The sequence below is a fragment of the Centrocercus urophasianus genome, unplaced genomic scaffold, assembly GCF_019232065.1.
Source record: "Centrocercus urophasianus isolate 14NV4802_14NV808 unplaced genomic scaffold, USGS_Curo_1.0 seq_16, whole genome shotgun sequence".
In the NCBI taxonomy this organism is placed as follows: Eukaryota; Metazoa; Chordata; class Aves; order Galliformes; family Phasianidae; genus Centrocercus; species Centrocercus urophasianus.
In genome coordinates, this window is record NW_024884711.1 from 7,955,890 (window position 1) to 8,027,978 (window position 72,089).

Sequence of the window (72,089 nt, forward strand, 5' to 3'; positions counted from 1 at the left end):
TCAAAAGAAATAGGTCACGTAAAGGGAAGCACTTAAATTTAGTAATCAAATGTATATTCAACAGCAAAGATAAATAAAGGTTAGTGAAATAACTTCAACATCAAGAGAAATGAAAGAAACTAAAAGATGCCTGATCAGAACATTTTCTGAAACTGGAAGAGATCTGAAGCAAATGCACTGCTCTTGGAGGCAGCGGTGAAACTGAAAAAAAGCTTCAGGGCAATTCATTGAGTTAAATTTCTATGGAGCATAAAGTAAAACTGATTTTGGCCCAGTAATTTACTTTTGATCAGCTTTATTTCTGAAACTTGATTAGAGCTGAAGTCGGTCAGGTCTCTGTACACATGCGGGTGGAAGCCATGATGGGTGAAGATGTTGGTACAAGAGTACAATGTCAAAGCATTTACTAACATCACAGGGTCTCACAGACCACCATTAGGATCTGCTTTTGATCCAAATTAGGCTAATGATAAAACTCCTGTAGATTACGCAGAATCAAATCCTTAATTTAATAAAAAGACAAGATCTTCGGCATCCCACCTTGGACAAAGTCAGTTCAGCTGAAGAACTTGTTCACCAAAGAGGATCTTAGCCAGAGGTGTGAATGACAGCTAGCTGCCATGCGGCGCAGATGTGGTTACACCAAAGGCATAACTGTTCCACCAACAGGTTAGAAAAAGTGAAAGCCTGTCCCTCCACTGAAAGTTCTTTTACAGAGACTGCCATTGAGTGCTCACAGATGGTATTTGTTGTAATAGCGGAGTTTCTGCCACCTCAGATGAACCAACTCTGCCATTCACAGAAGCTTCTCTTCTATCATTGAGCTGCAGGTTTTCCCACCCACAGATAAGCTCTGAACTCCATGAGCACTCCACACCCCTATCATGCAGCTGTGAGCTGGGAAATAGCTGAATTAGGACCTCAGATCATCCAGGAAAGCAAAAGGCTGCCTCCAGGAGTACCAGGGCCATTTGTCTAACTATTCCACTTGTCTCAAGACTCAGCAAGAGCTGTAGCCCAGCCTCTGCCTTTCACAGCACAAATTCTCACCATTCTGTTGGGAATGGGAAGCAGCAGCCCCAAAACCAACCCTCTACTGAAGTCCTGGGAGAAACACCAGTGGAAAAAACAGAGCACTTTTCCCTTGGAAGTGTTTTCAACCAGGGGAGAAAGACATAAATGCCACATTCGTGGTGTCGTATACTGCTGCATTTTGAACATTAAGATTACAGAAATATGTATTTACTTTTTAGTATCACTTCATTCTGTAGATTTGTCATCTCTGGGAAATAGTCACTGACTTTGATCTGTGGACACTGTTGAAGATAATGAATGAAGAAGGATTTCCTAATCAGGCAAAACCTGTGTTTACCAGTAACTTACACAGTAAAAAACTACTGTCTGAGATCTAGACATGTTTGACAAGGCTGAGGTAGTCACTAAGACATCTGTTATGTAGGGTAGCGCTGTGGTTTGAATGTGAATGCAAAAGCTGAGTATTGTTTGGAAGGACAGTCAGTATTTGTGTGTTGCAATAAGCTAGCAAGCAATCAGAAAAAGTGGGAAAAGTAAAGCCACGGAGAAATATTTGTATGACACTGAGAGAAAGTCAAAATAACAGACTGTAAGGAAACAATCTTCCTCCCACCGTTTAATATCTCATCTTTTCTATAAAGTAGGACTTCCGTACATTCCTTGTGAATAGAAAACAGTGTCTCACAGATACAACTGGGTTGTCTGTCACTGGGTTTCCTAATTACAAAAATATCTGCAAGTATGAATCTGGCCAGTAACAGAGGCTACCATTGGGGAATATAGAAGTATTTTTAAACCATCTTTAAGCATTTACTCTTCTTGATAGCCTTACAAAAGTTATATTTCTAGTAGAAAAGCCAAACTTCAAGGAGGTAAGTATTGTCCATTCTACCAGTACTACTTCTATTTACTACCAGTTGGAATTAGTATAAATAAGAAATATTTCTTTTTACCTTATTGAATCCTAATGTTTAGTTCTTAAAAAAAAAAATAGAGAGAGAGAGAGAGCGGGAGAGGACAAAGGAGAATAAAGAAGAATTTCCCTCAAAAGAAGAAAGAACTATGAAAAAAACTGTAACCAAATATTTACTGGCTTTAAATACAGCTTACAGTGCTTTCTTGACACATATAAAGCACGAGATTTTACTAGTTAAGGTAATTATTTTTTAGTCACGAATATACATAAATAACTGGAACTTGGCTGGAGAAATACCAGTTTTTATGAATCTGGTTGAAAACATTAGGCATTTATTATTTTCTTTCAAGAGCAGAAAAGCATTAAAAATAATGATTTCAAAACCAAAAAAGTTGTATGAAGTTATTTCTCAAGAGTAATGACTTGAAATTCTCAGGTTCAGAGATTGCCACATATGAAGTACAATACCCACAAGACAGTTCCTCTCTTTACCAAAGGCAGATGTTTGGAGATTGTTGACCAATCACGTATTACAACATAAGGCTTACGTTTACAATGAAAAATGTACCTTTATGTAAAGAGAGAACTCCAAAACATTGCACAAGTTCTTATTTACAACCAAGAGGGTTAGGATGAGATCAGGATTACAACAGAGAAGCTACACTGTTTTCACAGGTAACAATTTAACCAGGAAGGGAATCCTGATAGAGATTTTAGGGGGCTGAAACCTTCCGTGTATTGTCAACTGGAGTGGGATGGACTCCAGAACACATGATGGGATGATGAGAGGTACCAGGACAGGACCCCTATCCATGCCAGTCCACTCTGCCACTTCAGTTGGCCTTGATTAAAAACATTAAAAACAATGGAAACATTAGGCTAATTGGTCCTCAGAAAACCATGTTCTTAGTCTCCCTGCCCCCAGGCAGTCCCACTACACCTATGAAATTTCTATTTATAGAGAATATGATATGTAAGTAGCCTGTTCTTAAAACCCCAATGTCAGATTCTGACTGTATTTCTAGAAGTCTTTATTTCCAGCACCTATTCCCTTGAAGAACATTTGTTCTAATGTTTAACCTAAAGTAACTTGGGTGTGATTCCAATTGAACAAGTTATTCCCATGTTGGCATAAATTCTTACTTATCTGTGGACTGTCATCATTTCTCCTACTCATCCAGTTTTTCCTGTAGGCCCCTTTACATTCTGTCTGTTCTCATCTAGACAATCTTCAGGTGGTCCACATCCTTCTTGACATGCAACATTCAAAACTGGCTTTACAACTGCTTAACAAAGCAGAATTACTTGCTAAGTCTTGCAAACTCTAATCCATATAATACATCCCAGCAGGACGCTTAACTTTTTTTTGCAACAAGCCATTGTTGACTCATACACAGCTTGTGACCACTCAAAGCCAGAGTTTCTATTGTACTGAACTGCTACCTAACCAGTTTCCCCTACAGCTGATTATTCCTGTCTAGGTCTACAGCTGTTTCACTTGAATAGCTTCCCTTATTTTTTTTCATATTTCTAATTGAAACTCATCTTGTATTCTGTCTCTGTCCTCCAACATACTTAATCCTTTCCTGCCTGATACATTTGTGACTCCAATAAGCGTTTTCACTTTTATAAACACCCATCGAGTCATTAATGACTGGCACCAGGTGCTGAATCTATGCAATCCCATTTGATGTACGCGTTGCCAATTTGGTAGAGCACCATCCTGTTACTCTGGTTTTCCAACAAGCTTTGTGAGTACCTCATTGTAGATCAATGTAGAACACATTCTATTAATTTGCTTAAGTGAATCAAATTAAAATGTACACGAAAATCAAGATATAGCACATTTGTAGCTCTTCTCTATCCACTGAATTGGCCATTCTGTTATGAAGGCAATTAGATGTTTGAGACATAACTTCTTGCTGACAGATATTCTCTTATTTTTCAACAATGCACAAGCATATTCATTTCACTGTTTTTCTAAGAATTGAAATTTACTGTACTGAACCACTATTTCATATTTCTTCTTTTCTCTCCACCCTTCCCTTCACAGTGCTTGTCACACTATAGCCTCCCTCTTTCCTACCAAAAAAAACCAAAAATTCTCAAATATATTGATTATTGACACTGAGATTCTGTCAGCAAAATCTTCAAACACTCTAGCATGAAATTAAAGAGGGATGTGAGGTCAATTTGAAATTACCTGAGTTGAGTAAGTGCTTTGTTCTTTTCTTAGCTGAGGCTAAAACCCAACTTCTCTTGTTATTGCATCAGGTTCCTAATTTCACTGAGCTCTAGGAGGTACTGCCCTTCTGACACCTTTAGTTTTCTCGCTTTCCAGTTGAAGAACCGCATCTACCTCAAACAGTCAATATATTTCTAGACTCATTCTTTTTTATTAGCCTGCTAGTTGCATTTCATTTTATGTTTTTTGTTCGTTTGTTTCTACATCAGTTATACTTTTATTCTCAGCTTCAATATCATAACTTATTTTTTTCTTTCCCAACACATTTCTTTCTTAGGTTTGGGCAATTTAGCCAAGCTGGTTTTTTAACTACGCTTTCTGCCTTTCCCTCATGATGAATACCAGTGTTTACCTTTAATATCATTCCTTTAAAGAACTGGAAGCTCCTGTGAATTCACTCTTCCTTTTACCTGTTATACAAGCTTTTTAGGGGACTCCTAACATCCAGTTTTACAAGTTTGTTTTTACTCTTCATTTTGGTCCTACAGACCACTAAATCTGCTGTTTCATAGACAGTCTCATTTAATGTGCACCCTGACCTTTTCAGCTAGCTGCTAGTAGGTGGTTTTAATCAGCCTCCTTGCTAGGTATGGACATTTCCAGAAGCCCTGAAGGGCTCCAGCTTGTGTGGTTATGTAGGTATTCATATTCACAGATGAGGAAGACAAAACAAGGTTATGGCACAGGGAGACTGCCTAGATTACATGCCCTGTCTAATGCAGCTGAGAGTCTCAAGGTGTGCTCTGAGAGTTAGCACACATGACCCACGAAAACAAAATCACAGAACCCTTAGAAGCAGCACCTTTCCACCCACCTGAAAACAGATTTTGTGTCTTCCCAGCCACTCCTCTATCCAGGAGGAAATTTCAGGGTAATCACATGTGAGTCATACACAATGGAACAGGCAAGTACAAGGTGGAAGTTCTGGCTAGCAACACTTGCTTGTCATGGTCTCAGCTCTTGCTGGTAGTGATTTTTAATAACAAAGACATATCACCCACCTCTGCAGTACATTTGCTTCTTGGAGCACTTTTTTTGGCCTTCCCAGAGGTGACTTTTCTCAGAGTTATACAGCTTCCTACTTCAACTGCTGTGGTTGTGTTTCTAAATTGTGCAGGAGAGGCTCTGGAAGTAAATGTATCTCCTGGGCTACCTGGAATGCAAGGTCCAAACTTTCAGCTGGAAGTCATGCCTGACCTAAAACATGGAGAACATGTGGAGTAGACAGTTGGAGAGGAAGAACCCGTGATTGCAAGGGCTTGCAGGGGCTTTATGAAAGTAAATTACATGTTTTTTGAAGCACCACAAGGATGCATCTGGTGTGAACGCTGCCATCTTACTTGTTGCTTGCTTGCAAATCAGAACAGGCGCTGTATATGATGTTCCTTTTATCAAGCTGCTGTTTTTATCTCTTTCATATAAAAAACACTCATAAGCGAACTTTTCCCCTTCAGCGTGTACATATTTGACGTGGCCAGCCATCCTTATGGCTTTTGATCAGACAGATTTTAGCAAGTTGTCTGTGTTGTTTGGAAAAGAAAGATACTAAGTGGGTCATCATGCAAAAATGTGGATGATAAACACTTGTGCTCTATTTTCATGTTTCATTGTCAGTCAGCTTTAGCTGAGAAGCAGCTACTTATGTTGGATCAAAAGCAGGACTGCAAGTGTAGAACTTACAAAAGAGAGTTCCAAGTATTTGAAATATATTGACGTAGAAAATAGTACAGCTCCAAATTTTAAATAACAAAGAATAATGATAGTTACTGCAACCTGATGTCTAATAGGAATGGTTTCAAAAAAACCTGAGGTAAAGACAAAGCAAGATGACTTTGACATAAGACTTCTGTTATGTCATCTGGAGTCTTTGTTTAGCATAGACATTGATTTTTCATCTCATTACAGGGCAAGGAGAATCTGGGAGGTCAGATGGATTGCTTTTCTTGTCTCAGCTAAGAGAACTGGTGTTCTTTGATGTTAGCAAAAAAAGACATTAAATATAAAAAAGAAAAAAAAAAAAAAAAAGCTGTAGGGATAGCAAGGGAAGCAGACGTGTGTTGCTTATACATATACATAAAATTATTTTATCATTATGAAAGAGGGAAATTTTTCAATTTAACCTTGCCTATGTTAGATGATGGGATTCGATTTTGGGGGAAATTTTTCACTCAGAGGGCAGTGAGGCCCTGGCACAGCTGCCCGGAGAAGCTGTGGTGCCCCATCCCTGGAGGTGCTCAAGGCAGGGTTGGATGGGGACCTGGGCAGCTGAGCTGCTGTTTGCAGCCCTGCCCATGGCTGGGGGTTGGGGTTGGGTGGGCTTTCAGGTCCCTTCCAACCCAAACCATTCTGTGATTCTATGGTTTTATGATTCTATGATTCTAGGAAATGTTTGCATGTAACACATGCATGTACCATGCTTAAATCTGACCAATGAGATTCAATGTGTCATTCCCTTGAAATGAAGATGAAGAAATTGTAGCATTCAGGGCTGTAGTTTCAGGCTGTTTCCAAATTCCAGAGAGCATAACTGCAAATGTTTGCCAGCGATCATACACTTCTGCATCCAGAGGTATTCGTATTTTCAGTAAATAGAACATTTCAGAGAAACAATAATAAACAAAAACTCTCCAGAGAAATGTTTGATTACCAAAGCACTGTGACACAGCTAAGCAAACTTTAGCCGAGATTACGAAACCTTAACAATCACTGTTGTTAAAACTGCAGAATGGTTTTAGCCGGGAATAATCTCAGCTATTACCGAATTGCCATCGCAACTTTGATCAAAGGACTCCAGACACCAAACAGTGCACTACTCAAATCTTCCATCCGTCCTTCTGAGGTGTCTGAGGTCCGCTGCAAAGTTCGGTAAGCCCACTTCAGAACGCCTCGCAGCTCGGCTCGGGGTTCAGCGTGCGCACGGCGCGCACAGCCGGACAGCAGCGCGCAGCCCTTCCGCCCCGCAGCCTCCCGCCCGTAGGCGTGGCCGCGTTAAGTCCTTCAAAACACTCGAGAAGGAGAATCGCAAGGTGCGTTCTGTGCCTTTTCTTCTTGGCTGTTTGAGAGGCGTCCCGAGCTCCGAAGTTGCTTCTTGTACGTGCAAACAAGCACAAATGACCGACTCGAAAATCCAGCGCTGATCTCCGTGGGCTGAGGTTTCTGTCTGTGGTTCGAAATGCTTGTGAGGACGGTCAGAACCTCTCCCCTACCCACCCACGGCTCCCTGCCCCTCGTTACACAGCCAGCGCTGTGCCGTGCGGGGACGCGAGCCCGCCAGGCGCGTCCCGGAGCGCCGCTCTAGCCGCCGGCGTCGCCCCGCTCTATGGTGTGGGCGGCGGCGATGACGCAAGGCGGCGACGGCGGCGGGCGGGGAGGCGGAGGAGGGAGGGGCCCGTGATGGCCGGTGCCGCCGCCGTCGCGCTGTCCGTCGCCGCGCTGCCGGCCGCCGCCCCGCTGCCAGCTCCTGCCGCCGCCATGGCCGAGGAGGAGGAGGCCTCCAGCGAAAGGTGAGCGGGCTGTGGGGGGTCTGTAGGCGCCCGTACCTCTCCGTGTATCGCTGCCGTCAGCTCCGCCCGCTCCCGGCGGACGCGTCTGCCGGCTTCCCGCCGCCGCGGCCCGTCCGTCCGTCTTCTGTCCGCCCGGGCGCGGTGCGGGCAGCCTGCCGCCGTGGGCTGTGTGCCGTGTGAGCCTCGCTGCGAGGGAGCCGAGGGCACGGCTGGGAAAGCGCACAAAGCCGTGTGCTGCTCGGCTGCCATTCCCTCGGAGCTGGACGGCCGGCTCAGTTCTCCGCGCCAACTCCTTTCGTTTCTGTGTCCCAACATACGCTCGAAGCAGAGTAACTGCCGCGCGTCGGCCTGCGTTGTGTTTGACATAGCTCTAATGCTGTGTGTAACTTCTGGCTCGCAGCTCAGCGTGTTGCTGGATTACAGCCGCTGGTCAGCCCGCTGCCTGATGTGAAGTAGCCCCACACAACATCTGACGTTATGCGTGTCCACACGGCGTCTTTAGTCTCTTTGTGCAAATGGTTCCATCATCGTCACCTCAGTGCCCTGCTCTGATTCTGGCCGTGTATTATTTACTGCCGTATGCCTTCTCGTTCCCTGTGTCTGAATTATGTCTCTGTACCCTTCAGCTTCTAAGACAGCTGTTTTTGTACTCATCTATTGCCCCAAATATATTTTCTTCGCTCTTATTTCCTACTATAGAATATCCTATCTGTGTATCTGCTTTATTCGCATAACATCTCTCTGCTGGTCTCTTACTCTGTTATGGTTTTAGCCCCAAAATTACTTGAGCAGAATATGTCTAACTCTGCTGCAGTCACACATGCACTGTATCCCCTCTATCAGATGTGCAGATGTACTCTGTATCTAGTTTTTATACAAAATTTTAATAATTCTCCATTTTTCAAATATCAGATGTTGTATCTCATTGGCAATTGTGTGAAATGTCTGACCCCCTCGTCCCCCAAAACTCATTTACTGCTTTTTCTTTTCTCTCTCCTTTTTTGTCTTTTTTTTTTTTTTTTTTTTTTGTGTGTGTGTGTGTGTAGGGGGGGGGAGGGGGAGGGAGGGGGGTTAGGAATTCTGCTTAAAATTCCTTTACAACTTGCTTGACAATTTTGCTGTGCATTCATGACTTCATATCCAGGATGTTGTGGTTGCACGTTGTCATGTTACATGTCTATTCTATCACCCTTCCAGACTATCTGCATTCTCTGCCTGGTCCTCTGTTTAGCCTTTTTTTTAGCCTCGGGATTTGATATTTCACCCTTGATGATTTGCCAGAGCAGAACTGGACTATGTGTATTTTCCAAACTCCCTGTTATGCCTTTGCAACCATATGCACAATGCTCTCTTGTCAAGCATGATCTTCAAAGCTTTCTCTTTTCAGCACTGTGCAGTTTGATCTAGTCTGTAACTCTGCTATTTCTTCCTTTCCTCAAACTTGAAATAGCTCCGTCTTTAATAACACAGATTTTTTTATGTATACCTTCTGCATCGTCACTCATCTGAGACCTCAGTTCCCTTCTTTGTTCTGTGTTCTTCCTTATCCATTCACATTCATAAAATACACCTCACTTGTAAAGCCTCTTGTTGATGATTTACAGGTTTTCTGAGTAAGAGCCTTAAAATAGCTCTGCCCCAACTTGTTGTGTTTATATGTTCACTTGGCACGTTAGCCTGAGCTGTATTAGCTGCCTGGTACAATCACACCAAGTGCTGAGTGCTGCTAAGGGCGTGCCGAGCGCCCCGAACTGCATTAAGCTGCTGGGGTTGCCAGAATGTAACATGGCATGATTTGGAGGTAGGGTACATCATAGGCTGCATTTTCAGAGAGGATTTTGACAAGTTTTGACAAGCTTTACTCAGGAGGATGGCTTTTAAGAGGACTTGATTGTGGAGTCTTTCAGAGTAAGCTCCCAATTCAGTGAAGATTTCTGAGTCTTCTAGGACTTCTCAGAACAAAATCTAATGTTTGTTTTGCACGAATTCAGAAAATACATTAGCTGTGATGGAATGTTAGCACTCTGGGTTGTTAAGACTCTTATTGGCCTGTTCTCAGTTACAGCCAAAATTAGCATTTCTGCTACTTCTCGAGTTGAGCAAAACTTTGTATCTGGAGGAAAGTTGTAAGTGATTGAAATACGTTGAATACTTTTGAATTTGAGGCTTTGTAGCAGTGAGAGGAAGGCTTACTGTATGTATTAAAACCCTAAATAATAAATAGGAAGTTTATTTTATCTGCTTGGAAAAAAAGTATGACTCACCACATCATGCAGTGTGCTCTGTTCGTTGAAATCTAGTAACTGCCTAAGTGTGGTGAAGGCAGAATAGCAGTGACTCGGTTGCTTTACTTGACGTTGTCCTAAGGTAGAGTGAGAAGTTTAATGAAAGAAATGTTTTGCCCTCCACTGCAGAAGTGATGGCTTGTTAACATGTCACTTTCTCACAATGCTTGAACTTGTTCACAACCTTGAGCCTCCTTTGTGTAAGTAGCAGAAGCAGAGTCCTACCTGTGAGGCACAGCTACAGTAATTCTGCTACTATTGAGGGCTCACACTGGATTTGGCAGGACTGCTTATAGCTGAAACGTGACTGGTATTAGCAGCTGTGAAATACATGTACATATCTGGAAATAAAACCCTGCACCGAATATCTTTTTCTCCTTCTGAGATGAGCGTAATAACTTTCTTTAAAACAAAGAATTCAGTGAAACATCAGTTTTCTTGTGTGTGGTATGTAGTCTCTCAAAGAAGTAGCTTGGAAAAATATGTAAGAACTGTACACTGTAATTATTACTGTAACACCAGTAATCACAATTAGTTTTTCATTATCATTTGAACTTGTTTGCATGTTGGTTCTTTGGGTATGTAATCTAAATGCAGAATTCTTTCTGTAGTTTTGAAATGAGCTGCTTGATGAAATAAAAGAGAATGATTTATTGGGTTTCACAGAACTTATGCTTGATTCTAAGATGGCTCACAGTGGTATCATAGTAAAGCGTATGCTGGTTACATCATCTAGCTTTTAAATGCGGGTGGACAGCTGAAAGCTGGTTTCTTCTTTCTTCCCTTGGTGAAAGGGGGCTCTTTCTAAAGGCCTGTTCCCCAGCAGGTCAGGGACCTACCGCCTCTGTCTTTACAGAGACAATGAAAGCGTAAATGTGCGTGTGCTGGAAGAAGTGAAAGAATGGATGCGTCCTCTTCTATGCTTTTGTCTTTTCAGTGATAGAGTGGTGTCTATCATAGCTTCAGTGCTTAGTGCCTCTTGCATTATATTTGTGTGCTCATCTCAAAGCTTGTGTGTGAGGTTTTCAGGTGTCCGTAAGATTGCTTGATTTCTTTTATCCTTGCATGAATTTGGGAAGGGAAAGTCTGTGGTTATCAGGAAGATCTCTCTTACAAAATGATCATGGCAGTGCATGCCCTGTCCCCGCATGAGGAAGAATGTCCTCTCAGTGTTCCCTCCAGAAGCTTCATTAGCACATTATGGAATAGAACAAGCATGTTCTGCTTTTCCAGTCTAGCATATAGAAGTAGATGATTTGCTCCCCTCTTTTTACACAGTACTACTTTTTGGATTTTCTTGTTTATTGAAGAATCCTTGACTCATGTTTAGGACAGTCAGTTAAAGAATAATTTCTTATTTGTTAATTTCATTTTCTTAATATTTTTTTTTCATGTTGGTCCTCTACAGTTCTGTGGGGTGTACTTACCGTTGTGGAGTGGATTTTCAGGTAGATGTGCTTGTACACTTACCTACCTCCTTTCAAGTGCCCTTAGCGTAGCAGGAAATGAGGTGATAGGTCTGCTGGCACACAGCTGCTGGAAAGCCACAATGTTGGCCAAGATCTTTGCATGAAGTTGAAGTAGCTTGCTTTCACAGTTTAACAAGGTTTAAATAGCACAGGTTGGACTCTGCACGGTAAGGATTATTTGCTCCACTCTTCCTGAAACTTGTTGTTACGAGAAAAGATGACACAAGTGCAGTCCAGAAATCTACAGGAGGTCTTTCCCCCTCTTTTTAAGCATCACTGAATTCTTTTAGTGGTTCCTTTCCAGTGGGAGCCACTGTTCCCCAATTGACAAAGTACAGCACTCAGTGTGGTTCCCACTGTCCTACCAGGCCTGACCACCGTCCCAGGATTAAGGTGTGTTATGTGTGCTTGATGCAGCCAGTACATGTACTGTTGATGTACTGTTACCAAAGATTGTACACTCTTAGTGACTTGCCTGGAGTTCTCTGTCATAGAACATCTCATTCTTCTTCAGTGATTATCGGATTGAGTCATCTGTTATGACAGAAATCCCTTATAAAAAATCTTACTATGTCTGTCAGTCATCTGGCTGCATTCCTTACTGCTGAGGAAGAGAATGGGAAGTGCTGGGAGAAAAATAGTAATTATACAGTAGCTTTTAATTTATGTTTAGATATTACTGGCTGGGGGTCAAGCAGGTTGAAGGCTCAGCATTAGAAAGCCTGCTGCTAAGTGTGTGGAAAAAGGACAGACTTGCCAAGTGTCAAATGACAACTGTAGTCTAAGGGTTACCAGAGTGTTTTACCAAAGATTACAGTACCTGTCATTGAGCAGAGCTATAGTTTGGTGGAAATGAAAGTGGGGCCGCAACTCCAGATCTGTGAGCAGCTGTGGAGCTGCTGCTGGATTGACTGTCATAATGATTACTGTGGATCTTTGTCTGACACAAACTTTTGCCAGGATTACAAAGATTTGGCTATACTCTGAGCTTTTCAGAGCCTGATAGAAGACTGGTGCGAGTTGGATTATTTTATTTGGATTGATTGGGGGCTTGCCCTATAAGCCTCAGTAGAAACTTCCCCTTTGAAAAGAGCTGTGTCTGCATCAGGAGGATCTCTGCAGTCTGCGCATTTTCTGAATATTAATAAGAGAATTGGAACTTTCATGGTTGATAAATTATTAAAGAAGCTCCTTTTTTTTCTTCTCATATTTGTCTTTTATTAAAATTGTTTGTTGAGGAAATTTGAATTGTCTTGTTTTATAACTTTTGAGTATTTTCTTGCAAGTCTGGTCTTTCAGAATAGGTTTTTCTCCTTAATTTGTATAGGCCGCCAGAGAGAAGAGGGCATGGGAGGAAAGATGAGTGTCTCAGTTTATGCTGGCACTGAAAGATCCAGATGAGAAGTTGAACAGCAAGGGAGAGGTCACTGGAGAAGAGAGATTTGTGAGTCAGGGAAGCTGTGTAATGAAATGAGGTCACTCTGGAATAAGGTTAAGAGGGTAAAAGAGGAGGGTTTTAAGGGTAAAACCTTGAATGACACTAAGAAATATGGTGAGGAATGGTGGAGTAGGAAATTGCTCTGAATGCATTGTAGTTGAAAACTCAGGGTCGTATGAGACTATGGAAAAGAAAGGAAAATGGAGCTCCTGAAATGTTTACTGTAATAAAAAAAAAAAAAAAATGCAGAAGGATCCGTGGCCATTGAGAAAGTCCAGTCATATGTTGAAGTGAGAAGGAGGAAGGTATTGCAATGAGGAAGGAAAAAAGAAATGGGGTCAGTCATGCTAGCAGGCTGTTGCAGAAGTTTCTTTCTTGATTATGTTTAGTATGTTATACTGAACATAAAGGCTTATCAATTATATCATAGCTGTCCAGAAAAGGACGTGTGATGCAGTGGCTTTTTACATTTACCTTCCTAGCTCTTTCTAAAGTTACTTACATATGTATTTTTTGACATCTGAAGTGTTTGCAGTGTGGCACATATACAAAAGGTTCTTTGACTTTCAGGAGGAAGGGAGGGATCGTGCACTTCTAAGAGCTGTCTAAACAGGTAGCCTGAGATGTTGAATACCAGTTCTTGGAATCTGACATAGGGAACTCATGCCCTGGAGGTGGCTGTGGTAAAGGAGCACAATGTAAAAGCTGTTTTAATGGTGTGCAATGAAACAATCCATCTTCAGTGTGTGCTTGCATTTGAGTGGAGATGGGCAGTGGTGTGAATGTGGTTTGTGTGTGGTGTGTTTGGAGGGAAGTAATCGTGTGCTTTAGGTAATCTTATATGTATGTTTTTTTTATGTGGCTCTTTATGGAAAAAGAATCATACCCATGTCCTGTTTAAGTTGTTATATAAGTTGTGCATATAAGCAGAAGATAAGCTGGATAGAGTGTGGCTGGGCAGTGGTGCAGATTTATGAGGTGCTTGTTATGTACGGGGACAGACTGAAATGCAGACATCTGACACAAGAAGTATTAGAAAGCTGACCAGCAAGGTTTAAACAGTATTTAAATGTTGAGGTTATGCAATATCTGAAGGGCAGCAAGAGTGCATCAGTAGGTGGGTGAAAAAAATGGAAGTAGCAGAAAGTTATGTAATATTTGAAGGATGTCAAGAGAAAAAAAAAATCATTTTCTTTATTTCAATTATACATTTATGCCCAAATTCTTCATGCAATGTGCCTTACAATGTTTGTGAAAACAGCTGACAGCTGTGTCATTGCCACATCCTGTCAGATGTGAACCTGCTGTGGAGGAGGAAGAGGGGTGTAGGTCCTCACTAGCAGCAGAGCTGTGTTGCACACATGATCTTTGTCACCAGGTGTAGCATCTTTCCTGCAGCCAGCAAGGTTACATGTGCCTGAGGTACAGCCTGAATGCTCAAGCGTGTTTAAACATCCTGGTCAACTTCAGCATCACCGAAATAGCCAGAAAATGCTCATTGTTTATCATTTTACCTTATCTACATGCTCAGGTTAATTCTGGTAATCAGTAGTCCTGCGTAGTACTGCTGATATAAATAGAGACAGTAATAACATTTGCTTCTGTATTTCTACACTAATTTTGATGTTGGCTGTTCTGGACACAGAGTTCAAGTTGCAGTCAGTGCAAGAGGAACGCATTGTTTTTCCCTCTGACCTAATGTGGCAAGATTTTGCAATAACCTACCATGAACTGTTTGTTGAAACAGAGCTGGGATACATTACATTTCCTAGAAATATTCTGCAGAGCTTCTCAAAGCATTTTATTTTAATAATACTGAAGTATCCAAGAATTTCACAACGTGGGATTGCATGGCGTGTCTTTGGCTCGATGTTCATCTGAACAGAATTCATGTGCAGGCTTGTGTCATCTGAAGGGAAAAAGTGCTTTCCTTTTCACTCACAGCGCTTCAATACTTTTTTTTTTTTTTTTTTTGGTCACATCATGAAAATGGTAAGCAGACATTTGTTAAAGAGTTTGATACTTTGTTCCTGTGCCACATCCTAATTCTTACCTCTGAGTATGCAGTATGCACCTCAAGGTCTTTCTCTGAGGACTGCAGTATTCTTTGATCACGCTTTGCTTGGATTATGGGAAAAGAACAAACAAACAAGAAAACCCCTGATGTTTGTCTGCAATTACCAGTACATAATTTTTGTCCTTGAAACACCTCGTTCAAATTGCTGTTATGGCCTCAGCATCTGACTTCTGCTTCCATGCAGAAGGTCTGTCCCTTGCAATGACAGTTACTGCACGCACACTGTGTATGTTTGATGGTTCTGCGTGTGTTCCTCTTCTCAGAAAATGGAAGCACGGAGGGATGTGCTGTGTGCACTGTGGGGGCAGGAAGGAAAGGCTGCATGAAAGGTTCCTTGTTGGTTACACAATTAAAGGTCTCCTGAAGTCAGATCTCCAGTGTTGTTCCCAAGACATCCCTGCCCAGTTAAGTCCAGACTGACAGTTGTATTGCACAGTCTGTCCATGGCCTCTCTGACCTTAAAGCTTGCCATCCTCCGCCTCACCTGACCAAGGCCTTTTTTTCCCACCCTATTAGTGCACGTCTGCTGGTTAACTGCTTCACTTCTCCAACTACTGGCTCTCTGCAATTATTTGGCTTAAAACAGTTTGTCAACCATAGTTTCTTTTCAAGCATCACATTGTTGGATGAAATTGGGGAATGCTAATAAGTGACCTGCTGGCAACAGCAGTGGGGCAAGATTCAGGCCTCAGGTCTCCCAGTTCACTTCATTCCAACCCCAGCAGGAATAAAAATGCAGAAGTAGGTGCTTCTCAGAGATGGGCTGACGCCTGGGTGTGTCAGTGTGTTTTGTCTTTCCCGTTTTAGAAACTGGCTCTTGTCTTAACAGATTGGCACTGGAGATAAACTTTTCCTAGGTAAACTTAAGTGCAGTTAAAGTCCAATGCATATTTATTTACTACATCTTGTTCTCAGTTTCGTGCAGAGCGTGTTGCTTTCACATGATAAGCGTATTTTCCCATTTCCTATTTTTTTCCAATTTTAATTGGGAAACTGGAGTTCTTTTTTATGATAATACATAATACTTTCTCTTATCTTCAATTAAATGTGCTCTTTATAGTTTTTACTTTATACATAGTAAAATGTCACAGTTACATTTTTATACATCCTTTGAACAGAAGGAACATTTATTTTGGTCTTTAGTAATATGTATCTGTTTTGCTTCTTACTTCTCTACTTTTAGCTTTTTTTTTAGTCCTCCTTGTAGCAAGATTTAAGCTCTGCCTTACCTACTACCATGGTTGCTTCTGTAATATTCCTGGTTTTTAAATGATCACTGTTGAAATGCTAAAGGAGACTGCTGGCTCATCTGAAACTATGCAGGAGAACTAATTGGAACCTGCTTACAGATGTAAATCCACAATCATTAGAGACATCCTAATTCCAGTGGTGGTGCCTGATGCATTTTGCATTTCATATTCAGTATCAGTCATTTAGTGTTATGTTACCACATTTGATTCTGAGACACACAGTTCCAATAAATAATAATTCTAAAACTTTCTTGAGTTCAAAAGAATTGCTAGTTCTGTTTCTTCTCATTTACTTTTCAATTTACTGGGGTTTTAAAAGCAGGTTTTCCTGTTCACACACCAGTTAGATTTATTACATTCTTCACCAATGTTTTTTTGTTTTGTTTTTTGTTTTGTTGAACATTCTGCATCCAAGGAAACTTCTGGGAGTAAACAGAGAAGAAGATGGGGCTTGGATATAATGAATGTATGAGAGAAAGAAAATTTCTGTACTTCAGATAGGATTATTTTTTTTTAAATGCAATTGCAGCATTGCCAGTGATAATAAAGAAGCATTAATTTTTGCCACAGTCAGTCGTGTAAACAGCACTCAGTATTCTGGTGTTGCAAGGCATTAAATTAACAAAATGAGGAAGTGGAGTGTGTTATAATTTAACACTTAGACATAAATTAGCCAGATGTCAACCTGCTACTTCTCCCTGATAGTTTGACACAAGTTCCTATTTGATTGTGTCATCTTTGACAGTTTCTTTTGCTTCGAGTTGTTTCAAGTTTTATCTGTTAGCTTTATTTTAGTATCTAAAACCAGAATATGCTCTGAAAACTTGGTGGTGATATTGGAAGAAGCCACATCCTACTCACCTCTTAGATTTTGTAATAATTGCTGATGCAGAGGAAAACGCAGAAAATTTTCAGCAAACAAACTTATTCCTGCTGCTCCTCAAAAAAAAAAAAAAAAAAAAAAAAAAAAAAAAAAGAACTAAAATGGCTCTCTCTTGGTATTTTCACTAAAGCACCCGTATGATCTCCACTACAGTGTATTCTTAGAGTATTTTAGTGAAAGACTATTTTAAATTGACACTCTACCCTAAATTTGATACATTGATCTCTGTCCCTATTGTGATTATTGGTAGCTGCTTTTCACTCCTGTTTTGCCCATTTGTAGTATTTGAATAGAATTGTACACTGAGTGATTTGGGTTGGAAGGGACCTTTAGGATCATCTCTTTCCAACTCCCCTGCTATAAACAGGGACACCTCCCTCTAGAGCAGGCTGCTCACAGCCCCATCCAGCCTGGCCCTGAGTGTTTCCAGGGAGGGGGCATCCTCAGCCTCACTGAGCAAATTGTTCCTCACAGTAAAGAATTTATTCCTAATATCTATTCTGAATATGTTTTCTTCCAGTTTAAAGCCATTTCCACTCCTCCTATTGCTACATGCCCTTAAATAAGTCCTTCCCCAGCTTTCTTGTACGCCCCAGCTCTCTCAGCCTGTCCTCATAGGAGAGGTGCACCAGCCCTCTGCTCATCTTCTTGGCCCTCCTCTGGATCCACTCCAACAGCTCCATGTCCTTCTTGTGTTGGGAGCCCCAGAACTGAATGCTTCAGCTGAGGTTTCACGAGGGTGGCACAGAGGGACGGAATCACCTCCCTCGACCTGCTGGTCACACTTCTCTTGATGCAGACCAGGATACGGTTGGCCTTCTGGGCTGCAAGCGGACATTGCCAGCTCCTGTTGAGTCTTTGAGTTATGGTCACAAGTTGTATCAGAGGAGGTTTAGATTAGACATAAGGAAGAACTTTTTCTCTCAGAGAGTAGTCAGGCACTGGAATGGCTGTCCAGGGAGGCGGTGGAGTAACCGTCCCTGGCAGTGTTCAAGAGGCATCTGGACGATGTGCTGCCTGATGTGGTTTAGTGCTAGTGGTGGCAATGATGATGAGGAGATGGTTGGACTAGTTGATCTTATAGGTCGTTTCCAACCTTGTGATTCTATGATTCTATGATTCTTTCATGATCCAACATTCCCAAATCCTTCTCCTGAGGGCTGCTCTCAAGCTAGTCTCTGCCCAACCTGTATTTGTGCTTGGAATTGCTCTGACCCAGGTGCAGGACCTTGCGCTTGGCCTCATAGAACTTCTTGAGATTGGCTTGGGCCCACCTCTCGGTTCTGTCTAGGGCTCTTTAGTGTGCAGCATTTCAAAGGGCTGGGTGAGTTGCTTTTCTATGCAGTTTAAAACTATATTGAAAACAGAACAGTAGTGTTGCTCCTTTCTTTTAATTGTCAATGGTCTTTGACCATTGCTTGTGAATTAACGGTAAGTATGTAGGATTTGTTCTAGTAAAACACGAGCGCTATAACCTCAATTCAAGACAGTACTTACGTACATGGCTAGTTCTATTGAAGTACAGTATTTCAATGTGAGGAAGTTATTTGAGAAACGTAGAGGAGTGCTGGTGCTTATTTTATCTAGATGTGAAAAGAGAATTGCAGTTCTAAATTCCTTTGCTAGCACAGTACTTCAAAAATACTTTGTGCAGAAGCAAGGAGGCAGTTTGAGTGATTTTACCACTAGTTTACTCTTGTTTTTCTGTTACAGTTCTTTTAATTTGGAACTAGCTCAAATCAACTGATGTTCATAACAAGCATGCTGGCAGGATGGCATGAAAATCAAATGCTGTTCCTCTTGATGTTAGGCAGAAACAGTACAGCAAATTGTTTGCATGCATTTGATGTTGTTTTCTTCTGTATAAATAGCTGGAATTACTTCTAAGAGTCGGGAGAGGAGAGGGTAAGGGGTTTTGAAAGATCAGCTTGAATCTAATAAGCTTTAAGGGTAAAGCTTGAAATAATTTACCAGGGAGTTCACTCAGTGTTTCAGCCTTTTTAAGTTTCTGAGCTTGTTCCATAGCTAAAAACCTTGGTTCACAACATTGTCTGCAGAAAATCTGTTAAAAATACTAAATATGTTCATTTGTTTTAAGACAAAAATAGATGTGCACTCTGCTCTGGCATTTGGTTACATTCCCTTGATCCTTTGTGAATTGTTGTGTAAATGTTGTAAATGCTGAGCCCTGACTCGTTTTCCTGGTGGAATTTTCAAGTCCAAATGATATTAATGACACAAAACTGTTGCTGATACATATTTCAGTGCCTGTTTTCTGATTAGTACCGGGTGCTCTAATTACCTTCCTAATTTCGAAATTGGTAGCAAGAAGTAGATTTTTATATTCAACACTGTTGAAAGATCTCTCATGGGTCAGTAATTTTTGACAAATCCTTTAGCAAATGGCATTGCTTAACTCTGATTTCATGGTGTTCTCTCACAGAATTTTATTTTCCCATTTTCAAATGTAGACTTCCAACAATGTTGCACTTGGGAAGAATGCCTCTCTTGAACGTTTTTAAGCTTAATACACCTACCTAACAGGAGTAGCTACATTACAAGGTTGAAAAGTGAGTGAGCTGTTTCTGTGTATATGTTCCAGATAATTTTGGACAACAATTGCTGGTGCAGTCATTGGGTACCTTCCATTTGCAATCTGCCATAGAAACTAGGAGTCACGTAGACTCAGCTGTTTTTAGTGCACACCTCAGCACAATGCATGTTTACAGTCCTGCAGCATTAGTTAAGCTTACATGAGCTTTCTGAGGAATACACTGAATTTCTAACTGGACGCAAATCCATCAGCAGTCTTGCATATGATTGGTTCTTACCAAGCTCAATAGACTTAATCTAGCTGACAGAATGATAACGTTTGAGTTGCCTATTTGCCACATTTGTCATCTGATTTGACCTGATCCGTGGAGGTGGATGGGTGGATCGCACTTACCGTGCCTCTGCCTCCACTTGATGCTCAGTTCTTATGAAAGTTCCCCTCAGGCAGTTTAAGCTGTGCTCTGACAGCAAGTACTTGATTCAAATTAACAGTTGAGAGAGAGAAAGAAGTATTATCCTTTACGCAATAGTTAAATGATTCTTTACCCCTTAGACTTCTGCAGGCAGTAATCATTACTTATTTTTAATATCCGTATCATTTCTTATTCTTGTACGCATAGAGTACGTTTTATAAATGAAAAATTGCCTCCTTTGCTATGACATGTTCTACCATCTGAATTCTAGTCATAGCAGCTTGGCCACGCTTACATATGAGATTCACTCAGTCAAGGAGACTGTAGTTCACAGGTGACTCAGAAACTGCCTACACTGTACTTCTTCATTGACTGGGATAAGATTTTCAGTTTTCTCAAATTAGAATTATCTTGTTTGAATGAACAGATTTTTCCACCTGTCTTCAAAAAACTGCAAGGTGGATGCTTTCATGTCACGGAATCGTAGAGGTTGGAAGAGACCTGTTTTAGATCATGCAGTCCAACCCTCTGCCAAAGCAAGTTTCCTACAGTAAGTTGCACTGTAAAGTGTCCAGGTGGATTTTTAGTATCTCCAGAAAAGGACACTTGACAAAATAGTGCACTGAGTTTGAACCAGGAAAAAGTAGTAGCATTCCTAATTGTTCCTTGTAAGGATTTTTAGGAGCTTGTGCCCATTTGTACCAGCAGAGTTTGCCTGGTGTACTGTTTGTAGATAAGGAACTTTGGTCTGCCTTCTCCCATGAGCCTAGTGTATTTGTGAGCCTGCTGGGCCTTGTCTGTTTGGGAAGGCATTCCCTTGGACTGTATGCTTTGCTGGGCTCTGCTCAGTTTCATGTGTCTGGGAAAATGTCTCATAACATCTCTGTGCACCTCAGTGAGGCCTTCACTGATTGTCTGATGGCCGGAGTGGCGTGAATGGGGCTGCCTAAAAAACAATCTGGCAAAATACATTTAAATCAGTCAATTTATAGCAGAGATAATGAATATCACGCCCTGTGAGGCAAAGCAGGATTGCTATTTATCTGTAAGTTACCTAACACTGAAAATTCAAGTTAGAAACATCTCTTTTGTCTTATGTAACTTCCATGGCAGGCTCTTGTTCCAAGCAGTTCATAACCATCTGGGCCTTGCAGCAAAGTAGGAACATTTTACTTCGTTAAGCAGGGTTTCTCTCTAATTAAACCAGATGGTGTGTTTTCCCATTGTTAGTTTTCCATTGCATAGCAAATAATGGTGTGGTGGGCTCTGTCTATTCATACAAATAAGCCAACAGCTGACCATCATGGGGCAGTTGAGTAATTTGATATGCAACTCCTGCTACATACAATTGCTGTAAAGTGATAGAAATGTGGGTTGACAGTTGCCAGATTTATTTCACACTTCTTGATGCAGAAAGCAACTAAGCCCAGTGGATTTCATAACTCCTCAAAATACGAGATTCCTCTGTTGCATTTTCCTTCTTTATGAAGAAAGACAGAAAGGAGAGTGTCTGGAAAGTGGTAGGTGATGAGATCGAAGTGGAGTCTGCCTTCTCTGGCAGTAGTTAGCTTGCTTGTTTTAAATGTGAAACTACAGCTGGAATCCTTTGTTTTCGTTCTTATCTTACCACCGTTGCTGGTGAGCAATCTGTCTTGAAAGAACTATTGCTTCTTTTTTTTAATACATAGGTCATTCTTACATGACCTATCATTTTTATTACTGTGATATTAAATTAAAATAGCTAAGTTGACATTCTTGTGTGCTTTTAGGAGACATATTTAGAACAGATGTGCAAAATAAATGGTACTTCTGATAGGCCAGAGTGTGCCTATAGCAGAGAAGTGATTAAATGGATAAAATAGTTAATTTCTTTCTGCATGTGGAAAACATCCAGCAATGGGATCAATTGTTTTTTGAAGGGTGAGAAGGGAACAAAGGATTAAGTCTTAAATACAGGTAACTAATCGTTTTTCTTTCTTAAATTCTTCCTGTCATGTTTTAAGTGAAATCCATCTTGCTCTTTTAGTTTAGCCAGTATAGGAGGTCTGAACTACATAAATAATTTTTGTTTGGAGTGTTTTGTAGGATCATGGAATCATTAAGGTTGGAAAAGACCTCTAAGATCATCTAGTCCAACTGTCCATCAACCACCAACGTTTCGCTCTCGACTATGTTCCTCTGTTCCACATCTACATGTTTCTCCAGGGACTGTGACTCTACCACTCCCTGGGCTGTGCATTCCAGTGCAGCACTGCTCTTTCGAAGAAGAAATGTTTTCTCATATCCAACCTGTACCTCCTCTGGTGCAACTTAAGGCCATTCCCTCTCATCCTATCACTGTTACCCTGGAGCAGAGGCCGACCCCCACCTCACCACACCTCCTTTCAGGCAGCTGTAGGGAGTGATCAGGTCTCCCCTGAGCCTCCACTTCTCCAAACTGAACAATCTCAGCTCCCTCAGCCGCTCCCATCAGACTTGTGCTTCAGACCCCTCACACTCCATTGCCCTTCTGTGGACACACTCCAGGGTCTCAATGTCTTTCTCACAGTGAGGGGCCCAAAAATGAGCACAGCACTCGAGGTGCAGTCTCACCAGTGCTGAGTACAGAGAGATGATCACCTCCCTGCTCCTGCTGGCTGTGTTATTTCTGATACAAGCCAGGATGCTGATGGCTTTCTTGGCCACCTGGGCACAATGGTGGCTCACGTTCAGCTGAGTGTCAACCCACACCTGCAGATCCTTTTCCTCTACTCAGTCTTCCAGCCATCTGCCCCAAACCTGTAGCAATGCCTGGGGTCGCACTTGGTATTGTTAAACTTCATCCCACTGCCCTCAGTGCATTTTTCCAGCCTGTCCACATCCCTCTGCAGGGCCTTCCTACCCCCAGGCACTCGACACTTCCTGTGAACCTGATGTCATCTGCAAAAATTTCAGCTTGCCAGCTTTATTTGCCAAGATTTCCTCTGGGTAAAAATTTCAGTGTTTATAGCCAGTACTGATAATTAACAAAATGAAAGAATGGGTATCTATGCCAAAACTTTTTCATTCTGAAATATTTTCCTTGGGTATTCATATGCCTCCATGCTGAAACTGTGGACTGTAGTTTTCATTTTTTTTCTTCATTGTGAGCAGATCTCTGCATTATCTTTGTGTTGCCATGTAAAAATTAAACATTTCCTTAAAAAAAAAAAATCATTAAAGATGTTTCCTTGCTAAATCAGTGGTTTCCTTGAGAAGAAATATTTGGTGTTGTTTTGGCTTAATGGAAATAGCAGCTGGATTTTGTGCTTCTGACTTGAGAATTCTGAATGTGGATATGTAGTTCAGCACGTAACTAGCTGATAAGTATCCTGAAAAGGGTGGTGGCATAACTGATGTTTAATAAATTACCAGAGCAATCCATAATGTTGTTAGACTCAAAATTGACGTTTTTTTCCTGGTGAAGTTGCTCTTGACAGGTGCCAGCCTTAACCTCATAAAAATGTTAGATGTCTATTTTAACATGGCAGCAAATCTTGGCTCTCCATTCATTCGCGGATTGCAGGAGGCATCTGGGCAAACACACAGCCTTCAGCTTGCCAGTGCTCCATCCACGTGCCGTCAACATGATTCCCACACTCCCGTGGTTTAGGAAGGCTATTTACAGATCACTCAGATATCAGTGTGTTTCTCAGAAAAGTGAAGAATATTGAGTAACAGTGGCATTTGGGTGATGAATCCTTTTTTGATCAAGTCTGGATTTTTTTCTTTCTAAATTCCCTTAAGTACAGTGCTGTTTGCAGTTGCGTTGTGCATTCTTCCATGCCAGAAAACCATGTTGTAGCATTACCTTAACTAATCCCCTTCTGACATGTGGGAGGATGGAGCTTGCAGGGCTGAGTCACTAAGTTGGTATCAATGCATTGTGAAAAGGTTGAGGAATTGGACATCGGTAATCTTACAGTTTCTATCATCGATTTTTGCGCAACTTATACTTGCAGCACACAGTCCTGAAAATACTGTAACTAACTGGAAAGCAATTCAGTGTAGGAAAAAAAAACACAAAAGAAAGAAAATTGAGTGTGACTTTGGTGTCCCATCCTCTTCTCCGTGAGGAGTAGTTTGAGGTCCTACGTAGAAACCTTTGTGCTGAAAAGCAGTCTGAGCCACTCTGAAGTCAGATGAGGGGAAGGAGGATTTCATGTTATAAAAAGGGAAAAATTAGCCCCTGTTTGCTTAGTCATTCCCCTGCTCTCATGGTCAAGAGAGTACTACAGAGATAGCAAGTGACAGCTGGAAAAGGAACTTCTGTGAGGGGGGCTGGAATTTGCTGTTTAATTTTCTGCTATGGCTTTGTTTCTAAGTTTGTAACGAAGACCCTAGTGTTTTGCTTTGCTAAAATAAGCCTGTTTATTTTTCACTTTAAAAATTTATTTAGCATCTGCACCTTAGTTCGGGTTAAGCTGGCAGGTTGCTTTTCTGTAAATAGTCGGTTCGTGCCAGGAAGCGTGTGTACAGGAGGAGTTCCAGGGGAACTTGAGAGGAGCATGGAAACCCCAATGATTGTGCTTTATTTCCTGCCAAACTTATGGGGTCAATGTGAGGACTCCTGTCTCCAGGTTCTCAGAAGCAGTTCTCTGCTCTGACAGAGACAGACGAGTGCACTCTGATAAAATGCAGACAGGAGAGGGACAGCGTGCTGTTTGGAGAACACCCCTGATGGTTGCACCACTTGGTAAAAGTCAAGAGAAAGTATGTTTCTTCCTATGGCTCCCTGCTGTCCTGTAGGACATGCAGAAGACATGGGTTCTTTTAAGAAGAGCAGTGAAAGAAATTTCTTCAATCCATTATGTGGTGCAGGACGTGGTTGGCACGTTCAAGGACTTTACATTCTCTATTCCTGTTACAGGTTAGGATGGTTGTTCAGCTGGCTTCCTGCGTGGTGCCCCACATCACTACTGCACCTTAAAGAAGCTGAGGACAAAATGCTAAAATGTAAGTCAGGTTTATAGCTATAATGAGATCTTCTATACATTTCCATTAAACTAATCAGAAAAGGTTTTCAATACAACTTCTGCATTCTGCTGAAATTAGCAGATATAGAAATAGGTGTTCTTTGTTCCCTTATTTATTATACTTGTCTGCAGGCTCTGCTTTGAGAGGGAGGTTCTGTTTCTAACGGTGGTTTTGATAGGACGTTCTTTGAAGTTTACCGGTCATGTCTAACAGTGCCATTTGTTTTCCCCACTCTTTTCCCAGGTATTACAAGCACATACAATAAGCGGTATGTGTATCTAGCTAATGGAAACAAAATATGGACACTGACGTTCTCTCCAGACCTTTCATGTAAAACCCCACTTGTTCTGCTCCATGGATTTGGAGGAGGTGTTGGAATGTGGGCTCTCAATTTTGAAGAACTCTGTGAAAACAGGACCGTTCATGCTTTCGACCTCTTGGGATTTGGACGAAGCAGTAGGCCACACTTTGATACTGATGCTCGGGAAGCAGAAAATCAGTTTGTGGAATCCATAGAAGAGTGGAGAAAGGAGATGGGGTTAGAAAAAATGATTTTGCTTGGACATAACCTGGGTGGATTCCTGGCTGCTGCTTACTCGCTAAAATACCCATCAAGGTATGTAAAAATGAAGAAAAGCTTCATAATGAATTTTATGCAAAGAGTATTAATCACGTGCTTTGTTTTCAGATGAATAGAAGTAAGCAGATTAGTAAACTTGTTTCTTTTATTTCTTTCATCTTTTGCTTTTGTTCAGTACCCCCTTGCCACGTAATAAGGCTAAATGGCAAAGATCGTATTTGTGTGTGAATGCTTTGAGACATCTCTGATCAAACCTTGGTTTGTGAAAACACAAAGTGGACCTATTCCTGCCAAATGTCCCATTACTATGGATAACAGCAAAACTTCTGAATGTAATTCTGCCTGGCGGTTTATGTGTAAAGGCTTGCAGCCTGGTGCCAATGGGACGATATGAAAATAATTTTAATGGCTGTTTATTTTAACTGTCTGTATGCCACTCCGTATTTCTTCTTTGAAGAACAGTCCTGCTGCAGCAGTGCTTTAACTACATCACATCAGCTCTTTCTGCACCACATTATGGTGGACAGCTAATTCATTTCTTTACTCAGAGCTCATGATTTGTCTCTTTTTCACTGTAGCCTACTTACAGGCAGTGGTGAGTGAGGATCCCACAAAGTGAGGTTGTTCTGTGTCAATAAAGGACATTGTTTTTATCTAGTTAGGCTTAGTGGACTTTTGCTAAAAGATGTGAACGTATGTCCATTTTTCACATCATATGTCAGATACTATACCACACAGAGTAAGTTTTTTACGTTAGTATCAATATATACCATACGTACACCTTTCTCTCTCATTTGAAGATTTTGAAGTAAATCCATGCATATTTTTTTTCCTAAAACACTTAGGATAAGAGTGTAAATCTCTTATCCACTTGGGTGTAAAGCAATTTTTAGCTGACTGAAGGTAATTGCTTGTAGGGATTGCTTCCAAGTTTCTTATCCCTTCTTCTGGAGAATCTACAAATGGCACTGTCCCATCCCTGTGGGGTGGGATATTGTTTCAGCCTTCTGATGACTTACATTGAAAGTGACTCTTCTATGTTTTCATGCTTCACTGTGCTTAAGTTGGAGTTAATTTATTTGAGGGTGTTTTGTGCTCTCAACTGCTAATATTTAGTTGAAATTAAGCTAACACTGTCAAATTATCACACTGACTGATAGGATCTTAAGGCAGTATTGAATCAAGTGATAAATATAGTGCAGCTTTCAATCAGATTATCTAACAATTCATTAGAGGCTTAAGGGATTCTGGTTACATATTGATAGGAAAGGAGATCAGTTTCTCCAAGCTTAGATGATTCATTAATTTACCATGTTGTACCATAATGTGCACAGGACATCTGAGGATGTTAATCCAAAGATTCCCATTTGGAATATTCCTGAGTGATGTAGGAGTCATGATTTCCAGATATTTTAACTTCTGGACTATTACCTTTGGAACGATTTTTATGGTCAGCTTCTCCTTATCCCAATTTATGTTTTAGGATTGATTACCAAAAGAAGGAAGGAAATGATTAATAAACAAAACATGATAGAAAGCTTACTGCGTTTTTATGTATGCATATTCTGTGTTATGTTTAATGGAACAGTTTGTGCACAGAATGTGGTGTTGTCCTGGACAGCCCCTCATGGCTTATGCTCCTTAGCCTCTAAAAGCCTCTAAACCTGCTTGGTTTATATAGTTAAATTCTACCCTGGCCTCTGTTAGCGTTCTTGTTTACTTCTTTGTGCAAATACGCTCATGGCTGAGCTGATAGCCCAGAAACATCTTTGTGAACTTAATCCTTTTCAACCCCTCATTTCAGGCACACATTTTTGGTTTCCCAACTGATTACAGTCCAGAAATAGCCTTCAGAATCACTTCTGAAATCGTTTTAGCCACTAAGAACTCTGCTGTATTAAATACCTAATCTCATGGCTTTGAAAGAGAAGGAAAACACAAAGAAGAAAGTAAAGATGATGGAGCTTGCATGCAAAATCACCTTAAATATGCAAAACTATCATTAAAAATCACTTTTTCAGGTATAAGCAGTATCTAGGACAGTTACAGAAGGTGTTATTAGGGGATTAAACAGAAATGGAAGATTCCAGTCCACCAAGGCAATTTTTTTTTTTTTTTCTTTGCTTGAGGAGGATTCACTTCATGAAGTGATTGATTTAATGTGTATGCTGGAGGCTCCTACTGTACCTTCTGTGCTGAGATTCCTTTGGATTATAATTTTATGAATTGTCTCTCTGGTGTTTATTTTATGAATTAAAAGCAGTACATTTAGAAAACATCCACTCTTTTGGATCTGTCTGGCCCAGTTCAAATTTTGCTTTGATAAGCTTCTTTTTCAAATAAATTGCATCTTTTCGTAGAACAGAGATCTTGAAGGGCTTGGAAAAGAGTGATAGGCATCTAAATGTTTACTTACATGAAACAGGTGCCATTCCCTTTGTTTTGCTCAAATTAAACTGCTCTTTCACATAATGTAGATCAAGAGCATAGATCTGACCATCTCTAAAAATAGAAAAAAAACCTCATCTTTTTCTCAAATGTATATGATGGTAGGTATCTGTTGAATAATGAGTTACTATTTTGATATGAGCTTCCAAGTTTTTGGTATTTCTATACAAAATTAGTTGCAATCCATCTTTCTCTAATTAGCATTGAGATGCAAAATCATCAAAGGATTGGAAAGGTAATAGGATGCTGTGACAGAAGTGACTAAACCAGATTGCATAATACACAGATAGCAAGTTTCTGGCTTTCTCATTCGAAGGAAAATTAATGTACTCTGAACCTTTTCTGCCAACAGGGTCAAACATCTTATCTTAGTGGAGCCATGGGGTTTTCCAGAGAGGCCTGACAATGCTGAACACGAAAGACCAATTCCAATCTGGATCAAAGCACTAGGAGCTATACTGAGTCCTTTTAATCCGTTAGCTGGGCTGAGGATAGCAGGACCCTTTGGTGAGTTTCAGCTACTCTTAAAACTGTTGCTGTTTGCCTTAAGCATAAGCAAGGAGCAGGCACCTCGTTAAGATATGCTTTGTTGCAAGCTCATATCACCTGCAGTTGGAGGGGAGGGTGGGAGGGCTGGAGGAAAAACAAACTCTTATAGACAACAGGACAAGATCCTTCTGTTAGAAACATCGTATGATAATTTAAGCACTTAATGCAGGCTACATCTGGAATGAGGCAGATTATGTGGACATCTTCAGGGGAAGCCTTACAAAGAGGCAGTAGGGTGGGGAGATTGTCTGCTTGCCTTCAGTTACAGTCTTTTTAGATTCCCTTATGGATGCAGTTTGACTAACAAATAGTGTTTCCAAATCTGCTTAACATTAGACTGCAATTTCTCATAAATTCATTTGTCCTTAAGCCTGAGTTTAAAGGAGTTGAAACTGTGTTGTTTCCATCAGCCATTTTCCTATTACTCTAGCAAATTTTGTGGGTCTCGGCAGTGTCCTGTGTTACAGTAGCAACCTGTCCTTCCTATTTTTATGTCTCTTCAACAGCTCCGATGAGACAGATAAATTCTGTATACTCCCGTACTAGAACCAGGCAGAGATGATGAGAATACTACAGATTTGGTTTATAGAGAGGGTAGGGAGAAAGGCATGATCAAATTTTAAATTCATCATGTTTTCCTACTACAGGTTAGATGGTAATCTGTTCATTTCTCTGCATTACCAAAGTATCACCTGGGGAGGCTAGGAAAAAGATATCCTTCAGACCCCTTACAAGTTATTTATAACTTTCAGATCACCTCACCGTCATTTTTACTGTTCAGTCTGAAAAGAAACAATTGGCATTTCTAGGCCTTGCTTAAACTACACCTGTTTCTTAAATCTCTTTCTGTAGAATATAAATTTAAGTAAGCTGATATATTCAGCTGTTTTCTGAAGGATGACAAAATTAGCTTTTCTGACAAGGAGTGTTCTGTGTTTTAGAAACTTTCTAATCTGGTTAACAGAAAAAACTTGAAAAATATTGAGTGATAAGCACAGATTGAATGCAGTTTATCCAGTAACAAATGTATGCATACATCAATCCACTTGAAAGAATCCAAAGCTGAAGTTGTCTCCCACAGCAAGTAAACCCAGTTAAAACCATGCTGTGGAAACAGACCAACTGTCTAGGTATCCCCAGCATAGCCTTGCTTACAAGTTGAAGTTGAGAGCACTGCTTTTCAAAAGCAGGCACAGCTGTCTGCTCCTCAACAGAAGGCTGGTTGTTCTTGCTCCAAGTTACGAGTTAGACACTTGCACGTGGCCGGGGTTATCTGGGGTATCACAATCGTATCACATGGATATTTAATCAGGCTTGAAGGCAAATACCTAAACCTGAGAAACAGAATTGAGAGATCATTTTCTTTGAGGAGTTTCCAGTTAGCTTATTTTCAGAAAAAGACAAAAGTCTGGCAGTTGAACTTACTGTAGAGAAAGTACAGGTAGTGAAGCAAACTGCAGAATGTTTGCAAAATCTTCATCGCTTCGGAAAGTAAATCTCTGTTTCATAAGCAAATTGTTTTCTCTTGCAGTGTATTTATTTTCTAAATTGATTTAAAGCATACATAAGAGAGTGTTGCAATAATCTAATCCCAAGATTACAAAAGCATAGATTACTATGACACAGTCTACGTAAGTAGTGCCAGGCCTGTGGCCAGCAACAGGTGGGAAGAAGTGACATCATTGTAATTGCACAGATTAACAACAGTATTTTCAGTTGATAAACTCAACTGGTAAACTGTAAGCCAACATCTGTAAAGGTGAATAATATTCTCAGACTCAGATTGGCCTTTTGTGAGGCTCTTGTCCCAAAGATCTATCTGGTCAGTTAGAGGAGACATATTTCTTAAGGAAGTGATTCAGAATGGGAGCTTAACTGGCCTTTGAAAGGACCTGCCTCTTTTCTTTGGCTGTTGAGAGAGGTTGGAGCTTTATTTTGTAGATAATAGCTTTCCTATGTTGAATCTTTTATTTTATAGAATCATAAAATTGTAGAATCATTTAGGTCGGAAAAGACCCTTAAGATTGTCAAGACTATCAATGCTACCAAGTCCACCACTGATGTCTTGTACTCATGTCAAAATTTCTACACGTTCTCAGCGTGTAAGGACTTCTGTTCTTTCACCTAAATGCAAGTTAGATGAACTACCGTCAGAAAAAAAAGACTGTTATGTAAAAGAGGAGTACAGACTTGTCTTTGGAGAAAAACAGCCTAGCTTTTTCAACAATGCCTTTCGGTTCTGAAAGGCAAAATGCTTTTGGTATACCCAGTGCTGCCAGAGCAAGGAAAAGGAAAGCACTGGGATCATGCAAGAGTGCATTTCTGTTAAAACTTGTGTCTGCTCAGTCCTTTTGCTGATCCCCTTTGCGTGTTTCTTCCGTTGCTCTAGTGGCCATTCAGCAATATTCCCCATGGGTATTCAGTAGGGATTGAACTGTCCCACTTCTGGGACAACATAAAGTCCTTCAGAACAATTATGTTTAGCTCCTATTTGCCACCATGTTTTCCTAAGATTTGCAAGCGGTGAAATAAAGTGTTGCTTTAGAAGTCATCAGAATTAGCCACAAGTTTCAAGGGAGTGTATTTGAAGGGTTGTAAGGAAATGTGTTCAGCAGTCTGATAGAGTTTTCTCTGCCAACTCCTCCTATAATAGCATGTTCTGTTTTGACAGGCCTAAGCCTTGTTCAGCGTTTAAGACCAGATTTCAAACGAAAATACGCATCGATGTTTGATGATAACACTGTGACTGAATACATCTATCACTGCAATGTACAGTCGCCCAGGTGAGTGCGAGTTTCCTAGCGTGTGTTTTGAAGTCTTACTGGTGGCCTGCTGCTCCCTCCAATGGTCATGGCAACAGGTTACACACTTATTTTAAATCATAAAATTTACTGTATGGATTAAAGACAAAAAATACCTTTGCCCTTTTTATGAATTTCAGAAACTGAGAGATGTAGTAGCTGTCACAGTTCACTATTTCTCTCAAGCTACCCATGTTTTAGTTCTGAGAATTTGAGTGCTATTTTTAACCAAAAGTTGTTACGGTTTAGTTAATAAAATTTTTTCTTTAAAAGCTTTTAAAAATTGGCATCTCATTTTGTTGTTGTTGTTATCATCCTGTACCAAAGAGAGGAAAAAAAAAAATCTATACTGAAAATTGCTTGCAAACCTGTGTTCCTTAACAATCAGAAGTCCCATCCTCGTGCACTGTTCTGTCTGTATTATCAAAAGGCACATATACTTAAATATATAAACAGGTATAGGGAAAGAAGAGAAAAAACAGATATAATTGAAATTTAATTACTTGTACCCTTTTTGAATGCCTTGAAGTGGTGAAACAGCTTTCAAGAACATGACTATTCCTTATGGATGGGCAAAAAGGCCAATGCTGCAACGGATTCCACAGATGGATCAAGACATTCCTATCACCGTGGTTTATGGAGCGCGTTCATGCATAGATGGCAATTCTGGCAGCACTATCCAGTCTCTGAGACCAAAGTCATATGTGAAGACAATAGTAAGTTCTGAGCAGTTGCTTAGCTTGTTGTGTGAATTTGTTCGAAGCATATTTGTGTGATCTTTACACCACGTGTGCAAATGATAGCTCTTTGATTTATCCTGGGGTAATAACTTCTGATTTCTTTAACAGAAAAAGAGGAAAAAAAATTTAGATCAAACTTAAAACAGGCAGAAGTCTGTTTTTGCAGAGTAAGAAAAGATAAGAAAGCTCTAGAAGCTGAATCAGGTCTTTGAACAAGGTCGCTTTTCTACTTTACTTTTTTTTTTTTTGCTCTAGCATGCTAATACAAGTTGTTTGTGTGGTGACTGGTAAGTACCTACATTTTTGTCTGTGTTTTAAACCATAGCAGTCTGAGTATCTACAGATACATACAGCATAATCAGGATGCTCTCATAAAGTGTTTTAACCAGTCTGTGTCAATTTCTGTTAAGAAGGTGGTTGTTAACCTGTTGCTTAGGTTCTTGAAAGCATCTTTCTTTAAGTCATTACAAAAAAACTGGATGTAGTCTTTGGAGCTAATGCATTCTTATTTAGAGTATGACATTGTCATTTCAAACATGCGTGCCTGCAACACAATACAATGTGCACACTGTGTTTTTGTTGATTCCTATGAAAACAAACTGTTTTGGAAGTATTCCTCGTGCAGTGTCATGTCTGCCAGACACGAGAATTGAATACACATGTATGTTCCAGTGCTGTGATAAAATGTCTGAGTGGGCCAGCTGCCTTCTTGCTGATGTCTAGTCCTAACTGCACAGAAATATATAATGTGATATTAACTTTGACAAGTCATTGAAACAAAATTTTGTAATCTTGATATAGCTGACATCAGAGCTGGATCATGGAGAAAAGACATCATTACTGAGCTTCTTACGCATGTTACAGAGCATCAATGCATTTCATAAACGCGAACATCCAGATGTGAAAGTGCTACTTTACTGCGTAACCCAAGAATTAGCTTGTAACAAAAACCCGCTGTTAAGAATCATACCATGCGTAACTGGGATTAACATGTATCATTCAGGAGGCTCTTCCAGTCTGCTCAGTGGCTTTTAGACGGCACTGTAGAAAACTTCATTGTGCACCAAGTTAAAATTTTGCTAAGCTGAATGCAGATTGTAAAAGGTAAATTGGAGTGGTGGAAATTATAGAGACACTGAAAGACATTCACAGCACTGTAGGAGCTGAGGGGTTCCACTGATGCTGAGACTTCCTAGAGTGCACAGGGCTTTACTGTACGTTATTTCTATTATTTATTACTGTGATTTGTTCTTGTTTTTTGTAAGTTGGCCATACTTAAAGCCGTGTGCTTCCATTTAGTGACTTAAGAGGAAGTGTTGTAATGGGGGAGGAGAAAAGTAGATTTAAATACAAATTAATCTCAAACTAACTATAAAATTAAAATAGTCAAGCACTTTTGATCTCCAGTATGATAATGACTTGCTTCATGCTAGTTTTAACAGAAATGCAGTAACCACAATGTGTTGTGGTATGCAGTAACACAATGTGTGTGGTTACTTAAGCCCTTAGTTTTTTTACACAGTCACAGTAAAATAATCTGGACCAGAAATATGGGGTATTTTTCTCCATATATTGCATCGTTTGGATTTGACTTTTCCCTGCTTTACGAATACTGTTTCATTGGGAAGACTGGAGTCTGCTTCCACAAGGCTAGGGAATCCTCAGCAATGTAAGCCTCTGAACTGGTAATCCTTTATCCTAGTATGTTCTTCAGCGTTTTCTAATATAATTTTGATGGCAATAAGGCATAACAAACATTTAGATGCTGTCTCTTCTCCGAACACTTAAAGAAATAGCAAGCTGCTTTGCAGAACTGTTTGAGCAGAGAATGGAAGAGATGAGTTGTTCAGAAATTTGATATGTACAGTATGTTCTCCTCGGTTTGTTTTGCAGGGACTTGTGTTTACCTGAATCTTCTTTTCAACAAGTTGTGCAATGGAAAAGGCAATGGTTTTACCCTTTATTCCTGCTTAGCAGAGTTCCTTCAACGGGTGAAACGAACATTTGTTTTTCCTTATGTTTGGAGTCTTTTGTTGGTTGTATGGTACCACCTCCTGGCAGCAGTTGTTCCAACTCCATTAACACACACTGGGTGCAATGGAGCAGATTCAGTTTTAGAATTGCTCTTTCCAAGCAGTAGTGTAGCAGTGTGTAGAAGCCAAGTTTGGAATATTCATTTTGAGGAGGAATATTCCTCCCCAGTTTCAGTATTTATTTATTCATTTATGGCTTTCTTGTCCTTTTGACCTGTTTCTTCACCTTTGTCCTCCAGGCTATCCTTGGTGCAGGTCATTACGTGTACGCTGATCAGCCTGAAGACTTCAACCAGAAAGTGAAAGACATCTGTGATTCTGTGGACTGACTGTCTCCTGTCCCTTAAAGTCTTACACCGTAGGCACCATTTAATAGCAATACTCTGCAGGAAATGACTAAAGAATGCAGAGCTAATGAAACAGGCTCTGTTTGCACACTGTTTCTTCTAAGAAGCAATTTGCACACTTAAACCACTAAGTGCCTTTTGGGCGTAGGTAGATTTGAAGCAAATGTTGTACAGTTGTATTTGAGATTTGTCTTTAGACTGTTGGTTTGCCATGTATGAAATTACTTAGGATTTTTTGAACTGGAATTTTCTTTAAAATGCAGTTGAATATTATTCACCTGTTGAACTCTATCTAAAGATGTTGAATTCACCACTAACACAGAGATCTTTATCAGTATGGATATAATGTATAAATTGTGGTTTTGTTTATTCATAAACATTCATATTTTCTAGTTGATGTTTCATAGCAAGAGTATGAAATTGTTATGTATTTTGTTTATGGAATCCTGAACTCCATATGCAATATTTTAAGAGTTTGAGTTTGTTTGTTTTAAACCGGAATGATAACAGCTTATGAAGCTGATTTTGGAGGAGAGACAGGGCCAAAATAATGAGCAGTGCTTGTCACTGAAAAAATGTATGTTAATTTGTAAGGAATCAGGACTCAATACTAGGAAACCTCTCTTCTCTTGTATTTTATTTCTCTTTATCTCAAGGCATCATTTTCCATGTGTGCAGCTTTTACAGAAGCCTTAGTGTGTAAGAGTCAGCGATGTAACCAGTGCTCATGCTTTCATAAAGATTTTCTATGTAGATCTCAGTGATTTAAAGTACAGAAAATGGCTTGTTAGTTGCTCTATTTTTAATACTTCATGATTACTGCAGGATTCATTACTTGCCTAAGCCCAACAACTTTGGAGAAGCTGGCAGGCAGATTTTTACTATGGCTCGGTCATCTGGATAAGTGAGCATCATTCCATTTTGCTTTAGACAAAACTTCTACCAGTAAATTCAGGATGGGGAGTAGGGCAGGCACAGGGGGAAGCTCTAAATGGCACCTGCAGCAGATCATTGCATTGAAACTGATGAGCAGCCTCCTTATAGGAAGGATTATTACTGGAACGAACAATACCGCTGTGACAAATTATGATTACATGTTTTGGAGGTTCTTTATGTAATTATAATGGAGTATTTTGAAATCAGAGATAATAACCTCTCTGCACCTTTTTGAAACTCTAGTTTGATGTTAATTCTTCACAAGCTTTGTACATTATATTAAGAGAAAAAAAAAAAAAGACTTTGTCACTTTAAAGCCAAACTCTATAGTGGTTTGTTTTTAATGACAGATTTACTTGAAACTATAGATCTGCTTTTGAATGTTAAATTGACTACTGAAGAGTTCTCGATACTTTTCTACCTAGTGGATTCAAATTAATGATTGCACCATCTTCAGGTTTCAGCAGAATTTTGTACATTTCTGCTCACATCAAGGAACTGTCGCACACATTTATGATATAACAGGCAAAGATGCCTAAAATCTTCAGGAAATACTCAGATTGTGTTCCTAGTGGAACATGATGTTTCTTTCTGAAGGAGATGGATGTCTGTATGGTGCTATGTAACATCAAACAGTCTTCGTGACTGCCTTTGTGACTGCTAGCACTTAGCAAGCTAGGGATTTTAATTAAGGTAAATTATTACATTCAGTTACTTTTTCACTTAGATGATACCAGGATTTTAAAACAAATTTCTATCTTATTTGCTAAAGTTTTGACTTCAAAATGGAAAATCAGGATATGAGATTTTTGAATATAAGCTATGAATTGTCGGCCATGATGCCCTTTCGGTGGATGCCCTCAGTGTGTATTTTTTCACACTTTTGAATGTCTGATTTGCATTTATACACTTCAACAGTTGCTTAGATTGTTATAAATGTAAAAATATATTTTGTCTTCCAAATAGTAAAAGGTGAAACAAACTATTTGGATAGCACTTACTGATGGGAATTCTGGATTCCGCATCAAAAGATGGAAGTAGGGGTAAAAATTGCACGTGAATATGATTATTCTTTGAAATATCCCTTGCTTTTTCAGCTCATTGTATTAATACGACTTATTGCTTATGTTTTGCACAATAAAAATATAAATCTAAAATGTTGTGTTTGATTAATGTTGACATGATGTTGCTTTTGTAAAAATGTTATGCAATTAAGCTGTAGAAATTAAGAGTAATGAATGAGTTGAGCTCAGCCACCCAAAACACATTAAAAATACTGTAAAGCTTTTCTTTCCAATGTCTCTGTGTTCTTAGGGTTTCCTGTTAGATACAATGCTGGAGAGGGAAACATTTGTCAACAGGTAGCTGTAAGTTCAGAATACTGTTTGTACACATAAAGGAAGTTTTTGTTGGTTGTCTTCCAGGCAGTACAGGAGAGATGTGGACCTGCTGGAGTCTCTCCAGAGAGGACCACAAAAATGATCCCAGGAATGGATCACCTCTCTTACAAGGACAGGCTGGGAGAGTTGAGGCTGTTCAGCCTGGAGAAGAGGAGCACTGGGGAGACCTGGGAGCAGCCTTTCAGTATTTGAAGAGGGGCTGTAAGAAAGGAGACAGACCCTTCAGCAGGGTCTGCTGTGACAGGACAAGGGGAAATGGTTTCAAACTAAAAGAGAGGAGATTTAGATTGTTTGTAAGTTTTTTGCAGTAAGGTGGCAAGGAACTGGCACAGGCTTCCCAGAGAGGTAGTGGGTGCCCCATTCAAGGTCAGGCTCTGAGCACCTGATGTAGCTGTAGGTGTCCCTGCTGTTGCAGGGGAGTTGGACTAGATGGCCTTCAGGGGTTCCTTTCAACTCAAACAGTTCTATGATTCTAAGATGCTGTTAGACCCTTCTGTGGCCATCAGAGTGGGATTTTTGAATATTCTATTGTATGCAACATAAACTAATAAAGCTTACTGTAGTAAACATAAACAAAAATAATCTGAACAGAAAATGAATGGCACATACTGAAAAGACATGGAAGCTTGGCCTTTGGGTGGGAAGAAGCTTCTCCAGAAGCTGAGTTTTTTGTGAAGCTCTGACTCAGCACAGTGAGCAGTTTCCTAAAGGCACTGTGCAGAACGCTGTCGACTGCTGGTGCTTTTTCGTTAGAGTGCTGTAAAATCCTGTTCTGGTATCAATATGAAGATAGCTTTGTACTGGAGGCCATGAGCATAACAAAAAGTATCCAAAATATTAATAAAAATCCAAGATTAACGGTCTGAGTCTCCAGGACACGCTCTTCCTAAGGTTGTTGCGATAAAAATTTATTAAAGTAACTTAGTAATATTTTGTTTGCATGGCTGAGTTCGTCTTGTTACTTATTGAGCCCTGACAGATTAGATTTTAGTCCTGAAAAACTGATTTTCAGAGCTGTAATTCATTGATAAGACTTTATAATAAAACATTTGCAACCATCATAAGAAAGTCCCTGTTTGTATCTGATCATAAAAATGCAGTTGGGTGTATGAACCAAGCATGGAGCTTGGCTGTGGCTCCAGGCAGGAGAAACTGTCCTCTCATTTCACCTGCATCAAAGCAGTGCTGGCATTCCTTCCTAACCCTTTGCATGCCTCGTGTTTAAGGTTTGTGCTGCATGGATGTGCCTATGTGGCTGACGTGCTCTCCACAGCTCATGGCTCCTCAGGTTTCCGGCTCCTCTGGTTTCCAGCCCCTCCACATCACTGTCACTCAGGTTTGTGACTGGAAATAAGACAAGATTTAATATAATAACCCCTCCAGAATCAATACATAGTGAGATGTACCCGGAAATGTCCATTTTGCTAACATTCATTTCAAGGGGAGTCTCCAGAGCCATGAGGCCAATAGGTAACTCCTCAACATGTCTCCTCCCTAATGCCTGGAGAATGGAACAGGTAATGGCTCACCTACTTGTCACAGTACTTTGCTGCTCTTTCCTATTAGTAGGACTGCACCAAACAAGCCTGTGTGCAGTGTGTTTGTAGTGACACTCTCCCAGGGATTTCTGCATTACTCTGAATGAATGCATGTGAGCAGAGTGTTACCCCAAGTGCACACTGAGAGCTCGATGTGCTTTGGCAATAAGCTGTTGCACAGGCAGGATCTCCATAATTAATGAATAGTGAATCTATTTCTGCACTTCTGTGTTCCCCTAATTCACGTGCCAATCACTGTTTGTACGTGGAGCAAGGAAAGATCATTGCTTTGTAGCTTCCTGTATTTAAACACACACCTGATACCCAGTAGCTCTGAGCTCACTTAAGGACGTTTGCATTCGCTCACATTCAAGTCTAAAGCTGGAGCCAAACAGCCCGGTGAGTGCAGCATCACACACACAGAGGGAAAGACCCCTCTGAGACGTCCTTGTGCTCCTGGGGGCTCTCAGGGCAGTGGGGCTGCTGGCTCTGGCTGGACACTGAGCTGCTACCTGTGGCCACGCAAGCAGCCAGCTTTGCCTCACGAGTGCCCTCCGCAGATGAGCTGATGAATGCAGGGTTAAGCTAAAATAACCCTTCTGAAAACGCTCTGTGGCTGTAGGGGGTGGGAAGCCGTGCTGGTGGGCTGTGTGGGGTGGGGACCTGCGCACGGTGCAGCCCCCGATTGCTGAAATCCTAACGGGTTACCTGTATTTGTTTTTTCTTTTCTTTTTTCCACTGGCAATATCCGGGAGCAGATGTAAATCCACCCAGGCGGACCCAAGCCCTCACTGAGTCACATCTGTAACAAACAGGCAAACGGCTGCAGAAGCTCTCCAGTGAGCCAGCTCCCAGCTGGGGTGAACATCCACCCCCACCTAGTGCCCCTACCCCATGATGGCAGCTCTGGTGCCTTTTCATGAGGCAGAAATGAATCCCACATGGAAAGACTGGATGCTGGGAGGAGAAAGGGGAACACAAATGGACCTCCAACACTATTACAGCCCTAGAATGAGAATACATGATGTTAAGAGGAAAAATAACTATGGCAGAATTATTAAACCAGGAGCAATGCAGAGGCAGGGCACAATCCACAGTGCAAGGAGAAAGCTGAAGATATGCTGCAGCCTGAGTGCTAATCATAAAAGGATGCTGCTATAATGAATGGGAGACAAGTACTGCATGCCTCCTTGCTCCCATGCACCGTTGGACACCTGCCTCCCTCCAGCAGCAGGGACTTCTGCCAGGAGGGAGCACTGCAGTGCCCATGGAGAGTTGCAGGATGCTGGAATGCTTGTGGTGGCATTTAAATTAATTTACAATGCCATCCAGGCGGGAGATGCCCAGGGCACCCTTCCTATCCTGCACACTGTGAGGTCCCCATGACCCACTGCATCTCAGCTTGGGTGAAGGAGGATGGTACATGGCACAGGGAAATGAGAGGTGTGTCGTGAGGAGGAAGGGGTGTTTGTGGGGCCAGGAGCCCTACAGCCAGCTCCCCAGCAGGACTGTATCAATGGGAACTCTGCTACTAGGCAGGTGGGGCAGGCACGCACCTGTGTCTCAACAGGATATTAAAAAGCAGAGATTATGAAAGCAGGGCACGAGGCGAGCTGAGTGCCTTTATCTCCTTCCTGCAGCTCCTGCTCAGCTCAGGGAGCGTCTGCAGCATCCTCCTCCCATGTCATGGGTACATCCCTGGCTGGTGAGAACAGGAGCATCATGAGGAGCAGAGGGATGGGATTAGCCCTGCCCCAGAGTTGCCGAGTTTCTTCCCTGGCTGCCTGACCCAGACATTGATTTTTGCTGTTTTCTCTGCCCCACAGTCACTTTTTCCCCTTCCTCCTCTCTCCTGGTTTTCCAGTCTCTTGATAGAGAGGTATTTTTAGGTCTCTAAATTACTTTTCAGATCTACTCTAAATTTATCTCCCAGTAATCTGAAGGGAGTGGGATTCACTTCTGCAGGAGTGGCTGAGAGCAGACGCAGTGCTTCAGGCTCCTTCCCCATGGCCTCCTCCTCCTCCTCCTCTCCCCCTTCTCCGTGACTGTCCCCTCCTGTCCCTACCTAGTGGCTGCACTCATCTCCAGCTGTAGCACTGGGAGTGCAAAGCCAATGGGTGGCTTCTCTGTGATGCATGTCACCCTGAAGGCTGTTGTACCTGCAGAGATTCCTGTGGGGAAAAAAAAATAAAATCAGAATATTTCTGAAAGGTAACTGAGAAACGTGATGTTCTTGAACATCATAAAGCAAGCCCCAGGCAAAGGCAGGAAGCAGTTCAGAAGCCCAGCTCCCTGCCACACAGCTCCTGTAGGTGCAGAGCTAGGAAACAGCAAAACTTCCTGATGCTCCTGCAGAGCTCAGAGCCCTGTGATCTGCTTCCATCTCCTCCCCACAGTGTGAAGGACAAACCTTTACTCTCCCTAAAGCCAACAGCCCCCGGCCCCTCCAGAACTGCCCCTTTCAAAAATGAGTGCCAACGATTTGTCTCCTGACTCAGCCCTGGAAGCCTGGAGCCGCAGGCACTGCTGTGTCCCATCACTGGGGCTGACAGGGTGGGATGCTGGCAGTTCCATCCTTCCCTGTCCTTCCTAGCGCTGGGGGACGAGGAGGAGAAGAGGCAGGAAGGGGTTAACTCTCTGCCCGTCTTCAAGCAGGAGGCTGCTTGCCAGTTTTAGGAAAAGCTGCAAGTCATGCTGCCAGGGCCTGGAAAAGGAGGAGGCCCGAAGTAGCCGGGATGCTCCAAGCAAAGTGCCGCAGTGCAAACCCAGCCTGCTGGCACAGTACGGGAGAGGCTGGGCTGGAGCTCTGCAAAGCACTGCTGCTTCCAGGTCACCCTTCTCACCCTGGTGTGGCCCCATCCTCTCCTGGCAGAGCCTCAGCACCCACAGACAAGAAACGTGAGGCTCTGGGTGAGCTGGTGACAAAGCTGCATCCTTAATTCCCAACTCTGGGGGTCCCACCCCAGGGAAGTAATACCCTGACCCCAGTCACTGGGGTCGTCTTGGATTTTGTTGCTTGGCAGCATGAAAACAGTGCAATTAAAGGCAAGTGAGAGCACCAATGTAATTTCCTGCTTTGCATTTTTACATTTAGAGCACATTACAGCCGGCAAGACCCAGGCTTTTGAGGAAAGCTTTGGTCAATTAAGATTAGCTGTCATTTTGCATTTATTACCATCATTTATGAACCCTCCATGCTGCCAACAGGCAGGAGGAGAATACGGCACACGGAATGAATAGAGAACTGTGGGGTGCTCATCAGGGCCCTGACTTCAGCCCCCTGTCATCTCTGGCGCAGTGCTGCCCTGTGAGTCAGCGCAGGGCCTGGGAAGCCATCATGGCTGCCGCCCTGCTGTAAGGCCCTATGCACAAGCTGAGGCTGAGGACGCAAGCTGGGGGCTGGCACAACACCCTCGTATGCAGCCCAGCTGGGGCATGGGAATGGCCAGGGGCACCCAGGGCACCTCTCTGTCCTTCTGCCCCTTCTGCCCCTGCCTTGGCGGTGCAGCTGCATAATAACAACATGACCTTGGGAGAGAAAGCCGAGCTGCTCCAGGATGCTGGGCTGGATGATGGGTGGTTGTGTAACACTGTGTTTCTGGCAGGCTGTCACTCCAAAATCCTATGTCCCTAATCAGAGTTAGATTAAAAAATAACCACTTCACCCCTCTGCTACAGCAGCACTGTTTGAAAGGCATGTGTTGTTGGGAGAAAGGGGATTACATCCCTACATCTCTTACATCAGTATGTAGCCATTAGGTCTGGAGACAAGATGGAGCAGCTCACTGTTTGGACGCAACAAACAGAAAGCACCACGAGAAAAGGGAGGATTGCTGGATCTCCACTGCCAAATGCCTCCCTTATTGGGTCAAAGGACATGCCAGGACAATGGGCCGTGCAACGCTTGTGGAGACATATGCTCAGGGCCAAAGACTCAGGGAGCCCCTGTCTGCCCACCTTACCTCTTCACTGTTAGTGCCCTGCGTAATTTCCTTTCCATGAACCTTCATTTCAGACACCGGTCCAGCACTGAACTCTTTAAGCAGCTGATGAGAGGACAAAATCAACTTGGAATGACACTGATTCACCTCTGCATCCTGTTCTGCAGTATCACCTCAATGGGGACATGTGGGACCTTTGGGTTGTCAGACAGTCAATCACACACTGGGAGCTGACACACATTTTAGAAAAGTGTGAGGACTGTGGAAGGACAGGGCAAGGGCTATGGGCAGGAGCCCAGATGCCTGTACCCAGATGCCTGTATGGGGATGCATGAGCAGGGGCATCCTCAGACCCCCAAGTCTGCCCAGAGCTGATAGCATCAGAAGTTAAAAGGGAGTAAGTAGAGTACTATTTGGAAATCAGACTCACCTGTGGTTGGAATAAAGGTTTAGTTAAAATGTTGTAGTTGTCTGATCTCTTCAATATCACTAAGGGACACAGTTAAGGTTTGTCTGAGAAACCGAATACACAGCGCCCTACACCGAGTAACTGTGTTTTCTTCTTAAGCTCGAGAGTAATTTATCTGGCTCCAGGATTTACACCATTTTGTTCTGACATAATCAAAACATGTCAATGCCATTATTTTTCTTCTTAGTTTTCCCTGTAATCTGGACATAGGAACAAGGAAACCTGAAACTGTGGTTAAGGTATTTGTTAATTAAAATTAAATAAAGCATTACAGCACTTGTTAGGGATCCCGTAGTGTAGATCTCCTGCTGTTTGGGGGTGGTGGCATGTTGCAAGATTGCCCCAGGACTTGTGCTCTCCTTCCTCCGAGGTGTGATGCTCTTCTTCCAGGGGAGCTGGAGAAAGGGTGGGTGAAAGATGCTTTGGAAAGGCTCTGGTTGTTTGTTGATGTATGCCTTCTCACTCTTCATTTATGGATACGCCTGCAAATGCCCATGCAGTTGTCTGTGTGACATTTCTGACCTTCTCCCTAGTACTGCATCGTGGGTCACTATGTGGGAAGAAAATGGGATAAACCACCTGGAGGCTGTCCGGATTTGAAAGGGAATACCATACGGGGAATTGCTCCACGTTGGGACCTCATAGGATGTGAAATGGTGGTTTCAAACCAGTAGCACCCTCCTGTCCTCGTGTGCGTGGTCCTGCCTCCACTTGTAAACAATGAGCAGAACAATCCCTGTATAGTAAAGCCCCACCACTCAGAGCTTCTCAACTGTTGCTGCATGTACAGAGCCAACCAAACTGTCCCACTGGGTTAATTTTAAGGAAAGAAGCTTTTGTTTGGTGCAGTTTCCTCTTCTGGTTTGGGATGGTGGGCTCTGAGGTCTACAGGTCTGAGGACCAGCCCCGCATACCTGCTCTGTTAGCATCAGAGCTGACCTCCCAAGAAGCCAAAGTGCTGACCATGGTTCTTCTCTTCCTCCTCCTCTGCTTGCGCTCCAGCAGTAATGCACATGTGCTTTGTCCATAAATATATTATTTTGTGTTCCTGCCAGCCCAGACTAATAGGGCTAATGTTTCCTGAGGAGCAGCCCAAAGCTACATTAGCCGCAGATGTTTGATTGATTTAAAACAAAGAGCCCAACCGCCAAACTGCTCCATATGGTTTCTCTTCCTGTCACTTTGCCTGCAGGGTTATCTCTGAAATGCAATTAAGGTGCTTAAAAGTACATTTTCAGGAAGATGCAGAATTGATGAGGGTGGGTTTGCCGATGGGTGCCTCCAAATTGTTAGAGCAGGAGCGAGGAAAGTCGTGCCCTGCCCTTAGCAGCTGCACACATGGTTTTTCTGCTTACATGGACATCTTAAATAGGAGGGCAGACCAAAAAATGCCCTGTTATCAAGACTTTGCCATAACAGTACTTTGCCAGTACTTGTGTCTCCTGATATTCTGCTCATTTATTATTGAAGTCAAATGTTTCTCTAATTAGATATTTGCTTGGGAACTTAAGTGCTGCAGAGATTATGTTCAGCCCCACCTCTCCCTTGCTCCCAGGGCACTGGAGACAAAAGCCATCCCATGTACCTCCACTGAAGACCTGTCTCTGCCCATGAGGAGGGTGCCAGACCTGTCCCAGCACCAGGACACCTCCTAATATGTGCTGCAGTCTCAGCACACCAAGCCCCATAGGGCAGGGAACATCTCTCCACCCCATTCCCACCATGAGCACATCTTTGGGAGGCTAATTAAAAAAAATAATAATAATAATGTTGCCCAGTCTTCATCTTGTCATAGAATCATTAAGGTTGGAAAGACCACAGAGACCAACTGCTAAACCATCCTCACCATGCCCACTGACCACGTCCCTCAGTGCCACATCCACATGGTTCTTGATCACCTCCAGGGTGACCTCATTGCAGCCATTCAGTACTTAAACAGGAAATGAGTCAACTCTTTGAAAGGGTAGATAGCAGTAGGACATGAGGAAATGGTTTTAGGTTGAAGGAGGGAAGAGTTAGGTTGGATGTCAGGGGGAAGTTCTTTACTATGAGAGTGCTAAGGTGCTGGAACAGGCTGCCCAGAGAGGTGGTGGCTGCCCCATTCCTGGAAGTGCTCAAGGCCAGCTTGCATGGGGCCCTTGGGCAGCCTGGTCTGGTATTAAATGTGGCAGTTGGTGGCCCTGCCTGTGGTGGGGGGGGGTTGGAGATTCATGATCCTTGAGGTCCCTTCCAACCCTGGCCATTCTGTGATTCTGTGATGGTGACTCCACCACCTTTCTGGGCAGCCAGTTCCAATATCTCACCACTCTTTCTGAACAGAACTTTTTCCCAGTACCCAACCTGAACCTCCCTTAGTGCAACTTCAGGCCATCTTCTCTATAGTTCATCCATTAAAGGCTTTGACTCCATATGCTACATGTTTAAAGATCTCAAATACTTTGCTTTCTGAAAACAGATAATCTACTTCCATGGCAATTCCTCAAATAGACGCCTGACATTTGGCATCTTGATCCACATCTTAGTGCCTCACAAAAAAACCCACATGGATTTTAGCAGGGAATCCCAGCCTATCATATAGAATTAATTCCATTTAATAGAAAACAGAAATAATTACATTGCAACAAGTCTGAAGGTCTCTAGCAGCAGTAAATACGTAGCAGCTCCTGTATAAGCACAGGATAATTATGTGGTGCTCAAGTGATTCCCAACTAGAACCTCTGTTAACCTTGTCCTTACCTCTTTCAGAATTGAAATCCTAAGGTAATTCATCATGGAAATTCTTGGTAACGTCAAGTATAATTTTTGAGTAATTTTCAAGCATGTGTAATTACCGCGCTCGATTAATCTCATCATGGGTCTTAAAGCCAGGTTGTCTAATGGGCCTCAGATCTAAATAAACTCCCATCTATATATGTATATATATTCATACATGCGAACTTGTTTGTACAGGAGAGAAGGAGCGAGGCCCTCAGAATCACACCCTTCTTTGCTACCTGCTTTATTCCCCAGTGAAGCTTCGGTGAAAAAATTACCCCAGTGTGGTGCCATCCCTAAATTCACATGCACAACCAACACCACCCGGGTCTCTGCAAACATTTAAAGTGAAGCATTTCACAGAAAACTGATTGTACAAACAGCGCTGTATTGCACCATGTTTATTTTCTTCCAAGGGCTTCCAGAGCAAATGTTCTTCAGCTACAAACAAGAGGAGAAGCTGGCTTGCGGTTTTTGCCCATGCTGCAAAATCAACCTGAGATCTGAAACTCAGCTCTTTCTCTCCTCTTGGCTTTCAGCCCCAAGTGTGGATGGGAAGTGTGAATCAGAGGAGCCTACCCTGCTGCCCTGGAAGGCTGGGTCCCTTTTAGGGTGGATGCAGAGCACATTGGGGTGAAGCGCTGTCCCGGGAACTCCCACAGTGCTGCATGAGAAGATCAATAGCAACAGGATCTGCTTGAGATCAAGAACTCAAGATGCCTGGGGAACTGTTAGAATGACGTGATGACTGGACAGGGTCACCTTGTGCAACACAAATTTCTGCTGAGCGATTTGCAGTACTCTGCAGACTTGGTCTCCAAACTGGAGATACCTGTAGGGACCCAAACATGCAACTTGGAAACCTCTAAGCAAGACAAGTGTTACTGGGCCCTGGTACTTAGGACTGAGCAGGTCCTTCAGGCTTTTTATAGAAATCCCTTTTTATTTTATAGAATTATAAATTCTATAGAATTATATATATTATAATAATAAATATATATATTTTATAGAAATCTCTCAGAAAAACTTGTTGAAACATAGAGAAAATATGAAATTTGAGAAAAATATCTCAACACTTCTGTAAGAGAAAGATTATATTTCTCTTCTGCATCCTGCAGTTTCACACTTCCAAAGAGGGTTGAATCTGCAATTTCATGGCATTTCTCCTTTCTTCTGAAAAATGATCTTTAAAGAGAAGCACCAGGAAGGCTGCCAGCCAGGCTAATGCAATAGGAGCATCACATGCAGCACACCTCCTGCAGCCACCTTGTCCCATCCCTCCCCACCTTTGCACACACGGAATGGCAGCTGCCCTTGAACTGTATTTTGCTGTCCCTGGGACAGCCCTGCTGCTGCCCTGCAGTGGATGGATGCTCTCCCTGCCTCTCTGTCTCTGAGAAAATGTAGTGGGGAGCCCCGCACAGGAGTCTCCTTTTTGCCAGAGAGCAGGGAATGCGACCCTGGGACAAGGTGGATTTGAGAGGCAGGAAGTGTTGATGTGGAGGAAGGCTCGTCGATGGAAATGGTGTGTCACTGAGACAATGCCAGCTTTGTACCCTTCTTTTATTCTTCTCCAAGCTACAGCAAAGTCAGTTGGTTCTCAGAGCTGCACTTTATCTCCCCTTTGGGAGGTTTCTGGGTCAGCTGTATTAAAATGCATTTATTCTTAAGGGGGTCAGTAATCTGCCACAGTAGTGATGTACGAGTGAATGGGGAGAATACATAAATTTCTGGCCATGCAGAGAGAAGAATCCTGGAGTTTTGCTATCTGTAGAAATGGAGAATGGGCTCTGTCACTTTGTGTCACGACAGCAAAATTAAACAAATGGAATCTGACAGTCGGAAAAGAAACAAAGGACTTCTATACAATTACTTCCAGAAGAATATTAAATTACGAAGGCATTCACTTTTGTGTTAGCAAATAAGTATTTAAATAGACTGAAAGTCCTTCGTATTCTCAAAGTTGGGTTTATCTGCATCTGAGATGCTGGGGACACTCATGCCTGAAAGGGAAATGGAGGATAGACAGCAGCCTCAATAGGCAGTCTCAGCTAATGCATGTGTCTGGCATGGCCAGGAACGGCATCTCTTAGTGCTGAGGAAAGGGAGGGGACAAGAGGTACAGCCAAGGAATCTTGTTCCGGATGCCTCCATCACCACTCAAGGGCATCACGAGAGCAAAGAGCCACCAATACAGCAGGAGGCTCTGGGTGCTCCCAGCCAAGTAGTGAGCAGGATCAGACACAGGATCAGAGATGGCAAATCAGCCACAGACAGACTGCAAGGAATGAGCATCCAGTGCTGTCTTCATCATCAGAAAGTGAGCGGTGTACACAGAGCAGGACTTTGGTGACGACAGATTGCTTAGGGGATGCAAGCAAACTGGAGGGCTGGCAACACCAACGCTGCATTTCTGGAGACAGGGCAGCTTCCTGGAACAAATGCCCAGCAGAGATGTGAGATGTTTGCAAAGAGTACAGCAAGGGACAGGAGAAAGCCAAGATTAAGCTGTGTGAAAGTCCAATTCGATCCTAGGAAAAGTCTTGTGCAACTTTTTGACAAGGAAGACAGCAAGACCTAAAATAGTCTGTTTGAGAGGTGGATTACGCAAAGACTTCTCAGAAGGAATATGGTTAGGAAAGACAAATCCCACATCCTTGCAAGCTCTGTTGTATTTGACATGTGATGCTGAGGCAAGCGATCAGAGCAGGCTGCACAGTACCAAAATGTGTCATCAGGGAGCGGGAGTGTGAGTCAAAGGCACACAGGACACAGGGCTCTTTGGCAGGGAGTCCCAAGGCGTCCAGGTGCAGTGGTGGGGTTGGGCAAAGGGAAGCCCTTGCTGGCCATCAAAGTTTGTGTGTTCACATTGCAGCAACAGCCCCGAGCAGCAGTCTTGGCCAAATGTGGGGCTGATTTATGTGTTCTCCCATGTTACTGCTGCCCGTGGGAGGTGAGCAGTGTCTCCATTCAAGAAGCTACATAGAGCTGCTTTGGATTGTGGGCTAGCACAATCAGGTTCTTCCATCTTCAAAGACTGAGGCAGGGAGGGGAGAAGACAGAGAAGGCCAAATTGCTTTGTCGCATACACTGCTGTAAGTCCAGAGTAATCACATTAAACATAATGAGCCTCCACACTTCCTTCCCTGCTCCCACTTGGGAACGGTCATTTGCTTCTGGCCAATTCCTGCCATAAATGATGCTCCTACCTATCAAATTGGCAGAAGTCTTCTGGCCAGGGGACTGTGGGGAGAAGAAAGCTGCTACCCTTTTTGCTTCCTTCTCTTCCTCTTCCTTCTCCTTCAGAGAATCAACCCTACACTGCCAGGGGTGTTGCTTCACAATCAATTTGCTTGTTCACTTAGATTTTTATCAGAGAAGACCACAAGCATCACCCAGACGCCTATAACCCTTCAGCTTAGTCACCCACAGGCCCGGTTCTCATGGGACAGGCCACCTCTAGCCACCATCCATTGATGTCCTTGGAGCTGCCCCCTGCCAGGAAGCCTGCTAAGAGAGCTGTGGAGCTATATCCCATGATTTTCACATTCCCATCTATTAATTAGATGGTCAAAGGCAAAGGAGAGCAGCACTGGCTCACAGGGAAGGCTGCAGCAGCCCTTTGGGGACAGCATCCTGCAGGTCTACAGCACTTTTCCTTCTGACAGCACAGGCTGATCTATTCTGGCTGTAATTGTAATCAAAGTTAATTGAATCTGGGTGTGTAGGTTGCTGAGCAACTGGAGGCATTTATACCAAGGAGATGGGGACAGCGATCATGTAACCTCCAGGAAAGTTGGGAGGGTAGTTACCTTAATCTGGTACTACCCAATGATCACAGGGAAATGCTGGTATTTGTGGTATGAAAGCTAAGAGGAAAGCATTAAGACTCTGCCTTTCTACCACAATTTGGAGAGATTGGCTGACAATGGGAAAAGAGACCCATATGGATGTAAAGCATCAATGGTAAGCTTTTTAGGGGACAAGAAAATGGCAGATTGAGTTTGGTCGTAGGCCCGGATGATTTTGGGTGGTCAGTGCTGAACTCCTGCTGTTTGTCTCCCACTCTCAAATGGTAAGTAAGGCAAACACATGGTTGGCTCCGGCTGGGAGTCAAGTTGCTCCTTGCAGGGCTACTAGCACTCACCAGGAGCTGGCCCTACCCAGCTGGCCCTGCTGTGTCATCATCAGGGCTATTTGTGTGATGAGGAGATGCTGGGGGGAAGAGATGCTGGGGGCTGATTAAGTGCTGCTGCAGAGGAGGGGTCCTGCCGTTAGTACATTAGCAATCAAGGGGAAATTTTCCTTCACTTCTTTTGTGTTGTTGTTTTTTTTTTTTCTTTCTTCTAATTAGTAGTGTTTTCTCTAAAGAGTTTTCATGGAATTTAAAGGCCTCAGGGTGCACTGAGGGAAGGAGAAGAGTGGAGAGTGGACCAAGATATGGTGGGGCCCCTGCACACCCCTAACTCCAGCTACCTGCTCCTGCTAAACTCCTCCACTGCTGTGTTTTCTGGAAAAGTGGACACAGTGCATCATGCTCTGGTAGACCTAAAACCTCCCTGCAGCAGCACTTGTGTGACAGCTTTGACCCCCTCATCAACATGGGGATAAGTGATGGGGAGTCCAGCTCCTGCCTTGGTAGTGCTGGCTCTGAAACAGGAGCTAAAGGGAAAAAATAAATTCTTCCGTTTTTTTTTTTTTTTTCCTCCCTTGACAAACTGGCAGATCTGTAATGGAGAGGAGGAGCAGCTTGCTGCCTTTGCAGGGGATCACAGCTTCTCAAAGCAGAGCTGTGCTTTGGTATGGCTGAGCCACTATGAAGCTTGACAGGTGATGGGATAGAAAATGAAAGGTCCTTTTAAAGCCAGGCCAGCTTTCTGCAGTGTCTCTTAGCACCTCAGTTCCTGGCAAGTGGTGCTCAGACTATGGGGGCAGGAGTTAATCCATTGCAGGGGTTTTGGAGAGCAGTGTGGTCTCTCTCTGTTCTTTGCAGTGAGGTTTTTCTGAGGAGCTGAGAACTCGGGATCTACAGTTCCACCTTGGCTGCAGGTGGGGTGTCACTGTGCAGTGGTGGGGCTTGTGCTGACCTCTTTGGTGGTATGCTGTTTTACAGGGACCAGCTAAGGCAGCAAATTCAAAGCCTGGTTCCATCTCAAGTTTACATTTATTCCAATGTTACATTTTTTTGTCATATTTTTTTTTTTTTTTTTTTTTTTTTTTTTTTACTGTAAAGGAAATACTAATTTCACACTTGGCTTGGCTCTCAAGCAGTGTTCTCCACCCTGCATCCCAATGTGGCTGCTCCTCCAAGCCAGGAGCTGCAGGGCTCCATCACAGAGATACAGGGATGCCTCACTTCTACACCTGGCCCCATGGAGGTATCAGCCCTGATTGAAGCATCACCTCTGTGGGCTTTATTGCATGGCTTTTGCAAGTGTTCTGCTCTTGAGGAGGCTCAGAGATAAAAATGCCAGTGCAAGCAGTTGTTTTGGGGCAGTTTGGAGGCTGTTCTTTATTGGTACCCAGCTCCAAGATGCCTCTGATCTCTCCAAATGGAAGCGTCAGGACTTGGATTTCACCACTGCCTCTTGTTTTATCTTGTTTTCTGAACCAATCATACACCTACAGAGTTTTGAGTAGCTCATTTGCAGATTTGAAGGTGTTCATAAAAAAATAAAATCTATGCAGCCAATTTGCTCAGAAAAATATTTATGCTTTTGTTAGAAGAGTTTGCTGTTTATTCCTAACACCTTTCTATCCCTCTGGTCTTCTGAAACTTCTTTCTCGAAGTCAGTAACTACACAGAAAGTAAATGCAGAAGCAGCGGTTTCAGTAACTGGGTGGGTGTCTGCAGATTTATGCTGACGTTCTTCTGTGCCTATGGCTGAATTAGGAGTGCCACTGAAGCTTTTGTGTCTCCTGTTTTCTTCATTCTGGTTTTAGAAATGGAAGCATAGCAACACCTGCACAGAAAGAAAACAGATGACATGTGTGCGTATTTAATCTATAGTTTTCATTCCTGTTCCAGGAACGTCACCAAACCCCTGTGTTTCTTTCCTACATAGGTGAGTGTTTGCGTATTTGTAGTTTTACTGCTGACCTCAAACCAATTTTATGCCCAAACACTTTCACTGTCTTCTGAAAAGTTTCTTTTCTCCTATCAGTGTAACTGAGAGCAGAAGCTGACTCACAATTGAGAACTTCTTCGTTCTTCCCTGCAAATACTTTTGTCCTCTTGTTGCTTTAAGAAAAACTAAGCCAGAAATCTTTTTTTTCTCCCATTCATTTAAAAAATATATATATAATATTATATAATATATTGTATTTATATATATATTATTATTTTATATATATTATATTTTTATATAATTATATATATAATTCACTAATATCCATAATTCAGTATCTTCCAGGGCCAGAGCTCAAATTCTCTGGATTCTGTACACAGCTCCCCACAGTGCATCAACGTGAACAGCTCTGAGATTGCAACACTCTGCCCATCCCTCAGGCTGTATTTTGCTGCTGCTCAGAGTTCCCAGGTAAGAAAATACGCTCTGCTACATACATCTGTGAGCCACAGCAAAAGGCCTTACAGGAAAACATAGGAAGGAAAGAAGAGATGTAGGTTGTTAAGTGAAGGTGGGGAGCAAAGCAAATGAAACTGATAAAGTGGAAGGCTATATTATTCACTCCAAGGCTCCATTTAGTCCCTCTGCCCTGGTAGTTTCAGCAGAGTGAAACTCTTGCTGGAATCAATACTGCTATCATTTTGTGAAATTACAGTGGTTTGAACAGAAAACTAGCCATAAATCAGCTTCATGCACAGACAGCTGGAGGAAATACTTCTTGCTTCGAAGATATGGGTGCTTCAGAAGTAGCGAAGGGAATGTGACTGCCTGAGATCCACATTTGTTGCGTTGCTTGGGAATATGAGCTGGTACAGCATATGAGTCAAAATGGTAATTTGGAAGAGGGCAGCATCTCCATTTTAATAAGATTAAAAATTTCCAGGTTGTGATTTTGCAGTGCCTGAGTGAGCACAATTCCAGTGAAACTTGGGTATTTTGGAGATCAGTTCCTCACTCCGAAGCTCCCCAAGCATCCATTCAGAACATAAACAGCCCCTTCTTGCTGCTTTTGCACAGATCTGGGTTGGATCCCTTGAATACTGAGGGATCTTTGCAGCCCCTCTCTTTCAGTCCAGTGACCATGGATAGAGCCTCAGTCATTGCAACTGGCAGATGTTCAGCCACTGCCAGGGAGAGGGTCTGAGCCTGGACATTCACCTTATTCTCACTGCTCAGGAGCCTGTGGTAAAGTTCCAAAATGCAAATGCTTTTTCCCTATTTTTACAAAATATACTTTTTTTTTTTTGTTTGCTGCACAACCAGAAGCTCTGTTGCAGAAGAACTGAAATTTTCTTTTAATTTTGATAGATATTTGGGGAAATTACTCAGTTAAATTTGAAATCATTAAAGAGAGCAATCATAATTATTTGATAAATGGCATCATTAAATCCACGACACAATAAAACATTGCAAACACAAGCACAAGTAAATATTTGTGAGGGTATTCACACTGGATTTCCTTTCCTGGCATTTTGAAAAGCTCTTTTATTATCTCACAACAGAAGCGCCAAGTTGCTACGAATGTTTGCGCATCATCTGCAAACAGAGAGGAAGAAGGTTGCTGCTTAATAAAATTTAGCTCATCCAATGAGGGAATGGGGGAACAACATATGATGCAAACAGCCAATTAGGTGGCTTGTGTGCTGATGACTAACAGCAGCCAATTTGTTAATGAGAAGCAAATAATAAGCTGTAATCAGAACTAATTTAGACAACTGAGGCTAATAGACACGTTTACTTAAACTGTGACCTGTCCAACTTGAAAAAGCAGGCTGAGTGAGCTGTGCGCTGCTGGCAGGTCAGTTGGTTCTATTAAGAGTATTTAGGAATTGGGATCTAGGCAGAGCAGCTCCCGTTGACTGGGCAAGGAACCCCTGTCCCAGTAACACGGGGCTGTGAGGAGAAGACCTCCTGATGGGTCCTCTGGAGCACTCCTTCACCTCCAGCACCCTTTTGCCTGCTCTGACAAGATAAGTGCCTACATCTCCATAGAAAGTCTGAGGTTGGTGGTGGCCCCACATCCTGCTCCCCACATGTGCCACACTGCCCTGTGGGATGTGTTGGTGCTGGCAGGGGCATCCAGACATCCATTGAAGGTGGAATCAGCTGCTGGCAAAGGGGTGAGAGCGCAGTGACAGGTTTTATAGCTTATTTCAGCCGGTCACACTGCAGGGCGAAGGCATTAGTAACAGCGAGTGGCCAGGAGCCTTCCCTAAACCCCAGCAAGTCAAGCTCCAGCGCACTGGAACCGTGTCAGGGAAGCAGGAGCTGCTTAATTAGACCAAAGCAGCTGACAGCAACTGCACTGTAAATCTTCCCTTGTCGCCACTAAGGCCCCTGGTCCTCTGTGTCTTAATACTAAATGATATCTCAATGATGGGAGACAGCAGCAAATGTGCCTCTGCGTTTTGGTGTTGGGAACGGGAGAGAAGGTTTTGTAAGGGGGGAGCTCTCAGGGTAACATGCAGGCTTCCTGTTCTCTCAGTGTGTGAGTTTCCTCACACAAAAAGAGGTGATTAACCAAAAAGAGTCAATTCCAGACTGAGCCATGCTAGTACTTTCCAGGGGCTTCCCCTTCACTGTTGATGAGCTACTTCTATTGGAACTGGTCTTGAGCAGAAAAATATTTGGATAATAACGTAGAGCAGCCAGGAACAGTGTTTGTATCCTGTATCCAGTAATATAGGATTTGCCTTCCTTGTCTAAGCAAGTTCCTGTGTGCCTATCAAAGAAATTAGGACAGGAATAGAAGTACTTTGATGAAATCTGATGATACCGAGATAAGGACTATTCTCCCCTACCATTGTTTGGCTGAGGTATATTAGAACAAATGTGTGCACATAGTCACATAAAACACTGAGCAATGGGCATTAATTACTTGCAATTTTTCAATCAAATTACATCTACTCTATGTCAGGAGTAGATCATGGTCAATAATCTCAAAACAGACAAACATCTTGCTGTTTAAAGTGAGCAGAATATTTCTTCCTTACTAGGAAGGAAAACACTTTGGATTGCATTTTGGGTTTTCTTTCTAGAAGGCAGATTATTTACTAAATATTTAAAAATTGACTTTGCAAATCATCCTCAGAAAAGTGGTGCTGTGGTCGCTTCTTACCAATGCAGAGTGCTAAGGTCCCACCAGCACTTTGGATGAGCTGCATTTGCCACACTGCTGGGAGCATCAGGCCCCATCTAGAGGGGTCCTTCCTACCCAGTCTTACTGCTGTGCAACAGAAGGTCAAAGCCATGAGGGTGCTAGAGGGATGGCTGTGCAGTTTCCTTCAGAGCCCCTCTCTTTCACAACAGAGTCTTCTTTTGTTGGTCTGTATGTAATGATTATCATGGGTTTGGTCCACCCACCCATCCCAGCTCAAAGCCACTTCCTCCCCACTGCCAGCCTTGCCTCCTCCTGGAGCCTCACTCATCCCCATGCTTCTGAGTGAAGCTTCCTTGCTGTGCACACCCAGCCAGCACACTGGAAGTTATGCCAACAAGTCCCCAAGTCACCATTTAAATGTGATACTAAATTTTCCTTTCAACTTCTAGCCTGTGTGCTCTTCATCTCTTAAAGTGTTCAGTAAATACAAGGCATTTGGGCTGATACATATGTATATGAATGAGGCATACGACACTGCAGTGTGTAAGCCGTTATTTCCTACTACCTTGCACAGCACTTTTTCTAGCTTGTTCACCATTCATCTTATATGAAATGACCTGCAATAAGCATATGAGTTAAACGATAACCTTTCAGGACAGCCTTGCTTAGAAGGACACAGAGAGATCAAGTCCTCTGCCTTAGTGCAGTCTCTTTGAAAACCCAACGTGCCTCATGAAGCAGATGCAGCGATGAGGACATCAGCTTGGTATCTTCTGGAGGCACACAGCCTTTGTGCCTGGGGAATTAGGGAAACTGGAGGGTAAATAAAGTGCAAAATCATCGAGTATGGAGAAAGCAGGGGGATACCTGGCTCAGCATGCAGTCCCACACTGTAGCACTGGATGGGCAGTGGTGAGAGCTGGAGGAGGGAGCAGAGGGTGAGGGATGTGGGGACTCCTCATGCTGATGCTGCAGGAGAGCATTCCCTACTGCTCCTGGAAACTTCAAGGGGATGAGCTCTCAGGATAATGAAGCAGGTTTCCTCTCCCCTGCCTGGCACAGGGACAGGAAAGACTCCGAGGTACCTGAACATCCCAGGACTAAGGCCAGCTGCTTTCTGCAGACAGGCTTTCTGCACTGACAGCCCTTTCCTCCAGCTCTAAGCTGAAATATCACTTGTAAAGCGGCAGTGAGGAAGCACTTCTGGTTGAGCAGCCAGAGACACTGCATCAAAATCTTCCAGTAGAAAGTTGTTTTTCAGCCATTTTCCATGGCTCACCCTGTCCAGACAGCTTTACAGTGACAAATCGTTTTCCCTGCAAATGTCATTAAGCAGCCAGCCTTTCAAGGCAGATAGACATCTTGCAGCTTCTTCATCCAGACGTAGGCAGGGCAGGCTCGGCCAGCTCAGGCTGCGCAGGCTGCAACAGGGAGACAAGGCCACAGCATTTTGGGTGGCTTCATCCTCCTCTGAATACCAAAGTTAAATGGGGAGATGATTGCAAGGCGCTGCTCAGGCTGCAGCTCTTGCAAGTGGTGCAGCAGAAGGCACTACTAAGAGATGAGCCTGGGCTACAGCAGCCATCCCTCCAAGAGCCAGTGTAGCTGAGGGAGGAGGCATTGCCCAGGCTCTTCCCCACCATCCTCTCCTCAGTTCACTCTCTGCACTAACAGCCCAAGCAGATTGCTGAGTGGACACTTGGTGGCTGTCGGTCTTCAGCGGATGCCCAAGATGCCATGAATAGATTCTAATGGAGTTCTGATGGGCTTCCTTCTTAGGATGAGAGAATCACAGAATCATTAAGGCTGGAAAAGACCTCTCAGACCAGTTAGTCCAACCGCCAACCTATGCCCACCATACTGCTAACCATGTCACTCAGTGCCACATCCACACATTTCTTGAAACATGTTTCTTGTGTCAGAATGTTAGTGGAGCTCTGGTATTTCCATAGGAGTCTGAGAGGTACCCAGTTGCTAGACAAAGCTAGTATATACAGTTCTCAGGGTGATATTAGGCACACTGCAGTAAGGTGTTTCCTTATCTTTAAGGGATACTGCTTCAAGAGGGCTGGAGTGCTTTCTGCTGACTCTCCAGTGCCTGCTTCATGTTGGAAGCTATACCTGGATGGCCGCAGTGAGCTCCTTTGCACTCAAGGACTAACTTTGGACTGTTAGGTCCCACAAAGCAGCCTGCAGTCACATCGCAGCTCCAGCAGGCATGGATTTTATTTTTGGTGCTTTCTCTCCCTGGGGGACCTGCAAGCCTTCCTGGTGCTGGAGGCAGTAAAAGGAGGGGAAACCTCAGCGAATGAGTGTTCTCTCATCGTGGTTTGAAACAGTATAGGCAGCACTAGGCTGTATCTGAAGCAACCATATTTCCATAACTTTATCTGCAAAGCACGTAGGAATCACAGTGCAATCAGCGCTATATAGTTTAAAGTGGAGCAGAGATGTATAATAAAGTCAGCTGCAGCAAGGAACATACGGTACAGCTTGCCACTCTGCTATAGTATTTCTTCAAAAGACCTTTTCTTGCAAAATGAAGACATTATTAGTCAAATTGTAAGTAACCCATTTCCATTTATAGAGTACAGTCTACCCTCTGAGTCACATACAAGATCAGCAGTGACAGCTGTGAGACTTCTAAAAGCGTTTTCTTCTTTCTTTTTATACTCTTACAAACGTTTCTGCCAGGGTGGCGAGTCCTCCCTCTTCTCCACTTTGCAAGCTAAGCATGGCCCTGGCTCTGCCCTTCTTTCCTGCTCAGTCCCACTGCTTGTGGTGCACGGCATGCCCCAGTCCTGCCAGGGAAGCACACAGCATGCAGGATGTCCCACTACCTAATGCAACTTAACAGGGCAGCTTTCTGTCTGTCTGCACAGTGGCAAAAGCAGTCAGAGGTTTGGGTGGAATCCCCTTAGACTATCAGTTAAGTTCAATCAGTTAAATCCTTTCCACCTGCTGCCTTACCTGGGGGAACTGAGTCTCCCTTCCCCCTCAGGAGCAGAAGGGCTATTTGCCATCCTTAGTGAGACTTTGGCTCCTCTTGTGGTGGGATTACTTTGGTTTCTAGTGCCTGTGGTGTCTGTTCTTGTTGCAGCATGTTTTCTTTCAGAAGCCACTCATCAGGATCTCTCTGCAAAGAAAAAAGGTCAAGGTTATTTCCTTGGGGAAGGAGGGCAAGAGGAAGGTCAGAAAACTATTTAAGCAAATAAATAAGGCAGTGAATTGTCAGAAAAGTATTGAAGCAGAGCAGATGGGCTGTATTTGCAAGCTCATTTGCATCACGAATACTTTGGCATCGCCCAGGTTTTACATAAGCCTTCTCTTTAATATTTTGTTATTGTTCAATTGACTTTGTGCTCCCTTAAACGCACACACGTGCGTGGAATCTTTTCAAACTGATCAAAATCAGAACCTTGGAAAGATTATGCAGCTACAGCAGAATGGATTTTTGTGTATGTTTAAGCTGCAGCGCGTGTGACTGCCTCTGATATCCTTACAGACATGTCCTGCAGGGTGTATTTAGTAACAGAGCAGGTCAAAACTTTTATCCAGAGTTTATTTATACACTGAGAAAAATTAGGGGCTGAAGCTTCAGTCCTGCCTCGCTTGGAAGGATGGATGTCATTTTCATCTCTGGAAAAGAAATACCATTTCCTTTTTCAAGTGCTGAAATAAGGCTTAGCATAAAGAAAACTGCTGTGGAGCCTATAGTATTTCACTGTGGAGATGGGCAGAAACTACATCATCAGAAAACAGACTTGAAACCTGTATTGCAACATTTTGCTGATGGCATCCTTGTGCACTTCTCAGGCTGAGTCGGCAGAACAATGTTCCCAATTCATTTTATAATGGCCAAAACAAGACATCCAACTCTTGAGCACAAGAGATATACTCTGACCTCCTCAGCTCCTGTGCTGCTAGCACTTCCCTCACGGAGTCTGTGCCCTGCTGAGGTGGACGAGTTGATCAGTTCGTTGAAGTCAAGTGCTGGGGGCCAGGCTGCAGGAGAGCTGCTGAGTACAGGTGCTAACTCAAATTACAGACATCCCTGGGCAAGATGCACATTTTGAGGGGCATGAGCAAGGGTGGAAGCGTACAGTGCTGTATGAAGAATGGATGTTCTTCCAGTATTTGGAAATGGAGCAAGGGTGAGAATCCTGCACTGGCTAAAAACTGGTTCTGCTGCAGGTGGAAACCAAGCTTTGGATTTTAGTCCTCTCCCTCTTGTTACTGGCTCTTGGATCATACCTGACACCAACAGAGATGAGCTCTACCAACAGCTGCATGCATTTACCACCTTATCCATCAACCTCCTAAACAGTCTGCTTAAAATCCTCCAGAAAGAGCTGGTAAATTGATCCACAGCCTTTCAGAACGTTTGCGGTGCCTGTCAGCCTCTGGACAAGGGTAAAGACAAAGCAAACCTCATGACCTCATGCTGCAGGCTGTGCTCCTCCCCACACATTCCCCCAGCCACCATCCACATCCTCGCCTTGCTCTGTCATGAGGCTGTTGGGCAGGAATCCGTACCACTCTCTCTGCTGGAGAGTAATGATTGCAACCCAACTTTCCGCAGCAATCCATTTCTTTGTGCTAAGAAGGCACTCAATGGCCAGCTTGGCTGATTTGCAGTAGAAGAGAAAGGTTTCAAGAGGTGACGCACTGATTCAGTGGGCTCACCAAATAAACTGAATCTTACTGAGGAGAAGTGTGTCCAGTCTTTATCTCAGTAGGCTTTTAAGTACTGTAAATGAAGCTGCAAAATGTATTTTTGCAGTTGCTCATGAATAGAGCTGCATAGAGTTTAGGATAATCTCCTCACGTGAACTACTTTTCCCTCGGAAAAAAAGAACTCCATGCCCTGGATTTAAGACCTCAAGTGTGAAATGAAATTATGGCAGTGTTGTACAAATGAACTAGCACCTGAATTTGACTTCAGAAGAGAAAGTAAACAACAGAAGGAACTATAATGTGAGTTATGCACATTAATTGGGAGAGAAAATAGAGCTGAAAACAAAAGCTCTGCCATTCCTCCCAAGTTGTGGGAGCCATTACCACAAGGTGATGTGTAGATTCCCCTCATTATGGTGCAAATCAAGAGCCAAAACTCGTACACACAGACCCACTTACCTAGGAGAGCTTTATGGCAGCCTGTTGAGTCTGCTCCTCTGCAAGACTGCCTCACAGGAAGCCCTGAAGGATGGAGAATTTGCCTGGAATTGATCCAGCAAAGCTCTAGAACACTGGGAAGGCTTTCATTCCTGGCAAAATTTGTTTTCCATTTATTTCTTTCCACCCTGGCTCTTTGCTCTAACAGCAATCTCTTCCCTCCTAGCTGGAAAAGTAACTATCATATCTGCAGTCTTCTGGATGAAAGTCCTTCACATGATAGTGCTCAGTTACTTCTCTTGCACAGGAAGGGAGAGAGTGTGTGGAAAAGCTGTTTTGAGGAATGCATTTTTAACACAAACATTTGCTGCTGTTGTTGCTTTAGTTCAAGGTAGCAGATGTTAAATAGCAAAGACGAAATTTGTATCTGAGAGATATAACAGGAAACTGTAAAGAGAGAGCAAAAAGATACAGTGCAGGGCTCACACACTGTGAATGGGGTGAAAGTTTTGCATTGCTATTTACACCTCTAAGTCACCCTGTAAAACAAGACCAGCTTCCACTGCAAATACACCTGCCTTGCGAGTACAGGCTGGTACACCCCCCTTTGGTTTGGAAACAGCAAAAGCCATACTGGCAAAACATTTCTCATACTGGAGAAACAAATCTGCTCCAAGACCTTGCAACTCCGCTGACAAAACCAAACAAATGGACAAAAAAAGCTTTCAGCACTTTCCTCCAAAGAGAAATTTTTATCCTAGCTTTTGTGGCTTGCTAGTTGTGACACGTGTATACTCTTCCAAGCGAATGGACTTGTAGGGATTTCTGCCACATGGCAATCTGAGCCTGCTAGCTTTTGCTTGGTTACAGCAGTAGCTATAGAGCAACAGGTTTTCTTCTGCTTTGCTAACTATTCTGTAACTAGGTATGGTGCAGTCATGCAAAGTGTTGGCACAGTGCTCGTGCAGTCATTCAAAGCCTGGCTGTGCCTCCACGTGCGGCTTGAACTCCAGGCTGGAAGGGTCTGCTTCTCCTGTGTTGGAAGCATCTTCCCTTTCCTTTGTGTTCTGCCTTGTTTTCTTCCCTCCAGCAGACAGAAGACTTATTCATTTCCCATCCCTGCCTGCTGAATTATTCATCAAAAATGTTTCACTGGTATATCCTTGTCTGCCAGGGAGCTCATAATCCAACAACTCCTCTTTGGTCTTGACATGCAATCAGAGTAATTAGTAACCCATTAAAGGTCTCAGCATGCCCATGGCATGGTGTGCTGTGCAGGAGCAGTCCCACTCTAAATCTGAAGATCTATCAGCTATAAACTGTTGTGAAGAACAACAAATCTACAGTGAGAGGGACTCAGGTGGTCAGGGTAAGAATTTGTGGTCAATCCAGTGAAGTCACTGAACTGACACGTCTGTTCAGCTAAGGAGATGAGGTCCCACCTGCTCCTGCAACCTGGCTGGGACAGTGTGACTAGCTTCCTACACAGTCATGCAGCCTCGCCTGCTCTCTGAGAGCTTGTTCAACTCCCTGGATGTGTGGAGCATCATCCTAGCAAGCAACAACCCGTTTTTTTTTTTTGCTGGGAAGGAGATGAAAGGGAATGTGAAGAGATTTTTGGGTCAGTGATTCTTCAGCTTCATTCTGATGCCCTGAAATCAATCATAAAATTGTAAAAGGCTGTCAGTGGACAGCAATGTAGTAGAGCTTGGCTGCTTGTTCCTTCGGTGGGCTTGTTGAGCCTGTTTTAGGGAAATCCACGGGTTGTTTGCAGGCATCTCATGGCTGCTGCTGCTCAGGACCAGGGCACATTGGGGCTGCAATCCCACTTGTGCCACTAGAAAAGCACAGTGTCCTCACTCAGGAAAGGGCAGATGGCTCCTCTGGTCAGCGAGCTACCAGCTTCCAAAGGAAGGAGGTGCTGAGTGGAGGTCTCTCCTGCTGCCTCCTGCAGTGACTGACTGACCAACAGGCAGCATGAAGCAATGCATGACCTCAGTAGAAAAGGTTGACATAAACAACATTGTTATAAACATCCTCTATAGAAAGCAGGTACATGGATTTCCTATTCTATCTTTCCATCTGCACTGGAGACTTAATAGGTCAGGACCAGGGCAATTTATCACTTTCCCCCTGTCCTTTGCCTTCCTAATGTGTTGGAGATGCTCTCCTGCGCTTTTGGGCTCTGCCTCCGCTAATGTCTCTGGAAGGATAATCTGTCGAGAAAGAACGTGCGAATTATTAAATCAATAAACACTGCTAACCTTTCAACTGTGTCCGTCAAAAGAGATCTCCTCACCGCTGCAGCCAGAGCTTGCTCGAATAGATTGAAAGCAAAGTGTTCTTATTGCATATGTCAAACACGACCAGAAAAAAACAGGCTCTCTCTGAGAGAGCAGTGGTGCCCACAAGGGCTCACAGTGTTTTCCTCCTAAGCCCTGAGCCTAAGGGCTTGTGCACTATTGCAGGAAAACACAAGCTGCAGACCCATTGTTTTCTGTAGGAGATTCTCCCATGTTTGTTACAGCTGCTGCCGGATAATCAACCACGTTCACACACAGCCAAAATCAAACACTTACAATTATTTTATCAACTTTGGATAGATTTTGTATTCTTGAGTTCTTAGCAGTCAGGCTGCAACTAAACATTCTGCAGCTCTCATGAAGGTTGAGGACTCTGATAAGCACACGAAGCCTCGATTGTTGTGAATATCAGCAGGAATTGCATGTGCTTATCTCATTATACGGTTCTAGGGAGTTTTTATTTCATCTGCACAAGAGGTATCTGTTCTCAAAGCAAAATGTGCAACGTGCATCTGTAACATTGACTGGGGAGAGGAATTCTGCTCATCCAGGAAATGTCTCCCTCCTCCAAATAGCAACTTGTTTGCTCAGCTTCCTGGAATACGCAGGAACGATCTGTTAGTAGGTTGTCTCTCTTACATTAGGAAAACGTGATATGATTTGTGTTTGAAGATCATCCTGGTTTATATACCCACAGGAATTAAACCTGCTTTCCAGAAGCTATTTCCCGATAATACCAGCATACAGTCCCCTGACTTCAAAAGAGAAAACACACTGCTTGAAGCAAGGAGCAAAAATATTTCTATCTTTCAGCAAAAGAGATCCCAGAAACGTGTATTTTAAGCTGTTGCGAGGGCCACCCAGATCGTCCTAAAGCCTGTAGTATTTGTGGTGTTCCTCAGAGAAGTGCTGCTCTGAATCACCTTTATCTCACAGGGTGAATGGGCCAGACCACAGCTTTTGTTTGCGTACAACGAGCTTCCCGGCTATGTGGGAGAGTGGGAACAGCATTATCAAAGTAAATCCTTCTGGGGTGAAGCACGCTGAGATCCACTGTGGCTCTGCATGGTACTTGCAGGCTGAAGTTGCAGCAAGAAGTGTTTGGGGTTGAGTTTTTTCCCTTCTCAAGTTCTCAAGAGCAAGCAAGAAGAAATTCCTGTGTGTGCTTATTCCCCACCAGCAGAGTAACCCACACAGCAAAGTACAGCACAACACAGAGCACCTATTCTGCTGTCTAGCACCAGCAACTGCTGCAGTGGGCTGTGCTGCACTGCACTGCACAGAACTGCCTTCCCAGCTTGGCTGGATGCAGGACATGGGGACATCAGCAGCACAGCAGCTCCTGGGGATGGTTTTGTGCCAAAGCGATGCGCCGAGCCCTTAGTCATAGCTTGTGCACCTTGCGAAGGAGAGCCTTTCAGTTCTGCCAGCTGGGCCAGATGAGCAGTAATTTGTTAAATTGGTGAAACAGCAAACAGAATGGATTAGTGGTCCAGCAGTGGTGTCAGTGTGCCAAGCGTCTCTTGGGCTAGTTTGGGACAATTCAACAGGGGAAGCTGCACAGAGCCCATGCCCAGCCATGGCAGGGCCAGCCCCCAGGATGACACACAAGGTGCCTCCTCTGTCCCTGCAAGGAAAATCAACGACTGTGCCCCTCTCTATTTGGCCCCATTCCCAGCAGGAGCTTGAGCCAAAATGCAACAACCAGGGTACCCCACTGAGTAGGAACTGCTGGGGAAAACTCACAATAGTCAATGTGGGATTTGGGAGTGTGCACGCCCTGCATGCTATGCCCACCATCAGAGTGCTTTCCACAGCCAGTGTGGCGCACTGCAGGGACTGAGGGGCTGGGCAGTGCAGGATGCTGCAGCTCACACCGAGACCTTTCCACACCCACCGAGCAGCAGCACCCCCAGGACCACTCCCTCAAACAAGGGAACCCTGGGAGCTATGTGCCTGGCCGCAATAAGGAACGGAAGCCAAGAGCCATATAATATTTACATTTAATACAATCCGCTGACATCTGACATTTTTCTGGTAAATTTTACTTGGGCCATAAACACTTCTGGAGCACTAAGTAAATTTTAACTGCTCTGATGGTCTTTCACTCTGGTGTGCAGTGAAATGTTTTGCTGCCTTCCCCCCTAGACCTGTGTCCATCCGGATCCATCACAGAATCACTCATGAGATTCCTATGCTAACACCCCTGCATGCCAAACCCAGCTCTACTGACCAGAAGTCCTCCCCCAGTGGGAAAAAGTTGGTTGCTGCATGCAGACTGTCCTCTTGGCTCCAGCAGCACTGTGTGTTCTTCCAGCAACTGGTGCCCAGCTGCCCTGCGGGTGTAATGGTGTCACCAGCAGGCACCTCTTAAAAAGCAATAAAAACTCAAAAAGTGGGGAAAGAAAATTAATAGCTGAGCAATCGGTCAACCCTTAGTGATGAAACAGAAAGCAGAGAGACAACGAGGACTCAAGTCGAACGCGATGGCTCCAGTCCTTGTCTCCAGTCTCTCCCCCTGCAGCCTTGGATGGAGTCCAGCAGAGCAGTGTGGTATCTGAAACAGTACCCGACCCTGAAGCCGGGATCAATTTGTGCTCTGCAGACTATTCACATTTTTGTTAATCCTCCCCACGTTATTTTACATCTCGTCTTCCCTTGCAGAGAATGAGGGTTCACAGCACTGCCAGGGTGACTAATGCTGGGCCCCCCAGGAGCGGGGGAGCTCTGCAGTTGCAGCCAGGTGCAGGCATTAAAGGGCTGTGGTGGTGCTGCCAACATAGAATTGTTGTAAATCAGGCTGAGCCGGGTGGAGACAGTTCACTCTGTTTTCAAGTCCATTTGCCCTTATTGCTTGTTCAGCTCCTTAATACATTAATGATAAGGTAGCGTGGGGAATGCACAGCACGGCCGTTTGCCTCAAAATCCTGAAGTGATGAATCAATGCTGCACTTATCCACACTGACCACAGAGGAGGGGGCTGTAGGTTCAGCTAGAGGCTGAACGGGCACTGGGGGTCTTTTTTCCCAAGGCTCCTTTCCCTCTGTCCATCCCAGGGGACTCAGCATCCTTAAAGACGGTGGGGGCTGGATGGCAGGAGCATCTCTCAGCTTGGAGACTACAGCACGCCTGCACTTGCTGCCTGTCCATGTGTATGTTTTTATTTGTGCATACCAATGCTTTTCAAGTGCCTTTCTAGAGTGAAACATGCTGCATTGACAGAAAAATGAGGGAGGACTGAAAAGCTACTTCTTAGCAATCTAAGGATGGGCAGACAACCCAGCGAGACCAATTGTTTTCCCTTTCTAGAAAACTAGGTTGTTGGGTCTCTGAGCTGCAGGCCATGTTCCCACAGGTGGCTAAGGTTCACCAGCACTGGTCCCCTCCTGCACTGCAGTCCCCAGAGTTGGATGGGGCCTGGTGGGCTTCTTACACCTGCAGCTTCCAACTGGAAACACACAATGGAGCAAACACCATCCTCCAAGAGTGAGAGAAACAGGCATCCACATGGAGACCAGCACCCTTGAGATCTTGACATCATTTTGCCCCTCTTCTTCTTTTTCATCTAAACACTGAGAAGCTGTAAAGCCAGACAGAAAGGGCAGAGAGGCACAAATCACTGCCTGGCTGTTCTCCTCCACTTCCTGCAGATGAAGGCCACAAGCTACTTCTACCTACCCAGAGATGAGGGCAGCAAGCAGTCCCTACGTCCAGGTCTCAGGGCACATCTCACCCCTGTCCTTGCCACCAGGATGCAAGGGAGCTGGCCTGGCTACTGCCAGCTGGAATTGGTCGCTGTCTCTGTGGGGTTTCTCTGCTTGTCTGCGAAAAGCATGACCATCCGGCTCTGCTCTACTACCATCAGACAAAGAATGGGAACTGGCTAGATCCCTGTATTTTTCTCCAGCATAAAAGGCAGCCCCAATGCCCTTTTTCTGTTTTGCTCTGAAAGATCTTTTAACCATTGCCTCTGGAGAGACTTTATGTGCTGGATCAATTTGTGCTCTGAGCGCCATGACGCACCCGGCATGACTCTGCAGTCTGGTGTCACCGGTGATAAAACTTCTTTATTTACTCTGTGAGCCTCACTGAGCGGCACACATTGACTTCCCCATACACCCAGCTGAGCTCACCAGAATCTCTCCGTAATCTCTCCATAAATGAAACTCATCTGAGTTACATTTGTCTGGCCTCATCCACTTCTTCCCATCACACAGCTCCCAGCCTGGCGTGGCCCTGAGAATTCTCCTTGCCCTCAGTGCCCCATACTTCACTGCTCTGGAGAGGGCAATTCTGTTCCCTGCACCGCCATTCACCTCAGTGGTAACTAATCTTTCCCTATAGATCAGCTTGTTCAGCCTTATCTCTTTATGAGTTTTCCCCTCTCTGCCATCCTTTACAGAGTAATCTATTAAGGAAATTAGTGTTGTATTTTAAGGCTTGTGGAGGAGGACCATCATTTTTTTGAACAATGAGGTGACATATACTATGTGATGGATATTTTCTGAGCTATACGACTCTTCAACATCGTACTTATTTTTATATCCATTATCACAGCTGGATTTCTCTCGGCAGTTCAGATTTCCTACTAATTACCCCCCACCATCAACTTTGCTCCTTAAATTGGACAGGAAGTTCTGGAGAAGGCACTAAGCTGCTTTTTGTGTCCTAAGCAGTTTTGAGTACTAAGGAGTTACATGAGCAGCAGGAAGAGCTTATTCAACATCTGCCTGTATTATTTGTTTGTATCTCTCTACAAGACTCCTCTGGCACTGGGCTTGCCCAGTATCCCATTACCAATGAGCAGAAAAACCTAGCTGTTCCTGTGATCTGAACAAAGATGATTCTTTTCACAGATAAATCCATTTCTGCGGTTTTTTTTGGTTGTTTTTTTTTTTTTCCATTAAAGTGAAGAACTGAAATCTCAAAAAGCTCCGCAGATCCTCACTCCCTTCGGTTACAGGCAACTGCTTGAAATAGATGCTTCACCTGGAAGAGTCCACAGCACTTCCAATTTATGTTCATGCCAGACGAGGCTCGCTTCATCACTGCTGCAAGCACAAGACTTGCAACACAGGAGAGCAAAATCTACACAAACAGCAATAGGCTTCAAGTAAAGAGCAATGAAGGACACTACTCATGTCCTGTGTCCCCACACTAGCAGGGAATTTGTTAGCAGAAAATGTCCAAATGAAAGATGAATTTTTCTCCTTACAGTATTTCTAACTGTTCTTCGTTGTCTTTTGCCCAGATGACTTCAGCTGCTCCATAAATCACCACAGCTCCACTGAAGACAAGCAAGGCACCCAGACATGCCCTTGTTTGGAGATGAGTGATACTGAGTTGTCACTGTCAGCTCAGAGAAAGAGGAGAAGATTTTTCCCTCTTCAAGGTGGGAAGTCTAAATTGATGCACTCAAATCTCCACAAGGGCATCAGAATAAGCGACCTACTCTTAAACAGGGCAGTTGTAATCTCACTTTTCAGTGGGCTTATCTAGCAAGGCATATAAATACCATACGGGTAAGCACAGAGAAACATAAGCAGGGTCATAAACATTGGTAAATCAGAGTCTACTCATCAAAATGGATTGTAACTTTGTTCCTTCACTTGGTACACTGCAATGGACTTCGTGTCCGTGTGTTTATTCTAGTCTGAGCTTCTACACGAAGCAACATCATTTATGCAGCAACAAGACCAAAGTTTACTGAGCAAAGTGCTTTTCACCAAAGAAAAAAAAATGGACGGAAAACACACATTATAATATGAAATACTTGGTGCACTGCCAAAAATGCAGCCCTCTCTGTGCAAACAGGGACCTCTCTTGTATACCTGTTGTATCAGGGCTTGGTTTTCAGTGAGCTGGAAGAACACAAATTAGAAGTGTGTGCCCTTCCTGGAGGACCGATTTCTTTCCTTGGGAATGCAATCAGCAGAACGATGAAAATAATTCATCAGATCAAAGTACAAATAAATCCTGTCCTGACAATTGGATGCTATCGTGTTCAATTTCGACTTAATTATTTTTGTATTTAATTACAGAATGGTTAATTGCTCCATTTTAATTATGTATCTCCTTTAATTAGATTGAGGCTAAAAATCATGATAAGGTTGTTGTTACCCCACAGGCCTTCCACTTCCCTTCCCTATCCCTCACGATGTATCGGCAGCTTCCCCTCACTTTGCTGTTACTTTCCTGCAGCAGCTCTCTCTTAAATCCTTTGCATTTACCCAAATACTCCCCTCCTAAACTCAATGCAGATGAGATCTATGCACAGGTTATGAGAACCAGGAAAAACCTGCCTATTTGCCAGAAAAATAAATACTTCAGCTGTCTTTGTTCCATTAAAATGTCTGTAAATACAAACAAAAAGTAACAATACAGGAAGTGTACAGGCAAAAGCCAAATTAAATAATAAAAAATGGTTTACCATGGACAAAGATTTTACTAATCCCATCCTATTCAGCTATATTACTCTTTACAAGAGCATGCACATCCTCTCCATTTCTCCGGCCACTACAAATGGCTCTTCATGGGAAAACTAAACCAGATCTTACTAGAGGGGGAGCAGCCAAGGCAGTAGATGTCTTGTCTGTCCCTGATGCTGCTGTCAGGTGCATCACAGCCTGCTCACCCAGGGGGCTGACAAGCAGTCCCATCTATGCCACCTATGCACCCCTCCCAAGAACTGGAAGTGTGAATAACCACTCCCTGTATTCCATTTCCCACTGCTCACGCTGGTGCACCCCACACACCTTCTCTCAGGCCCCTTATGGGGCAGAGTCCTGCTCTTGTGTGTCTATGTCTTATAGAGGAGCTGTTTCCAGCTTAGCTTTTCACACCAGCCTTTTCCTGAAGCCTTCCGAGCCTTCATCAAGCCCCTATGAGCTGACCTGCCCATGCAATGAAGCCCACTGAGAGCTGAGCCAGTGCCTCACTTCTCCTGCTGAGAAGCTAAGTTGTTTTTCCTTTTTAAATCGCCTATTTCCCCCAGCCTACAAGGGGGTCCTTCATATTACTCCGTTTTTGTAATGCTGTGCAAAGCACTGTATTTTTTTTTCATTTCAGCCCATCTGGATAACTCTAATTTTGGAAGAACGATGCACATCACTGAAATATTTATGCTGTGCCTTTGAAGAAATACACCTCAGATTTCAAGAATTCGCCAGGTTGAGGTTTATGAGGACTATTTAAAGCTGTGGCTTTTCCATTCCTTCCTGCTGTGAGACGAGGTGTGTCTTTGGGACCTCAAGGTGCTGGGGACAAGATGTCAGCCCTAGGGAACACTGACAGCACAGAGCCTGGGGCCCTCATAATCATGCTGAACACAGAACTGCTGGGCATCACTGCCCTTGAGGCTTTCAGACTCCGCAATCAGAATGCAAGCTGGGGTAGGAGGTTTCTTTGGCAAAGCTATTCTGGGCAGCCCTGCAACACCAGCCACCCCAGTGCTGCACCTGGCTGGAAGGAAATGTAGATGTAACTGTAATATTGCCCTCCTTGTCTGAGGGTAGGGGATGACTACAAAAGCATTTGTGGCGGGGAGATCCCAGCTCTGCCGTAGGGCACCCCACTTCCCTCTGAATAATAAACATATTCTCGATTTTTAGCAGGAAGCATGGAGGAAGTGAGGTGTCACCCAGAAATGTGATGAAAAGAGTGCAAAAAAGTGGGTTTGACTTCAAGCTGTGCTTTCCTCTGCCTTCTTCCCACCCCAAGGCTGCATTAATCAGAAAGTCCCACTGTCCACACCCCATCTCTATTTGGCCGATGGCAAAGTGCTTTGCTGCTGTTAGGTCATGGCAACGGGACCCACAGTAAAGGATGCCCCACAGCTCCAGCATGGGCAGCTGTCAGCAGGTTGGGACAAGTTGACACAGTGCCTTTGTGTGCAGCCTGGGACCATGGCAGGAGAGGGGAAGAAATAGGGGGCGTGGTGCTGTCATGAGGGAGCTGAAGCGAAATGCTTCCTAGCCACCATCTCAAAGAGCTCCTATCAAGTGCTTTAATTTTAATGCTTCAATCTGCTTTCCTCTTCTTGATTGTAATACCCTTCTTGAACTTTGCAAATAAAATGTGCTTTTCCTTTTGATTTTTGTCATCATCTCTCTGGCAAGGTATCAGGCTTTTAATTCCAAGCCTCCAATCCCCCCACACGTCACCTTCCAGCAGAGTGAGGAGATAATGAAGTATTTCTCCTGGATCATCCGCTCTCCCGTGATCCAGCATCATGGCTGCAGCCCTGGAGAAGATCAGCAAGGCCCAGGGTGAGTTGAGTCTCTTATGACTCTGACCTCCCTCCTCTCTGCCAAAATTCCTCGGGACCCATTGCCCAGTCCCTAGTTCCCACTGCGCTGGCCCAAGTGCCCACATCTTTTGGGGTCATTGAGGAATAGGGAACAACGAAGCCACCACACAATGCGTTGGCCGAGCAAGGTCTCAGCAGCAGCAGAGCTGATGCAGGCACAACAGACAGCTTCTCCAGATGTAAGGAGATGAGACATCATTCTCGGGAGCACGAAGACGTCTGTGGGGGCACTTAATTGAACCAGTGTCACTGGAAATGATTTAGATAATGACAGATAATGTCGGCTTGTGCTGCTGTTTCAGTTACTGGAACAAGAGGGAGGAGAAAAGTGCAGAAATAGAAACAAATGGAAGAGAAATTTCTACCAGATGTCAGAGAGAGGGTTTTATTTTTATCCCTCTGCTTTCTTTCACTCTGAGAGCAAACAGCCTATGCCACCAGAAGGGACCTATTGGGCTGTGAGTGCCCTGCAGGGCCTTGGAGGCACACTGGCCCAGGCACAGCATGACAAGCACCTCATTCCACCCTCTTCACCTGGTAACCAGTTGAGAAGTGAGGTGACGTGCATGAGCTGCCTCGGTGATGGGGCACTGAGAAGCAGCACTGAGTGCATATTCTTGTATGCCAGCAAGGCACTTACACTGCACGGGGAAAATGAGGTGAAATCTGAGCTCTGCTGCAAGTGCTGTCTAAACTTCCATTGATTTCTGTAGGTTTCACTCCAGGGATTTTGAGTTTCCTTAGCTGATGCTCCTTCAAGAGGGCATGTGCTTTTGTTTGCTGCAGCTGTCACCACTCCATGGGAAGGGATGCTGATGCTGCAGCCCAGGCTTTATGTTCTTGTACTCCCATTAAATATTAAAATCTGGCCTGGTGAAAGATAGCACAGAAGTACAAATCACTGAGGACTGCCTGTCTCACTCTCACTTGCTGGCTGTGCTTTTGCTGGCAGCCAAGCCAAAGGAGACACAGGCTTGGTGAGAGCAGGGACTCTCACTTCAGAATCCAGAACATGCATGGGGACAGGGGAAAAGCCAGCTCTGCCCTGGGATGGCTTTGATGCGCATGGCAGAGGACAAGCCAGACAAGCCAGCCATCCGTGGTTGAGAGCAGGCCATAGCTCAGGTAGCACACAGGATCTTGCTCACCACTGAGACAAAGCCAGGGAGCATCAAGAGCATCTGGCTGAAGGACCTGTGGGCTCCCAGTGGTGCTGGGGGTTAGCCTATTTCTGGCTCGCTCTGTGATAATGCAGCTTCTGTTTTGGATGCTTGCTTGCACTTAAGCCTTTTAATCACTCGTTCATTAAGAAAAGGTTTTCAGGACACCTTGCTGTGAGGCAGCATCTCATATCCCTCTGAGGAGAAAAAACAGCCACTTAGTCAAACACTCAAAACACTCAGATCCTAATGATAGAATAGTAATGAGAGTGAAGTGTATTATCAGCTTAATGATAAACTAAGAGATCTGGCACGCATAGCACAGGTTCACTCTTTAACTCCCATGAAGGATAAGCGGGATGCAACAATAGGGGCTG

The 72,089-nt window shown here is 43.5% G+C and overlaps 1 protein-coding gene across 1 annotated transcript; it reads left to right on the forward strand.

Moving 5' to 3' along the window:
* Positions 1-7,621: 7,621 nt before the first annotated feature.
* ABHD5 (abhydrolase domain containing 5, lysophosphatidic acid acyltransferase) lies at positions 7,622-36,793 on the forward strand. Its single transcript, XM_042817377.1, has 7 exons — positions 7,622-7,699; positions 24,956-25,041; positions 25,306-25,678; positions 28,443-28,597; positions 31,311-31,422; positions 31,970-32,156; positions 34,453-36,793. Exons 1-7 carry the CDS (start codon positions 7,668-7,670, stop codon positions 34,540-34,542), a joined length of 1,035 nt encoding a protein of 344 aa, XP_042673311.1. The 5' UTR covers positions 7,622-7,667; the 3' UTR covers positions 34,543-36,793.
* Positions 36,794-72,089: the final 35,296 nt, after the last annotated feature.

Coding starts and splice junctions, on each gene's coding strand:
- ABHD5 (XM_042817377.1), top strand. CDS start 7,668: ATGGCCGAGGAGGAGGAGGCCTCCAGCGAAAG. Junction 25,042..25,305: donor TGAGGACAAAATGCTAAAAT/GTAAGTCAGGTT, acceptor CTCTTTTCCCAG/GTATTACAAGCACATACAAT. Junction 31,423..31,969: donor TGCAATGTACAGTCGCCCAG/GTGAGTGCGAGT, acceptor AATGCCTTGAAG/TGGTGAAACAGCTTTCAAGA.